The sequence below is a fragment of the Cryptomeria japonica genome, chromosome 10 (assembly GCF_030272615.1).
Source record: "Cryptomeria japonica chromosome 10, Sugi_1.0, whole genome shotgun sequence".
Classification (NCBI taxonomy): domain Eukaryota; kingdom Viridiplantae; phylum Streptophyta; class Pinopsida; order Cupressales; family Cupressaceae; genus Cryptomeria; species Cryptomeria japonica.
Genome location: NC_081414.1, coordinates 498,044,660 through 498,116,748, shown reverse-complemented (window position 1 = coordinate 498,116,748; position 72,089 = coordinate 498,044,660).

Genomic DNA, 72,089 nt, shown 5'->3' with positions numbered 1-72,089 from the left:
CCGCCAATGTGCGACTGATATAGTATACTGCTTTTTCCTTGCCGTCAGCTATTTGTTGTGCTAGGAGTGCCCCTAGTGCTGTTGGAGTAGCTGATATGTATAGTAACAAAGGCTGATCTGGAACTGGTGGCATCAAAACTGGCGGATTTAAAAGATAATCTTTGAGCGTCTGAAAAGCTTGTTGACAGTTATCATCCCATTTGAACTTGATGTTTTTATGTAGCAGGTGTTGGAAAGGATTACACTTATCTGCAAGTTGTGCTATGAATCTTCGTATAGACTGGAGTCTCCCTTGTAAGGATCGAAGTTGACTGATATTTCTGGGTGGCGGCATGTCCAAGATAGCCTTGACTTTTGCTGGATCGGCTTCGATTCCTCTTTTGGACACAATGAATCCTAGGAGCTTCCCGGAGGTTACTCCAAAGACACATTTCTTGGGGTTTAATCTTACCTTGTATTTTTCCAACCTTGTATTTTTCCAACCGATCAAAGACGACTGAAAGTATGTCCAAATGTGTATCTCTATCTATTGATTTACCCAAGAGATCATCAACATAATCTTCCACGGTTATGTGCATGAGATCATGAAAGATAGTGGTCATTGCTCTTTGATATGTAGCACCTGCATTTTTTAGCCCAAAGGGCATGACATTCCAACAGAAAGTTCCCCATGGACAAGTGAATGATGCTTTGTGTTGATCTTCGGGTGCAATCCTGATTTGATTATAACCAGAAAACCCATCCATTAATGATAGCATTTCATGACCTACTGTGAGATCAACAATCAAGTCAATGTTTGGTAATGGGAAGTCATCCTTTGGACAAGCTTTGTTGATGTCTCTAAAATCTATACATATTCTGATGCTGCGATCTGGTTTGCTGACAGGTACTAAATTAGAGATCCATTCGGGATAATCAATTGGGCGTATGAATCCGACATCCAATAATTTCTCCAGCTCTACTTTGACTAGTAATGCCACTTGTGGATGCATTTTCCTTAATTTCTGTTTCACTGGCTTTGCCCCCGGTTTGACTGTCAAATGATGCATTACCAAATCCGGATCTAGTCCAGGCATATCAGCGTATGACCATGCAAAGTTGACTTGTCGTTCCTTGAAGAAGCTTATGAATTTTCCCCTTTCGGACTCTGTCAAGGATTGAGCCAGGAATATGTTGTGTGGAACTTCTTCTGTACCAATGTTTGTCTTGATAGTCTCCTCTACCAACATGGATGATTTTTCCTCATATGATGCTGGGAGAATGTCGAGCCTTCCATCTTCGGGTGCCTCAGAGAGGTTTTCGCCCTCAGATACGTCCTTTCTTTTTACTTTTTTGGAGTCAGATAGCACCACAGTGTGGTTTTCTCCATAAGACCCTTGTTTTGTTCTTATTTTCACATTTTTGTGACTGGAAGGTCCAACACCCTCACCAAAATATGCCATGTTGTTGAGTTCTATGGTGTATCCTACTTTGTGGTCCCTAGGGGGAAGATCATCTCATATGCCAAGATAGTCGATAATAGCTTCGTCATTTTGAAATGTGTCAAATTGTGCTGATCCTTCATAATCCCAGTCAATGAGTTGGGGATGAACAAGGTGAAGGCCTTTAATGTTTTCAGAGTTTGCAGGGCTAAGAGTGAAGATGTGGTTATATTCGGGTATATCGAGGCAATCGTCGAGGTCATCGATGGCACTCTCCTCATCAGTTTCGATCGCAAGCGAATCCAAATTGTCATCACTAGTAGCGTTTTCCAGGACAGGTGTCCTCATCCTATGTGATTTCGACCTAAGACCTTGAAACGAAGACTGTGGGAAATCCCTATGAGTTGTTTCTTGACCAACTCTGAATTTTTTGTAAAATTCCTCTTCTTCTGTGGGTTCATCTGACTCTCTGAATGTCTCGGTGAGCTCATAGTCATTGGAGGATTTGTCTGAACCCCATTCCCATTCGTTGGAATCTGTGGAATAGTAATCTTCTTGTTGAACTTTGGCAACTTTGCTTTGCGATGCCTCTTCTGTCCTTTTAGTGTGTATTTTGGAAGTCAGAAAACCAAGTCCCTTTGAGCGTTCTCTTCTTACAGTCAATTCAGGTTGTAGGGGTTCCATGACGCCTTCTTTGCGTAACCCAAGAGGGATTTTTCCATCATACCCGAATCTTTGTAGAATCTTGAAGCCTTTGCCATATTTCTCACAAGGTATATTGATCTGATCATGTGTGTCATCTTCAATGTCTTTGTAGTCACATAAATCTGTCCACTTAATTAAATGAATATTTAGTATTTATTTGATTATTTAACCATCAATTAATAATTAATTAAATTAATATTTAATTAATTCATCTTAACCCTCTTCTCCTATTAATTAAATAAATTATTCAATTTATTTGATTTAATTCACTTAACCAAATTCAGACCATTAATTAAATAAATAAATCATATTTATTTAATTAAATCTTCTCTCACATTTAAATAAATTAATATTTATTTAAATCCCCCAAAATCCCACCTCTCACATTTAAATAAGTAAATCATTTATTTAAATCACCTTTATCCTCCACCCACTTGTATTTTCCTACAAAAGCAAGTTGCACAATTATTTTAAATAAATAATTTATTTAAATCACCTTTATCCTCCACCCACTTGTATTTTCCTACAAAAGCAAGTTGCACAACTATTTTAAATAAATTATTTATTTAAAATCCTATTTATCCTCACCCACTTGAAACCTTTAATGGTTTCCCTTAAAGTAGTCAAACTTGATGGCTTTAAAGTCTTCAAACTTGATGGCTTCCTTCTATAGTCTTCTTAAGACTTTAATGGTTTTCCTTAAAGTCTTCAAGCCTTTAATGGTTTCCCTCAAAGTCTTCAAGCATTTTAAATGCTTTATCTTCATTTTTCTCATTTAAATAAATTAATATTTATTTGAATATTTATCCAAATGCAAATTACACCATTTAATTGAAATAAATGATTTTATTTTAATTGAAAATACCAAAATTTCTCCCACTTGCATTTTCCTACAAAATCCACTTGTATGCCTAAACCCCTTCTAAATTCTTCTAAACCCTTCCTAATTAGCCAAATCCATCCCTTAAATATTGTCACATTCCTAAGCAAATTGGAGTCACTTCTCAAAGACTCCAAAGTCTTTGAAAAGCAATTAATGCTTTGTGTGTTCAACAAATTAACCCTCAAAGTCTTGGATAACCTTTGAAAGCTTCCAACCTTCAACCACTAAATGGCTCAAAGTCTTTGATAACCATTAAAGGCTTTCAACCTTCAACCACTAAATGGCTCAAAGTCTTTGATAACCATTAAAGGCTTTCAACCTTCAACCACTAAATGGCTCAAAGTCTTTGATAACCATTGAAGGCTTCCAACCTTCAACCACTTAATCCCCAAAGTCTCCAATAACCATTAATGGTTAATTCAACCCTCCCACATGGTTAAAACATTTGTTTTGACTCAACCTCTACCCAACCCAAAGGTCTCATCAGGCCATTAATGCTTTGACCATGATTATCTCTTAAACATTTGCACAAAGGTTTATCCTTGGATTAACTCTTAATCCAGTGGGTAATCTTAATTTAGACTTGACCCTTACCTTCTAGATAACCATGAGGTCTTCTCAGGCCTTTAATGCCTCCAACCTCTTCTCTCAACCCAATCCTATGTTGAAACTTGTCACCATTTTATTGGTGCCAATTGTGCACATGGATCCCCAACTTTCAATCCTAACCCTTGTTAAGATTGCTCAATCTTAACCCTTCATTTCCCCATTTCTTCTATAAATAGAACCCTTCTCCTCAAGCAAAAAGAAGCATTTTAGAGTATTGTTGTTATACCGGCATTAGCATAGAGCTTTTTCATAGCATCACTATCTACTCTTGCATAGTATTTGCTTATCATATTCAACCATCTTGAATCTCCATATGGCATCCATGGCTAGTGCTAAAAGCTGAGAGCTACACTCATTTGGGACTTGGAGAGGAGAGAAACAAGGGAGAAGCATCAAAAGGCATCATGGAAGCATCTTAGGGAGGCTCTTCTCCTTTCTTTTATTTTGTTAAACTTCTTTCATGCTTTTTGAAATCTCTCTTGATATGTTTGGAATGGTTTTTAGTTCTTTGTTTTGTTTTTATGGTTGAAACTAACTTATTAACATTGAACTTTGTTGTTGCCTTGTCCCCATTTCCATGACATCATTTGGTGAACCTGACGTGAATCCAAACACCAAAAAGATCAATTTTTTTTTTTAACCAATAACATGTTTGAATGTTGAAAATGTCACACAGGTTGCGATTTTGACACTGTTTTGGTGCGTTTGGCATTATTTTGGCGCTATTCCCCCTGTTTCAGTGTTTTTCCCTTCTCTGTCTTTCCCTTTCTTTTAATACGTTTGTGTTAAATAGTGCCTCTGTTCAAACGCAGACTAGCGCTATTGTAACAAAACGTTGTACAAATCACTTTGTAACCAAAAAAAAATAAAAAACCAAAAAAAAAATAAAATTTAGGCTTGTAGAAGCCCACCAAATAGGCGGATTTTACTAACTATTTTTCTCTTTTGTGCAGATTTAAATTAGATTAAAGAGTAGATTTATATTTTTTTACTAACTTGTTTTTGAAGTTGGTTTTAAAAATGAATTCACTTTTTATTTTGGTTTAAAATTAACTTCACATTTCAAATTTGGGCTTTTGAAAAAGAATCACACATTTGTTTAGGGCTATTAAAAAGAATTTCATTGTTCAAAGGTAAAAAGAACCACAAACTTATACAAAAACAACTTTATTTTTTTTGCAAGTTAGAAAACAAACTTCGTTTTGGTGCTTAAAATCAACAAGGCAAATTTTATTTCTTGCATCAAGATAAAACTCACAATCCACACTTCCATTTTTGGTGCAAATAAAATTCACAATCAACTTGTCTCATTTTCAAAGCAATTTTACTTCATGCAAACGTGTTTTTCATTAAGTTGACCAGGATTTTCAAATTCTAGTTTACTCAAACAATTGCCTTTGAAAATTAAAAAGAACACCATGATTGTTGGAGCAACATCTCCAAATAGTTAGATCACATTGCAATGATAGATTAAAAAGAACAAGTGTTTTTCGTGCTTGGCACACTTGTGCAAAGAGTTGGTCGAGTGGTCCTACCTCTAACACACACTATCCTCTCCCTTGGCTCTTGTGGTCCTAGGTGCAAGAGAAAAGTGTTAGTAACACTCAAATTTTATCTTTTTAAGAGAGGCCTGCCAAGGGATCGATACTCTTGGGAACGACCTCGAGCGGTAAATCCTTCGAGCCGCTATAGAAATCAGGTGAGAGCGAAAGCTGTAGCCTTGGGTATAGCTGTTCCTACAGTGTAACTGGCCGAAAGGACAAATGGGCCCCACCACCAGTTACAAGGCTCTTAAGTGAGTCACTGCAGAATGAACTTATGTCCAAAAACATCGAACATGACTAAACACCTTTAAGTAGTAGCCCACCCGTTCTATTGATTGAGGATATTTGAGGTATAATTTAGTGCAAGAGCATAGATGGTTTTGCTCCCAAGATACTCACCATACATATTTCCTTGAGTAGAAACATAGCTTTTTGAAAGGTCACTTGTGGCTTGATAAAAGTGGTGACTCCCCCATCATAGGGATCATCTATTTGTTATACTCGCGCAAGACTTAATATATCACATCCTTACCTGCCACGACGGGATTCATAAGGTATGTAGTACCAAAGTCGAAGAAATATCAAGATGTGGGCTAAATTTATCACAACTGGCCATTTGACCATAGGGATAAAGAGTGTTTGAAGTGTGTTCGTTTTACAGACCTAGAGCAAATTGAGCCGACTTCAGGCTTTGGAAATACACCTTAAAATGAATCTAAAGGAAGGGTCAGAAACAAGTCCAAGAATTGGGTTGATCTAGACCCATACTCATTTGTGCCTTTTTTAGGCAACATTCTTGTGTTTGTGTGCTTGCTTTGTTTTCTTGTCAAAGAAAAATCAGAAAATCACTTTCAAAAACAAAGTATTCATCCAACATCTATCAACACAACCAAAAACATCAAAAACAAAGTGCAAACAACACAGAGTCACAACTTTTATGACCATTCTTCACATCTTGCGAAAGAAGAAGTGTCATCAGAGTATCACCTTGAAAAGGAGACCATTAAGCTCAAAGGCTTTAATCAAAAGGAGGAAATTCTTCTATCTCAATAGACAAATCTTTGTCTCACATAGAGTCTTTCTACATCGCATGCGTCTATACCTTCAAGGTAAAACAAACGAGTTTGATTCAGAATCATTGACCCGCAGAGCTTTTATGCAATATAGAGCTCTGAGTTATCACAAAAATCAAGGAGGGAAGATTAATCCCAACTTCTTCCCAAACATCTGTATCACCTACAACACAGCTCGAGAAGTGCCACCAACGCCTGAAAGGGAAGAAGTAGAGTTTGTTCCATTTGTAACACAAAGTTTTTATTAAAGTTGAAAACAAAACATCCATCATCTCATTCATACATCATTTTTCCATCATCAATTCATCCCAAAACTCTCAAAACATTAAGAGGTTCTTGTCCCAAGATTCCTTTTTTAGATATTGCTTGAAATCAAACACATCACATCACTTTTAGATTGTTTCTACATCTAGGATAAGCTCATCCTAAGAGACACATCTACGCAGGTTAAAACTAGTTCATGAGTGAATCCTCTCATTGCTAGGTAGTCAAAATCTGTAACACATCTCAGATTTCTCTACACCTTATCACATCCAAACTCATCAAAACAAACAAGCAATTCAAAGAAAGAATTCTGGTTACATTTACCTTTAGAGTGCTAGAGATCTACAATCCACTAATCATCCATCTTTCATCGAACAACTCATCATCATCTTCAATCAACTTCAACACAAACTTGCAAACAAAATGGCTCAAACCCGATCGCGATCAAGGCAACGAGAAATAGAAATTGAGGAAGAAGAGGACAACCTCAATGAATTTCAAGAAGCACTTGGAGGAAATGTAAATGATGAAAACCCAAGTAGTCCCACTCCTTCAACAATCGAAAGGGTTCAGCATAACCCTCACTTTAACAGATTATTTGATGAAATTCTCAGGAGCAATGCGGATGCTCACTTCTTAAGACTTGCTCAAGAAGGAGCCAAACTCCCCTTAGACTTTGATCTTGCCCAATTAAGACAAGCATCAGAAAGACAAAGTCGCCATGAGGAGGAAAGACGTAGAGATCCCATCAGATATAACATCCCTCGAGGTAACCCACCACCTCCTCCTCCAAATGAAATGGAGATGTTGCGGCAACAAGTCGCGAATCTCACCCAACAACTTCATAGTGGTGTTAAGACCAATCAATTTTCACTTAACGACATCTGTCCCTATCCGTTTGATAGGAATCTTTATATGCCACCCTTTCCACGCGGGTTTGAAACACCCAAATTTGAAAAATATAGAGGAAAGGGGGATCCCCGTGATCATGTCCAAGAATTTCATTCTGCTTGTCTTGAAGTAGCTTATGAGGACACATACCTAATGCGCCTTTTTCCCCAAAGCTTGGGAGGAACAACCACATCATGGTTTTCCCGACTTCCAGGTGGCATTAGAACATTTGAGGAACTCATCCAGAAGTTCCTATCTCATTACTCTTATAATATTGAACGCGACATCACCATGGCTGATCTATGCAACACCAAACAAAAACCAGGTGAATTATTCGCAGTATTCCTGCAACGATGGCGCCAAATGTCTAGCAGACGTTCTCTTCAGTTACCTGAACGAGAACTAGTGGAAATTTTCATTTCCAACTTAAACAAAGAAATGGAATTTCACCTGGATGTCAAAGACACAGACTCTTTTAACGATATGATCACCAAGGGTATAAAATGTGAAAGGGCACTCATCAAAAAAGGACTCATCAAAATCTTTAATGAACCAAAAGATGCTCCTCGCCCGCGCTTCAATAGCGATAAACCGAACTTCTGGAACAAGAATAAGAACATCGTCAACGATGGAGTTGTGGATGCTCGGACTGTCCAAAATGCACAACCTGTGGTTCGGTTTGTAGGACAAAATCCTCCACCTCAAAATAACACAAATGTTCCTCTTAATCAAGGTCACATCACATCTCATGATGAACCAAGACCTCGTCCACAAAAACAAAAACGCACATACACTCCCTTAGGGGAACCCATTGAAACAGTGTTGCGACAACTCCTCTCTCAAAATTTGGTCACTCTACCTAAGCTATCAAACTATGAGCCTCAAGTCAAACCAACATGGTGGAAAGATACTGAACACTGTGAGTTCCATCAAGGAAGAGGACACAAGACAAGTAATTGTCACCGATTGAAAGATCTCATTCAAGATCTTATTGATCGAGGAGAAATTGAGATTGAAGGACATGATCCAAAAATGACAAATAATGATCACCTGATGTTCAAGAATCCACTTCCATCACAAGATCAAAGGGGTCCTTCCACTTCCAGGCGAGGCACCGATACCACTGACTATACGCAGGCTGCGTATAACTACACTGTAAATCACCTATATGATGCCAGTGAACAAATTGCAACTATAACCTTCAAAAATCCCACCTCAAATTGCAATGTTGTTACACGTCGTGGCAAAGTTACCATAAAGGCAGCTCCACAGGGCACCACCTCTGTCCCGAAGCAATACAATCTTGTGGAACAATTAGACAAAACGCCTGCGCTTATATCCATTTTAGAGCTATTACACCTGTCACCATCTCATAAAACTATCTTGGATCAAGCACTCCAAGAGGCGTCAGTCCCTGCAAACTTGAATACAGACCAATTTCAAGCCATGGTTGGAAATCTAAAGTCATCACCTTGTCTCACTTTTTCTGAAAGCGACAACTCTTCTTTCCAACAACCTCATAACGCCTCACTCCACATTGAAGGCTTTGTCAACCAACACAGGATCAAGCGAGTCTTGATCGATAATGGAGCAGGCCTAAACATTTGCACACTTCAGTTGGTCACAGCATTAGGATATGCAATAGAATCAGTGGATCCTCGTAAGAAGATCACCATCAAAGCCTATGATGATGCAGAGCGTTCATCCAAAGGAGCTGTGGTACTACCAATCCGAGTGGGCCCTGTGGTAAAGCATATCATTTGTCAGGTTCTGGACCTTCCTCTGCCATATAATCTATTATTAGGGAGACCTTGGATACATGCCATGCAAGCCGTTCCATCTACCTACCATCAATGTATCAAGTTCCCACATAACGGTGTAGAGATCACAATCCTGGGCGATGCAAATCCCTTTGCATTTTGCCATAATATCAGCCATCAACCAGAGATTACTGTTCCTAATAATAGGGAAGCCATTTCCTCCACATCATATGTAAATCCCGCCTCTCTTGCCAGTTCGAACACCCCTATACCCAAGCAAGAAAAGCTTAAGATGAAAGTCGCAGAGGAAGGTCCTGGAGAATACAACTTGAGTCAGCTCTTTTGTGTGGGACAAATGCCCACTTCTCCTAGAACACATGGTAAACCACAGCAGTTGCTCCAGCAACCACTAATCACACCAGCATGTGCCTTAACGCCTTTCATCCTTGGAAAGAGTCAAGAGGAAGAAACACAAGATGAGGACCTAGCGGACTGGATCTATAAGGATCCCATCACCACTGACATACCGCGAGTTACACTTCCTACGGAACAATATGGCAAAGGCCTCCTCATTATGCAAAGAATGGGATATGATGGTCAGAGTGCTTTGGGATACTGCAAACAAGGACGACATGAACCGCTGCTGCCAGAGTTCAAGCCCAAAGGTAATACAGGCCTAGGCTTTGAAAAAGAGATCCTTCCTAAACTCAGATTTAAAGGAAAACCTAGAAAACCATTTTGCCCACCTACTGTAAAGAGGACACCTTTCATAATCAAATCACCATCAAGCAATATTGTCACTACCCCATCGAGGCTCACAAACCCACCGCAACCATCACCAATGCCAAACATCCCACCAATCAAATCAGTAATCCCATCCGCAACAGTCATCACATCAATAAAACCATTCATAGCAGCAACTATATTGGAACCCGCAGCAGCATCTATGGCACCAGCCATTCCAACAGAAGCCACTGAGGCAACACGGCCGCTACTTCCTGTACCAGATCTTTTAAACCCCATCACGGTTCCTGCAGCACTGATCACTACAAAGATACATAAACCAATCACACCTGCCGTGTTTAACTCCAAAGACATCCCAGTATGGTATAGCAATCGGATGCTGGAGAGTGATTCAGAGACCGACTCACATGAGTGGGAATTCGATTCAGTGCAACTTAACACTTCAGATGAGGAAGACACATCACCACCTCCACCCCGCAAAGACATCCCTATTTACGGAGAAGCACAGATAAAGACCACTTGGGTACCTGAGCTGGAAACATCTTCCACAGACCCTACGTCTCATCCTACGCCTGATTCTGACAGGGAGAGTACCATCAACGACCTTCACCACACTATCTTAACCCTCACTGATACATCTCCCGCACTTAACTTAATCGATGAAGTAATGCCCATTATCCACCCTGAACTCATCGAATGGAACCAACCAAATCCCCCATGTCTTGACCTCTTCCAAAACGATGAGGCTATCATTGACTTTTTGGAATTAAGGGATAATCTACCAAGCGGGGATCACAAAGCTGGATTCGCCATTGAACTTAATAGCGCAGCATACTTCGGGGCGGATGCCAAACCCTTCAGCTGCAAAAATATAACATTAAAACATGGATCTTCCAGTGAAAACCACACTGTGGCACTGTTTGATCCAACAAAAGTAAAAAGAAAGAGCGTATCCAACGGTGAAAACCTCTCTGAGGCACTTGAGGATGAAGGGTTTGACATTCTCCCTGCTAGTACACAACAGGAACGATCGACGATTCTCATTGAGGAGACTAAAGAATACAATGTGGGGACTCCTGAAAACCCTCATATCATACATCTGGCATCTCTTCTCACTCCAGAGGAACAACCTACATTTATAGAGTTCTTCCAGCAGCGTCAGATCAACTTTGCATGGTCATATGCAGACATGCCTGGGCTTGATCCGGATTTAGTTATGCATCATCTCACAGTAGCAAAAGGAGCCAAACCTGTCAAGCAAAAACTTCGTAAGATGCATCCTCAGATTGCCGTACTAGTCAAAACAGAACTCAAGAAACTCCTAGATGTTGGTTTCATTAGACCAATTGATTATGCAGAATGGATCTCCAACATTGTGCCAGTTGGCAAACCAAAAGGGGGCATCCGCATTTGTACAGACTTCAGAGATCTGAATAAGGCATGTCCTAAGGATGACTTCCCTCTACCAAATATCGACATCATAGTAGATTTGACAGCAGGACATGCCATGCTTTCACTCATGGATGGCTTTTCGGGATACAATCAAATAAAGATCGCACCAGAGGACCAACATAAGACAGCCTTCACATGTCCATGGGGCACATACTGCTGGAATGTAATGCCTTTTGGTCTAAAGAATGCAGGAGCGACCTATCAAAGAGCAATGACCACCATCTTCCATGACATGATGCATACTATAATGGAAGATTATGTGGATGATTTACTAGCAAAATCACTTACTAGAGAAGGACATCTTCACATCTTAGATAAAATCTTTGATAGATTGGAACAATACCATGTTCGACTCAACCCAAAGAAATGTGTCTTCGGAGTGACCTCCGGGAAGCTTCTAGGATACATTGTCTCAAACAAAGGCATTGAGGTCAATCCAGCAAAGGTAAAAGCAATAATGGACATGCCACCACCAAAGAATATCAGTCAGCTAAGGACACTACAAAGACGACTTCAATCTATCCGCAGATTCATTGCACAATTGGCTGATAAGTGTCACCCATTCACACACTTGCTACACAAGAACATCCGCTTTCAGTGGGATGACAGATGCCAGCAAGCATTTCAGGCACTTAAAGACTATCTCATGAATCCACCATTGTTGATGCCACCAGATCCAAGTAGACCATTGTTACTTTATATCTCAGCGACAAGTACAACATTAGGTGTATTACTGGCACAACATAATGCAGAAGGTAAAGAGTGTGCTGTATACTACATCTCTCGCACACTGGTGGGCTATGAACTCAATTACACACCTATTGAGCGAGCTTGCCTAGCAGTAATCTTGGCAGCCACTAAACTGAGGCACTATCTGTTAACACACAAGGTGCAACTCATTGCAAAGATTGATCCACTCAAGTATTTACTTAGCAAAGCAGCATTGACAGGTCGCTTAGCCAAATGGGTGATGATTCTAAGTGAATTTGATATTGAGTATGTGGACCGTAAAGCTATCAAAGGTCAGGTTATTGCAGATCAGTTGGCCGATGCACCACTCATAGGCGATCATCCTCTCATTTCCAATTTTCCAGATGAAGAGATATTCATGATTACAGAAGCACAGCCATGGAAACTATATTTTGATGGTTCATACACTAGGCATGGCTCGGGGGCAGGCATTCTGTTTATCACACCTCAAGGTGATAGCATCCCGAAGTCTTACAGGCTCACATTTCCATGCACAAACAACGTAGCAGAGTATGAGGCCTTGATCACAGGACTCAGATTAGCCATACAATGGAAATTAAAAGAATTGCAAGTATATGGCGATTCCCAACTAGTCATTCGACAAGCAACAGATGAGTATCAGACCAAAGATGATAAACTCATGCCATACAAGCAAATGGTGGACAATCTAAAGACATCATTTACTACTATCACTTTCGAGCAGATACCAAGAGATCAGAATCGAGCTGCTGACGCTATGGCTACCATCGCATCTCTACTAGATCTTCCACAGAATTCAACACGCTACGAGTTCTTGGTAGAACAACTTTGGATCCCGGCTTATGATATCCCCGAATCTGAAATGATATGTTGCCTTGTTGGTTCTGAATCCCCATGGTACGGTGAGTTCTACACCTATCTCCGCGATCACACCCTTCCTCCCAACCAATCAAATAACCAACGTAAAACCTTCATTCGCCAAACTGCTCGATATACCATTATTGCCGAAACCCTATACCGACGCTGTCTTGATGGTACTCTCCTTTGATGTCTGGAACAAGGTGAGATAACAAAGGCTTTGGAAGAGGTACATGAAGGAATTTGCGGGACTCACTCAAGTGGTCCATCACTAGCCAAGAAGATCATGCGAGCTGGATACTATTGGCCATCTATGGAAAAGGATTCCTACTACTTTGTTAGGAAGTGCAAGAAATGTCAAGTTCATGGCGACCTGATACATGCACCAGCACAGGAACTACAACCAATCACAACACCATGGCCTTTTTGTCAATGGGGCCTTGACCTTGTGGGTAAAATCCATCCATCTTCATCCAATGGCCATAAATTCATTATTACCGCCACTGAATATTTCACCAAGTGGATCGAAGCTGTTCCACTTACCCAAGTCACTGGCAAGCAGATCGCCTCATTCATCCTCAATTACATCATCTGCCGGTATGGTGTGCCCATGTCCATTGTCACAGATAACGGTCTTCCTTTCAAAAATCAGGATGTTCGTGAGCTTTGTGAGAAATTTCATATCCAACACCGCTTTTCCACTCCCTATTACCCACAAGGCAATGGTCAGGCCGAAGCATCCAATAAAAACATATTGAGAATCCTAAAGAAGACAGTCAATGATGCCGGTCGTGATTGGCATGTTCAATTGAATCCAGCATTATGGGCATATCGAACTAGCATTCGAACCCCTACAGGTGCAACTCCTTATTCATTGGTCTATGGTGCTGAAGCTATCTTACCTATTGAGGTCGAGATACCATCCTTACGAGTTTCCTTGCATAATCTCATCGATGATGAAGCCTACAGAGTATCCCGTCTTCAGGACTTAGAGTTACTAGATGAGAAGCGACAAGCTGCATACAATCACCTCAAAGCCTATCAGCAGCGCATGAGTAGAAGCTACAATCACCGAGTTAGATCTCGTACATTTGAGGTAGGTGATCTTGTTCTTCGAGAAAATCCTCGCAACCAACCAAACAGAGAACATCAAGGCAAGTTTGAATCAAACTGGTTGGGCCCATATGTTGTCACTGCTGTATTTGGGTCCGGGGCATATCAGTTGGCTACATCAGAAGGAGAACCGCTTGCAGATCCAATTAACAGCATGCACCTCAAACGGTTTTATACCTAAGGTGTACAAGGCATTAGGCTCCCCCGCATACCAGAAAATACCAAAAACATTCAGAAAAATGTCCTGAAGAAAATACAAAAACATTAAAAAAAGTAAAGAAAAATCATGCATCCAAACGGTGAACAAACACTCCGGTGGCACCTTGGGTAAGAACGATGGTGAAAACCTGGCAAACAGGCGCCACTCGTAAAGGCTATGGCTCCATTATCTTTCAGACTTGTGGCAATCACATCTACTTCATACATACATCCATCCATCCATCAACCATGGCTTGTTATTCCTCTGCAATTATGATAGTACTCCATACATCTTGCATCCCGCTTTTTCATAGTCATGTCTAAAACTGGGGGCAATGCCTTTAACCTATTGATGGAAATGGATTCTACATTGTCTTATGATTCATTAAGTTCTTCATTCAAACAATCATCAAAAATCCAAAAACATTCAAAAATATCTCGCAAAAATACCAAAAACATTCAAAATTGTTTCACAAAATCCAAAAAACATCGACAAAACCATTGAAAAATCACACAAAAACATGGCAACACCTTGTACATACCCATCCATGCAGATACCAAAATAAACATTGACAAACTACTCACACAATGACCATTTACCAATCAACCACACACTCAACATCAACAATCAAACTGTCTTCAACAAGGATGCATCCTTCCTTATCAAAACAAAGACAAGATGACATTTTATTTGACAAGAAAATTATGTTAAGCTATCAAATACTTGGTTGATTTGTGAGTACAATCGTTCGTTTATCTGTATCGAGATCTTTCAGCATTGTTTTGTATCATTTGTGCATTATTTCCGATGAAGTTCTGGGGCATGTACTAATGGTGTCTACGTGGGAAGTTCACTAGGCTATGTGATCTTATGCCAAATGCAATCATAGATCACTACGGCTTGCTGACTACAGCGTATACCTCGACCATATGGACACTAACCATTACCAAGGATCCATATTCTTTATTCTTTATGTATATATTGTTTGTTTGCAGGTGCAATGCTCTTCCTTTGGTTCCTCCTACCTCATCCAAACTGGATAAAGGTTTTTTATCTCTTAGTACGGTATGAACTTGTCTCAGGATATGATCAGCCTAAGATCAAGGAGGACGATCCAAGTCATGCATGAATAGAGATAATCCTTGTCTGTTCCGCAAGCAATACTCAGGTCAACTTGATCCATTATATCAAGTTGCTTGTATTAACTTGCTATATCAAAATCCATGTAAGAAATACTCTGGTCATCTTGAATCTTTATGTCAAGTTGCTTGTATTTTCTTCCAACATTTTAAAGCTCAATGATGAAAAAATAAAGCACCATGGATCGTCATCTCATCTCATCTGTATATACTGCATTCCGTTGCATTCCAACCATCCATACATTCATAATAGCTGCATATCATGCATACATAGTCATAATAATGCATACTCTATTTTCCTCTTCTTCCATAGGAATGAGTCATAGGTCCTCCATTTCTTCTAACATCGAACCCCCCAACCCTCCCCATCTCAACAATCAGCATCACATACCCTACATCATTTCTCAATCAACCCAATCAAGCCATGTTCATCACCATCCATCTCTAAATAGGAGGGATTGTGTTTCCTATCCTAAGTCATCCAATAAGCTAAGCAAGTTACTCTGTCTACACAGATATATCGACTCACACACACCTAGACTATCAACAGATACTCTGATCAAGTATCTTCGGGTCTCAATAGGTAATCGATTATGGTAATCCTAGACTACATCAGGCATTTATCATAATGACCTAGTCTCAACGGGGCTGCCATGATTCCCCACAACCATCCATCACACGCACATACTATCAATTGATTAGCCAATCAAACACAATCCACCGGACAATTACATCAATTGTCTACGTCTCAACGAGTATTTTGCTTCATATACCTTGACTTCATCAGACAATTACATCAATTGTCTAAGTCACCATCAGGTCACTTTGATTCACTTACTCAGACTTTATCATGTTCAAGCGACCAACTGACATCAACTGTCACGCTTTGACTTGACCGGGGCAATTCAACCGATTGCACCAGATTGTCCAACCAATCTTGATCAATTGTATAGCATCAATCCAAACCCCACACTACATCTGCTATGTATCTCTTGCATGACCTCAGGGTACTCGTTGGCTTGTTGTTTCTTCATATTCACTCCATTTTCTCCCATTCTTTCATCATTAGTTCTAATTTCTTCTATTCTACCTCCCCTCCGCTTTTCATTCTTTTTCGAGAGATCGCCCGATTTTTCAAAAAAATTCGGCCCATCCCTCGAAGGGGCATACCACCCATTAAATTTACATTTTATGGGGCATTTCTTCACACCTATTTTTCTTTCTTTGAAACGACGCGATAAACCGCACCGTCTCAAAGAGGGGCAAATGTAGTCACATAAATCTGTCCACTTAATTAAATGAATATTTAGTATTTATTTGATTATTTAACCATCAATTAATAATTAATTAAATTAATATTTAATTAATTCATCTTAACCCTCTTCTCCTATTAATTAAATAAATTATTCAATTTATTTGATTTAATTCACTTAACCAAATTCAGACCATTAATTAAATAAATAAATCATATTTATTTAATTAAATCTTCTCTCACATTTAAATAAATTAATATTTATTTAAATCCCCCAAAATCCCACCTCTCACATTTAAATAAGTAAATCATTTATTTAAATCACCTTTATCCTCCACCCACTTGTATTTTCCTACAAAAGCAAGTTGCACAATTATTTTAAATAAATAATTTATTTAAATCACCTTTATCCTCCACCCACTTGTATTTTCCTACAAAAGCAAGTTGCACAACTATTTTAAATAAATTATTTATTTAAAATCCTATTTATCCTCACCCACTTGAAACCTTTAATGGTTTCCCTTAAAGTAGTCAAACTTGATGGCTTTAAAGTCTTCAAACTTGATGGCTTCCTTCTATAGTCTTCTTAAGACTTTAATGGTTTTCCTTAAAGTCTTCAAGCCTTTAATGGTTTCCCTCAAAGTCTTCAAGCATTTTAAATGCTTTATCTTCATTTTTCTCATTTAAATAAATTAATATTTATTTGAATATTTATCCAAATGCAAATTACACCATTTAATTGAAATAAATGATTTTATTTTAATTGAAAATACCAAAATTTCTCCCACTTGCATTTTCCTACAAAATCCACTTGTATGCCTAAACCCCTTCTAAATTCTTCTAAACCCTTCCTAATTAGCCAAATCCATCCCTTAAATATTGTCACATTCCTAAGCAAATTGGAGTCACTTCTCAAAGACTCTAAAGTCTTTGAAAAGCAATTAATGCTTTGTGTGTTCAACAAATTAACCCTCAAAGTCTTGGATAACCTTTGAAAGCTTCCAACCTTCAACCACTAAATGGCTCAAAGTCTTTGATAACCATTAAAGGCTTTCAACCTTCAACCACTAAATGGCTCAAAGTCTTTGATAACCATTAAAGGCTTTCAACCTTCAACCACTAAATGGCTCAAAGTCTTTGATAACCATTGAAGGCTTCCAACCTTCAACCACTTAATCCCCAAAGTCTCCAATAACCATTAATGGTTAATTCAACCCTCCCACATGGTTAAAACATTTGTTTTGACTCAACCTCTACCCAACCCAAAGGTCTCATCAGGCCATTAATGCTTTGACCATGATTATCTCTTAAACATTTGCACAAAGGTTTATCCTTGGATTAACTCTTAATCCAGTGGGTAATCTTAATTTAGACTTGACCCTTACCTTCTAGATAACCATGAGGTCTTCTCAGGCCTTTAATGCCTCCAACCTCTTCTCTCAACCCAATCCTATGTTGAAACTTGTCACCATTTTATTGGTGCCAATTGTGCACATGGATCCCCAACTTTCAATCCTAACCCTTGTTAAGATTGCTCAATCTTAACCCTTCATTTCCCCATTTCTTCTATAAATAGAACCCTTCTCCTCAAGCAAAAAGAAGCATTTTAGAGTATTGTTGTTATACCGGCATTAGCATAGAGCTTTTTCATAGCATCACTATCTACTCTTGCATAGTATTTGCTTATCATATTCAACCATCTTGAATCTCCATATGGCATCCATGGCTAGTGCTAAAAGCTGAGAGCTACACTCATTTGGGACTTGGAGAGGAGAGAAACAAGGGAGAAGCATCAAAAGGCATCATGGAAGCATCTTAGGGAGGCTCTTCTCCTTTCTTTTATTTTGTTAAACTTCTTTCATGCTTTTTGAAATCTCTCTTGATATGTTTGGAATGGTTTTTAGTTCTTTGTTTTGTTTTTATGGTTGAAACTAACTTATTAACATTGAACTTTGTTGTTGCCTTGTCCCCATTTCCATGACATCAGTCTTTGTAGAGCATTTTGTATAAATCTTCCTCTTCCAGTTCGCCCCATCTTTGAAAGGTAGTAGGATCCCATTTGAATGCCATGATGGAGATTTGTTTGTTAGGATGTGGCCTTCCATATTCTTTTGGAGAGCTCACGACTTGTCGTAAATACATTGTCTGATTTAGAGTGTATTCTCCCATGCCTCTGTCTTGAAATTTGCCTTTAAGTTCACCTTGTTTTGATGTCGAAGGTTTCAATGACTCAGGGTCAATGTATGCCGAAGAAGGGACAGCTTCACGATTACTGGGAATGATGGCCTCAGTATGTGGTCTCAGGTTATTGCAATATATGAATGGATTTGGATCACCGTTGACTGTTACCTCGACTCCATTATGAGGAAACTTAATGCATTGATGATATGTTGATGGGACTGCCCTCATTTCATGAATCCAAGGACGTCCTAGCAATATGTTGTATGTGAGATCTAGATCCAGGACCTGACAAACCACATCCTTTGTAACTGGCCCAATTCTTAGAGGTAAGGTGACTGTGCCTTTGGACGAGCGCTCTTCATCATCATAGGCCTTGATGGTGATTTGATTTGTAGAATTCACAGCTTTGTCAGAATATCCCAATTGCTTAATGGTGCTCAATGTACAAATGTTTAGACCAGCTCCTCCATCTATCAGGACTCGCTTTATTCGATGTTTGTGTATGAAGGCTTCAATATGTAATGGTGCATTATGTGGCTGACTTACGGAGGCGTCATCGGCTTCTGTGAATGTAAGGGAATGTGGAATGGAAAGGTATCCCACCATGGCTTGAAACTGGTCCACGTTCAGATCAGTAGGGACGGCAGTGTCTCTCAAAATTTTGTCAAGAATAGCCTTATGAGCAGGGGATATGCATAAGAGCTCAAGGATGGAGATGAGCGCGGGTGTCTTTCCTAATTGTTCTACAAGGTCATACTCAGGTTTGGTTGACGAAGAAGTGGTATTCTTAGTGGAGGCACCTGGCAACATGATTTTACCTCGATGAGTTGTAACATGACATTCAGAGGTAGGTTCGGAAGAAGATCCAACACCTCTTAGGACAATCTTGGGTCTCTGAGGAGGATTCTCAGGGTTTTTGTTCTTGATGGTAATAGTAGAGATATGATTGTCCATCGAGATATGATTGATAGTTGAATCATAGTTGTAAGGTGCTCTAGTATAGTTGGCCTGATCATCTGTGACTTGGGCTTTTCCTTTGTCATGCTTTGGGAATGGTTCCTTAAACATCTCATGTTCTTGATTAGATGAATGTCCCTCAATCTCAATGTCACCTCTATCAATGAGATCTTGCACAATGTTCTTCAGTCGATGGCAATTTCCCATCTTATGACCCTTGCTCTTATGAAACTCACAATACTCATCATCATTCCACCAATTTGGTTTGACCTTTGGTTCATATGGAGGAAAATCTGGAACTGTGATCACTTTGTTTGCCACCAGCTTTTTGAAAACTGACTCAAGTGGTTCTCCCAATGGAGTGTACTTCCTTCGTGGTCTGGAAGTTGTTTGAGTATTCACTTGATTGTTTGTAGAACTTGATCCTGAAAAGATGAAGTTGGGTCTCACTGTATTGGCATCAATAACGCCATCGTTGACTGTGTTCTTGTTTTTATTCCAAAATCTTGGCTTGTCTTTTCCTTTAAAGTCATCTTTGTTTTCCTTGAATAGCTTGATGACTCCTTGTTCAATTAGGACCTTTTCTGTTGCTAAGCCCTTTTCAATAACATCCTTGAAGGTGGACAAACAAGCTTTCCTTAGATCATAGCCAATATCCTTGTTAACGTTTTGAGTGAACATTTCTACCATTTGTTTTTGGGGAATTTCACAAGAGCATCTGCTGGCTAGATTTCTCCATCTTTGTAAAAATGACGCAAAAGATTCTCCCTCTTTTTGCTTAGTATTGCACAAAGTAGTGACTGAGATATCTGTTTCTATGTTGTAGGAGAAATGATGAATGAATGCCTCTGCTAAGTCACCCCATGACTTAATACCGAGAGGTAATTGAGAGAACCATTCCATAGCTTGATCTCCTAAGCTCTGCGGGAATAACCTCATCAAATATGTTTCTTCTGCCGCTACCTCAATGCAAGCTGTGAAAAATTGTCTTATGTGTGCCTTGGGGTCTCCTTTTCCTCTATACTTATCAAATTTTGGTGTCACAAAGTGTGCAGGAAATGGAGGCATTGGGATGCTCTTATCAAATGGATAAAGACATATATCTCTCATAGTGTATGTTGGTTTTGGTGTACTCATGTCCTCCATTTTCTTTTGTAAATCTCTTATTTGTTGCTCCAAATTGCTCTTGGGAGGAGATCTATTTCTTGTAACATACCCCATGTTTGGGACACCAATTTGAGGAGGAGCTTGTTGCATGTATGGATGATACTAATCGTAGACATGTCCATATGGAGGTCTATATTGATGCGGCATATAGGGAGCACTTGGCATAGCTTCATGTTGAGGAACCCCATATCTATTTTGTGCATATATACCATATTCAATAGGCATTTCATTTTCCATTGTGTTGCCCCCAAATTTGACATGAGGTTTCCTTATGTCCAAATTTTGAGGATGCCTTTGAGTATCCACTTGTTTTGATTGATCCATAGCTGGAGCATGTGATTGAGCATATCTATCTGCATAAGGCTTCCATAATGGTCTTCGAAGGTAAGTATCATATGTTTGAGCTTGTGTATGTGGGATTTTTGGTTTTTGAAGCAAAACCGATGGTGACTCAGGCACCATATTCGGTCCTCTATTTCCCCCACTATTGGGTCTCCTTTGATCCATGTTGGATTGAGTTTGTTGCGAGGGTCGATTTTCCATAAGTTGAGACATGTCAAAGTCATGAGGTATTTTAGCTCCACTTTGTGCCATCATGTGTAAGAAGTATTGTCGATCTCTCCTCATTATCTCTTCAACCAATCTATTGAAATGAGGATTCATTATGGATTCTTCTATATCTGCTGATTGTATTGAAAAGTTGTCCACATTGTCATTGTGTGTAGCATTGTTGTTTGTAGGGTCTGTGTTTTCCACATTTGGAATGTGTCTATAAACATCCATGTCAGGCAATGTAGTGTGCTCAGGATTGAAAAATAAATCATTGTCATACTCATAAGAACTCATGTTTGCGGATTCTTGAGCTTCTTTAGCTATTCTCCTAGATTTTTGAAGGCGGGTTTCAACCATGAACTAGGTATTGACCAAGATGTGTAAGACTAGATGAAAAAATGGAAAGAGTATGGAAGACCAAGAGTTGTATGGAGTGTAAATGAATCTGAGGTGTACTTGCAATGTCCAAAGTGTAAGATCAAGTATGTATGTAGTAGAGTAGGTGTGACTTCCAAAGAGAGGATAGTTTCTCTTGATGAGGTAAGTTGACCTTGACCCTAAGTAAGACCAAATGAGACCCAAAGGTAAGAAACCTTGATGAGGGACCACTTAGCAAAGTGTAGTTGTATGTAGTATGTTGACAAAGTATGATGAGGACAAGCAAGTGACCTTTTGACTCAAGTTCAGACAAGTATGAATGTAAAATGAGATGTGAAGCAATGATGGACTGTATGAGACCCAGAGACAGGTTGAATGCTAGATGAAACCTAAAGAAACAACCTAGGAAGCTCAAGTATTCTGAAACTGATTTCTTTTGTTTGTTGGACTCTGAAATTTTTTTCTTGCAATTTTGAACACAGACGCGACTGTATCCTTCACAGACGCGGTTTCCGGACACAAACGCTACTTTGTTAAACACAGACGCGATTCTGAGATTTTCTTGTTTATGTTTGCTGGACTGTAAAGTTTTTTTGCAATTCTGGACACAGACGCCTCTGTATACTTCACAGACGCGATTCCCAGACACAAACGTGTCTTTGTTCGACACAAACGCTTCTAAAAACACAGACGCTATTCTGCCCTTCACAGACGTGCTTAGATGACCCAAACGCGGTTAAAACAGACATAGACGCGTTTCTGTAAATTTCGTGCAATTTTTCCAATCTGTGAAGTTGTTTTTGTTGTGACCAAATCCGACTGTTTGACTGTTTTTCGTGACAAGAGGACACAATGTTGATGAGGACTCAATGTTTGCAAGTGTTTAGACTCCAAAAGTGTGTTGTTTGATGTAAAAATGTTTTGCATACACTTGAAAACACAAAAGACACAATGTTTTGCTATTTGGTTTTGAATGTTTGAATGTTTAACATAAGACAAGCACAATTCTTATGGCTGGCCAAGACAATAGTTGTTGATCCCACATGGGGTTTTACCCCCGAGGCTACGCTATTCAGAGCGGATACTTAGATGCTTGACCTCACTGGCTCCACCCTCGGCACTCACTTCTCGGGTCAGCCAAGCATCAGTCCCCATGAAAACTCCCCATGGTGAACTTTGTATCTCTACTAAGAACCGTATGTGTGTGGGCCGCTACCAGAGGTCCGACCTCCTGCCTCAACAACTAGAAGGATTTGGGCTTCTAAAACAAAAAGGTGCTAGTAAGGGCATCCGCTCATGTGGCCATACATGCGGCACTTTCAGCTCTGTAAATACAGAAGGCTCCCAGCCGGTAGGGGTTACGCCCTACAAATGATCAAATAAATTTGATCAAACGGGTTTATGGGGAGACATAGTGTTGGTATGAACTAATCAGCACACGTTATTCATAGTTTTCACCATGAATACATTTGATTATAGTGGTTCGGATGAGGTGGGTTTTCCTCGCTACCACTTGGGTCGTTCTCTTCTCACTAGTAGTCCTAATGACCACACGGGAAGACAGGCCCTCTAAAGATTAAACAAAAAGAGCCTATTGCTCAAGACACAAAAGACAATGATTCAATTTTAGTGCACCAATGGAAGTGTTTGCTAATCTATGAAAACAAGGCACACAACAAAATTTCAAAACCCTAGCCAAGGACCTGCAACAAAATTTGTTAGTAGTTTGGGTTGTTTCAAATGATCACCCCTTCCTGCAAGCACACAAGTTAGGTAAATTTTTAAAACCCAAAAGACTTTGTGAAAGAGGGGCCTTCAACCAAACGATTTTGCTTCCAAGACAAGCTGCACAAACTTGGTTAGCTAGATCTGCAAGGGTTAGTCCAAAAATAAACCAAATCTGAAACCCTAAGTATGAAATCCGAAAATTGAACCAAAGAAAAATTTAAAATTCCGAAACAGTAAAACACAGACGCTGTTATACCAGACACAGACGCATCTGTATGACACAGACGCGGTTCTGTGATGCACAGACGCGGCCAAAATACACAGACGCGCTTCCCAGACACAAACGCGGATTAAAATGACACAGACGCGTTTCCTTAACACAGACCCGCCTCCCTGGAACCTGCAAAATGAAATATTGACAAAACACAGACACAGATCCAGTTGTCGCAGACACTCTTGAAAACCAAAAACGCGATCCGAAAGTTCGCAGACGCAGAAAAACCTAAAATGTCGTCGAAAAATGTCCGATCTGCAACTTTAAAAACGCAAAATCTGCAACAAAAAAGATTAAATGCAAAAGGACAAGGGTCCCACCGGGCGTGCCAAAATGTGTATGGTGAAAATGGATACAATAATAACAAATATTGAAAGGCTAAATGAATCCAACCACTAAACCCTAGCCTAACAATCAACAAAGATCCACCATAACATATGAAGATTACCTAAGACAATGCAAAATAAAACAAAATCGCAAAGATTATACCATCACATGTCCAATAGGGTTTTGATCTCCATTCTTCCTATCTCCATTGATCTTGCTTGATATATTTGCTCTCAGATTTTTGTATGCACAAGAGCTCAACAAAGAACGGAATGTGGTTGCAAGTAGGATCGTAGTGTAGCAAGTTGCATGAAAGATCATTAGCATGAGTGATTAGGATGAGTCATTAGGGTGCTTGATTAGGGTTTGATAATGAAGAAAGCATCTTTTTAAATAGAAGACACAATATGAAATGGAGGGTTAAGATTGAGAGGTGTAAAAAGAGAGGTCGGCTAGGATTAGAGGGTAGGTAGAAGAAATAGTAAAATAATGAAAGGGGTAGGTAGTGTATGAGTTAAGAGATGAATGACATGTGTCATGTGTAGAAAAAGCTAATGAATTAATTAAATAAATAAAGATTTATTTAATTAATAGAAGAAGTAGGATAATTAAATAAATAAGATATTTATTTAATTTAGGAAAAGGATAATTTAAATAAATAAATGCATTTATTTAAATGAGAAATAAGGCTAGAAGAGGATAAATGAATTAATTAAATAAATAAAGATTTATTTAATTAATAGAAGAATTAGGCTTAGATAATTAAATAAATAAAATATTTATTTAATTAGACATGACAATTTTGAGTGTCTACAGTATCAAGGGAGGTTGGTTTTGCATGGAGAATCACACAGATTGGTGTATTACTATTGAATGAATTGTATCATATGGCTATATTTTGAAAGAATTGATGAAAATATAAGTTCTTGACATGTGTATTACTATTGAATGAATTGTATCATATGGTTCTGAAATGTATCACACATATTTGAGACTCAAACATGTCTAAATAAACAATAAACATCTTTGTATCAATAAACACATTATGGTCTAAATCTGGAAATAGAAAGTTGAAAAATATAATTACAAATCAATATTAAATTCTAATTGCAAAAAGTAATATGCTTTTGTAATATGAATGATGAGATACAATAATAAGATTAATAAATATCAATCTCTTACAGTTGCCATTCATCCTCATCAAATTCGGAGCTTTCTTGAGTCTTGTCTGTGGTTTCTTCACTCTGAGTCTGCATACCTTCGTTGAACTACATCTCAATGCTACCAGTAGGTCCAGTACACGAGTCAATAGTCCCACTGGCACTTTGGTTTGAAGTGTTTCCCAAACCTTTTCTTTCACATTTGGACCTCCAGATTTGCAGTGCCCTATCGTAAGGAAAAGTGTGGACATCATACCTAGATGTATAGAGCCTCAAGCAATTTTCTAAATTTTTGTCTAGTTTGTTTCTTAGCTTTGATTTTAGGAACCCCAAAGCACTGAAAACTCTCTCATCTTCCACCGAACCCAATATCATGGTAAGACATAAATCAACAAGCTTCAACTATTCTGGCATTGAATCACGCAACGTTGTGTTCTCAGCTATAATTTTCCAAAGCCTTGTTACTGATCCCTCTTCGCGGGGGTTCTCCATTTTTCCATATTGTTCTCTCATACTATATGCAAAATGATATCATTTTTCTCGAAGACAAGTTTTGTCTAATATTCCATTTATAGTTACTCCATTCAATTCTCTAGATATGCAAAATTGTTTTATCAAAATCAGTAGCTTACTTCAAAAATTAACTGCAATGTTGAGGCTCCAATAATGAGGAAACACAATAGACATGGCTTTGAGTAGGTTGTTAGGAGGGAATCTGCTTCTAATTTGTGAGGAAAGATCATACACAATTTTCTTCACAGAAGTAGTTACAGTCTCAACAATCTTGTTGAAATCTTCCCTTGTAACTCTTGCTAGTTGCTTCCTGGGGCGCTTTCCCGATTCCTTGGGGTCGACCATGGCATAGAAGTGCATTGGTATCTCAACTCCCCGTACATTGGAACATACCTCCTTGTCTGCACCGATTTGTAAAAAGTTATCAGGATTGTTCAAATCTGTGAGTGTCTACCACTTAACAAATTTTTCATCAGATAGTGTTGGTTGATTTTGATAGAGATTGTCGAGGGTCATGCATGTCATCTTATGCAGTGCAACATATTTTGGAATATACAGAGATCTTTTTTGGGAAACCTTCATAATATTCCTCATTTCCTCTAGCATGAGTAGAGAGCTTCTAAAGTTAAGAGTGTCTCTAAATTACTTCACCTCCGAAGAAGGTCAGGAAATTTCGGTTGATCTAATTTTTCGCGAGTTCTATGAAATAGTCCAATCAAGGATGGATATTCTAAAAAAACTTGATGCGCTGGACCATCCAAAGAGATCTATCTAGTATCATTATCCTTGAGAAGCTTGTTCCCATCAGTTATTCCATCAACAAAGTGTTGAAATTCCATAAATCACTTGGGACTTCGACAAAAGTGTGAGTAGAGCTCTCTAATTAAAATTTTAATTTTTTTAACCAAAGCAAACTTGCTCACAATTCCAAAAGCTAGATTCATTCTGTGAGCCATGCAGTGAATCTCAGTAATGTACGGTGCAAATGAAGTTTCAATATTTTTACAAAGACTGTTCTTGTGACCTTGCATTACTGAAGCTCCATCTGCTCCAACACAAACCAATTTTTTGGCTATCGTCATGTCATCCATACCTCCATATTCAATTAAATTTCTCTTTACTAGTTGAAATAAATTTTCTGTTGTCACACTCTCCTTCATTTTAGCAATAAATAGTAGATGAGGTTGGCGGGTATGATTCTCTACAGTATAAACATGCATGCATACCCATGAAGTATTGTCTACTGTCGTAACTTCATCTAAAGAAAATGCAATAAAGTTTGACTCTCTTATTTTTTCCTTTACATCTTCTTTTTCAACCTTAGCAAGACAACTTGCCCATTCCCATCCACTGTTTACTGACCAATGTCTATTAGGATAGTTAGGAACTTTCAAAAAGTGTAATAAACTACTAACTGATGGGAAATCTGTCATAGCACGCCCTCTACTCAAAATATAAAAAACAACGCTTAACTGAACAACTTTTCCTAGTTATTCTATTTGCATTTCTTTTCCAAAAAGAGCTTCAATAGAACCTTTAACTTCAGTAGGCTTCCTCTATATTTTCTCATGAAAATAATACTCTTCGGCATTCCTCACATGCTTAGATTCCTCTGTTGTTTTTCATCTTATCATTGATTTTTCAACCTCGTCTATCATTTGTTTTTCATAAACTTTACCCATATGCTTTTCTATGGTGTCAAATTTTAGCTCCTAATTTCCTTGTTATGTTTCCAAGTGCAAATCTTACACCTGCATTCTATTGGAGGCTCGCCTTCAACTGGATTCTCTACTAGTTCAATGAATAGATACTTTGATGCCCAATTAATTTGAAAATTCCTCACTGACATATCCCACTCCCGATCCTTTTTTGATCTGGCTTTTCTTTCCCCCTTTCGTTCATTATCATCAATGGCATTATCACCCAAGTCGATTATATCATTCTGGCTAACTTGGGCATCTACCAGATAATATTCTTTGAGATCATCCTGATCTGAGATATTAGGTTCACCACCGTCTTCAACATGCGGTGTAGGTTGTGAATTTTGTACTTGTACTTGTGATGATGTACCTTCCTAATTTTCACCACACTCTTTTCCAAATCCAAAGTACGAAGACAACATTCTACCTTTTGTTGGCCTCTCATGGCCTTCCCCACATTCAGGTTTCCTACCCTTCTTCTTGTTCAACATCTCCAATGAAATAAAGGCTACCAAAAGAATATCAATTTGTTGAAGAAGCAATAATAGACTATAAAGTATAATATATGTTTCATTGGCCCTACGACCTAGAATCTAGATGTCTGAGGTTTGAATGTCCCAGCTGACCACTTGGCACTGATGGGTCGCCATTGAATAAAAATGAACTCAACACTGCAAAAAAATATAGATAAATCCATAATAATATTATAACACTTCAAAAATATGATCGCTCACCTTTAGGTCACTAACAGTTGCCAATGCAGTCAACAACAATGAATTTCCTTAGTCTGAAAAAATTTCTATTGATCAGAATTCAGAGCCTAGAACCCACCAGATTGTATAGAGATAGATTTGATCTTTGCATGTATTTATACCAATCCTTATATGGCGAATTCTGCAGGAATTTTATATGGTATACAAATATTTGCCAAATCCTGCGTAACTATAACACGACTTATGTAATTTTTGAGGCAATTGTGGGTCGTCCAAATAATTGGCAAATACAATATAGTTGGTGAAAGTTGTGGTGAATTGAGACACGCATTGGTAAAATGTCGGGCGAATTGGGTCCTCCTAGCGAACAAATCTGCACATGCCTATAGGCAAATTATGGTCATCTATTAAGGCAACCTTGAAGAATGTAGGCGAAAAAATTAAATTTACCGTGTGTCCAACGTATATTGTATTGGCAAAATCCTCACATAGAAACATTTAATTAAATAAAACATATGGCGATCGGGCCATGAATTTGATGGAAATTGACAATGTTCTAGCGACATGCCCACCCCCAGTCGATACAAAATATTCGCCATTTCCCAGGTCACTGACGTGAAAAATTCGCCATTGGCAAATATTTGCCACTAAAGTAATCTTTGATTCTCACCAGATGAATTGCCTTCTATAGAGGTTAAAAATAGAGATGATCCCCCAATGATTAGTCCTTGCATTTATGAACAAAAGATAAGAGGTACTTTAATTGATAATGGGTTAGATCTTAACGTTTGTTGTGTTGATTTATCAGATAAGATAAATTGGGATTATTCTTCTATTCAACCCAACCATCTTTGTGTACGTGGCTTTGATACTGTTCCTAGAGAGTCAATTGGTATAGTCGTATTACCTATTAAAGTAGGACTCGTGACTTTGTCTACTCCTATTCATGTCATGCCCAACTGTCTTAATTATAACTGTCTTCTAGGTAGACCATGGATTCATGCTATGAAAGAAGTCCCTTGTACCCTTCATCGCACAATCAAATTCATATATAACAATGAAATTCACACAATAAAGGTTGATTCTAATCCCTATAATTTCACTTATGATGAAGTAAGATATATTTACCCCTTTAGTACTATGATTCCTTCACCAACACCATCTCCTATCAATGATACTTCTCTAAAAAGGAATTGGGGTACAAGAGACTCTACACCCTCCTCTAATGGGTATAAGATCCCTCAATTTAATATTGAAGCCTTCACGAAGCCTTTTGTGTCTTTTATCCAAGCTTCTAAAATAATTCCCACTTCTCCTTCTAACACATGTCTTGATAATGATAGGAGCTCTTTGAATTTTTACACTAAGAATGAACCCTCTCCTCTAGACATTTCAATATCTACACATGGATACAATGGCCAAGTTTTAGGATGTGTGCAACAAAGTTTTGAAAGTCATGAGAAATCACACTTTTCTAATGAAAAGCTAGGTTTCCAACCTCTTCCCTTGTCAACATCCCCTCCTCCATTGCCTAGTGTGGTATTACAACAATATAGTGTTTTGTCTGATCTTCTTCATGCCAACTTAATCTCTCTTCTTTGGCCTAAAAGAAGGAAATGTAGACAATATCTTGAAAATTGTTCTTTTTGCAAGCATCATCAAATTCATGGCCATTCTACCAATAAGTGTCAAGATTTGGAAACAAAAATATAACATTTTATTGATTTAGGAATCATAAAAATAACATCTGACAATAAATGGCATATTTCTCATAATCATTTCAAATAACATTCAAGTTCTTATTATGTTGCTCCTCACTATGTGACATTGTTAGGCTACCCATTGGGGGCTCATTGTCATTCATGGTGGTACAATTTCAGGTGCAATCATACTTAGTGAGCAACATAATAGTCTATTTATTCTTATCTCTATGCTTGGGGGTGAAAATATTATCTTTCCTCTTTCCAAGGTTTCACTATTTCCTTTATGGATTTCATTCTTCATAACTTGATGTCCTTTCTTGCATGGAATTATCCTTCATGCGAGCTCATGTTTGTTCCTTGGTTAGGACCTATTCCTTGTTTGAAATAGTATGTCTCCAATCTTTCTATAGAGGAGTTTTTGATCCTTCTTCTCTCTCTCTCTCTTTCTATTTAAAGATTGCCTCTTCTTTTGTGTTGCATTTTTTATAACTTGATGTCCTTTCTTGCATAGAATTATCCTTCATGAGAGTACATGTGTTTCCCTTGTTAGGACCTATTCTTTGTTTGAAACGATACATATCTTATGAATAATATATCTTTGGAAGTTGTGTAATTCTTCTCATTGTCCCTACACTTGGGGGCCAATTATCTTTCTCTTATATTTTCCCAGGATCCACTTTTCCTTTGTTGAGTGGTGTTTGTTCATGATTTGGCATCATTTCCTTGTGTAAAGTTGTTGTTTTCTCAAGGATTCTCTATTATGAAAAAGGTGTAAGTCCTTGGCTACAACCGCTTCTTCACTAGGCAATGTATACTTATCATAAACTTACCTCCTCATATTGGTTCAAAAGTAGGTCATCCTTCATCAAGAACTTCTTCTCCAAGGATCCTCTTTACACTTGTCGCAAGATATCTCTTTTTCAACTATCTTATCCTTGTTTATAAGAGTATTCCATCTCTAGCTTGGATCTATGACATTGTTGCATAAAGGATGCCTTCTTGGTGTTGAAGGTTAGGTATCCTTGTTTATAAGCTTACTTAAGACATCAACATAGGACTATGTTGACATCTTAACAAGGGGCACCCATAACACTCCCTTTGTACCATATTTTTGCATATCATACCTTTGCATGTCTTAGATGGGGTGTTCATTCTTGAAATCCGAGGATACAAAATCTTAGATGAGATGATTCATGCCTGAAACCAGACATAACATTTGATATATGTCTTAGATGGGGGTACACATCACCGAAACCAAAGAAAAACTCTTACACGGGATGTCCTCGAAACCATACATGTATTTGTCATTCGCCTCTTGGCATTTTAATTTACATTACATGTCTTAAATAGGTTGATGCACACTAAAAAAAGGGGTTCTTCATACTTGAAACTAGACATCACATGCACACACACATGAGGATGAGTGGAACTAGAGGAATAGGGATAGACTATTCCTACTCTCCTCCCCAACATGGATCACCTAGATGCAAACATCTAGGGGTGAGGTATCTATGTTCTCTCTTTTCACCATTCTTCTCATGAATCATCTAGGTAAACACATCTAGAGTTTATTCATGCTCTCTCTCTCCTTCTCATGAGCTCATAGCTTAGCTACTTGTAGTTCATGGATAATTCTTGCTTTGCTCTTTTATGTGATCACTTATGTTCATGAGATGGCATTTTTCAAGAATGATATTAGTGGTTGAGGTATTTTGATATTGAGGTATCTTTAGCTAGTTGACTTGAGGTCTTGTTTTTAGTTCTTAGCATCTGTTGTGTGTCTTTTGCCTTTGTTTGCATTTTTTTCTTTGTTTGTCATTTTGTTTTGTCTTGTTTTGTGTGCCCTTTGCATATGTTTGAGTAAGTTAAAATCCTAAGATTGGGGGCTTGGTTCCTCAAAATTAGTGTTGTCTTATACTCCTTGTGATCTTGATTCACATTCCTCATCTTCTTTCTCTCTCTTTCATCTACTTTACCGTGAGTATTTGTGTAAGCTCATACTCCCATTAAAGTGGGGAATAAATGTAGCATCCTAAATTGTACTCCCTTACAATTTAGACTGTGTTTAGGGCTCTCACCTTAGCGCCTATATCTCCATGCTTGACATAGACCTATTTATCCCCCCCCCCCCACCATGTAATAATGGCCATATTATATCATTTCATCTTGCTGGACCCTTAACCTTGGCCCAATTATGGGGTAGTACCAAGGCATGATGCCTTGGTCCTCACTAGGATCATGGCACTACACCATGGTCCTCCCTATTTGGGGCCCAATTTAAACCCTTTGCCCTATCCAAAATTTTGGCAGGAATCCCCTCCCCGTGTCAGCCTATGTCAAAAAATTAACATAATTGACGGCGGGAAAGTGCATAAGGAGGTTTTCCCCTCTCATTTGGATATAAGAGGCATAGGGTATGTGCAGGATCATGGTGTGCCAAAACAGACCCTTAAGTGGCAATGGAATTTTAGAAAATCAGAGTTATGCAACTTGACATGAAAATTTGAATAAGTTGTGAACATTATTTTTAAAATATGTAAGAAGAGAATATATAGAAAATTGAATTTAGTTTCTAAGCTACTAGTTGTTTTTTGGAAAAAAAAATCCTATTTGATGAAAATTTTAGGAAAAAATAAGAAGTAGACGTATGTCTGACCACCCTAATCACAATCAAATCATAATATTTTTTTATAATATATACAATATAAGTATTAGACTCATGTCCGGATGTGACACATATTTTTTTTAAATTTTTTATAAAGTAAATAATTATTTATGATTTTTTTACTACAACTTTTCAGAAATTCAAAAACTCCTATGTTTGACCACCTTAACTTCGTCAAAACCTTATGAAATTTTATTTTTAAAATTTTTTCCCTATAGTAGACGAAGCATAGGATGTGATTCACATTTCAGATTCAAAAAATGTTATACCATTAGAAAGTTATGAGTGTTTTTCAATCAGCCTATCAATCAGGACTATTGTCAGAATTCAATTAGAAAATAAATAATAATTATTTATTAAAGTCGAAATAAGACAAGCCTTATATTGTTGGAAAGCTGGGAACATCCTTAAAAAACCCTTTTCATTTTATCAATTTTGGCTACAAAAAAAGTCATCGGCCACTAGTGTAAAGTCTGGAAAATCAAGGAATACTGAAAAACAGGTTTTTTTTAGTTGACTTTCCAGGTTTGTCACTTCCAAGCCAAATACCAAAGCATTCCCGAGCCGAAATTTGAAATTTGAAAATTTCCCAACACAAATCGGATATCCGATCGATTTTAATAAGTAAATTCTCTAACTAAATTTGCACATAATTAATCTAATGTTTGTATATATTAATATATAATATTTTAATATATTAATTTATAAATAAATTAGTATATGATATTAGGGAGAGGGAGAGGGGAGAGGGGGGAGTGGGGGGGAGAGAGAGAGAGAGAGAGAGAGAGAGAGAGAGAGAGAGAGAGAGAGAGAGAGAGAGAGAGAGAGAGAGAGAGAGAGAGAGAGAGAGAGAGAGAGAGAGGGGGGATAGAGACAGCTTAGGAGAGATAGAGAGAGAAGGAGAGAGAGAGAGAGAGGGGGGGGGATAGAGAGAGCTTAGGAGAGAGAGATTAGGGGACAAAGAGATAGATGGAGAGATTAGGGGAGAGGGAGAGAGAGAGGGAGAGAGAGAGAGAGAGAGAGAGAGAGAGAGAGAGAGAGAGAGAGAGATTAGGGGAGAGGGATAGAGAGAGAGAGAGGGAGGGAGGGAGAGAGATTAGGGGAGAGAGAGAGATTAGGGGAGAGGGGGAGAGAGATTAAGACACCAAATTGTGTCATTATGGGTCATATGGTGTCCTATGATCCATTAGGACACAATATGACCCATAACGATCAAATTTGGTGTCTTAAGGGGTCATATGGTGTCCTAAGGGGTCGTAGGACACCATATGACCCCTACAGACACCATAGGACCCCTTATGACACCATATGGTGTCGTTAGGGGTCATATGATATCCTAAGGGGTCGTAGGATATAATATGACCCCTTAGGACACCATAGGACCCATAACAACCTAATATGGTGTCATAACGGGTCATATGGTGTCCTAAGGGGTCATAAGGGTTCATGGGACACCATATGACCCCTAAGGATAGCATACGACCCCTTATGACACCATATGGTGTCGTTAGGGGTCATATGGTGTCCATAGGGGTCATATTGTGTCCTAAGGGGTCATATGATGTCTTAAAGGGGTCATATGACACAATATGATCCACTAGGACACAATATGACCCATAACAACCCAATATGGTGTCTTAAGGGGTTATATGGTGTCCTAAGGGGTCGTAGGACACCATATGACCCCTGTGGACACTATAGGACCCCTTATGATACCATATGGTGTCGTTAGGGGTCATATGGTGTCCATAGGGATCTTAGAACATATTATGACCCCTTAGGACACCATAAGACCTATAAAGACCCAATATGGTGTCATAACGGGTCGTATGGTGTCCTAAGGGGTCATAAGGGTTCATGGGGAACCATTTGACCCCTAAGGATAACATACCACCCCTTATGACACCATATGGTGTCATTAGGGGTCATATGGTGTCCATAAGGGTCATATGGTGTCCTAAAACACCATATGACCCCTTAATACACCAAATTGTGTCGTTATGGGTCATATGGTGTCCTAAGGGGTCGTAGGACACAATATGACCCCTTAGGACACCATATGACCCAAAGCGACCCAATATGGTGTCATAAGGGGTCATATTGTGTGCTAAGGGGTCATATGATGTCTTGAAGGGGTCATATGACACAATATGACCCATTAGGACACAATATGACCCATAACAACCAAATATGGTGCCTTAAGGGGTCATATGGTGTCCTAAGGGGTCATAGGACACCATATGACCACTATGGACACCATAGGACCCCTTATGACACCATATGATGTCATTAGGGGTCATATGGTGTCCTAAGGGGTCGTATGACATAATATGACCCCTTAGAACACCATAAGACCCAAAGTGACCCAATATAGTGTCATAACGGGTCGCATGGTGTCCTAAGGGGTCATAAGGGTTCATGGGACACCATATGACCCCTAAGGACAACATACAACCCCGTAGGACACCATAGGACCCAAAGTGACCCAATATAGTGTCATAACATGTCGTATGGTGTCCTAAGGGGTCATAAGGGTTCATGGGACACCATATGACCCCTAAGGGCAACATACGACCCCTTATGACACCATATGGTGTCATTAGGGGTCATATGGTGTCCATAGGGATCATATGGTGTCTTAAGACACCATATGACCCCTTAAGACACCAAATTGTGTTGTTATGGGTCATGTGGTGTCATAAGGGGTCATAGGACACAATATGACCCCTTAGGACACTAGATGACCCAAAGAGACCCAATATGGTGTCATAAGAGGTCATATTGTGTCCTAAGGGGTCATATGACACAATATGACCCATAGAACATAATATGACCCATAAGGACCAAATATGATGTCTTAAGGGGTCATATGGTGTCGTAAGGGTTCGTAGGACACCATATGACCCCTTAAGACACCAAATTGTGTTGTTATGGGTCATATGGTGTCCTAAGGGGTTGTAGGACATAATATGATCCCTTGGGACACCATATGATAGCTATGGACACCATAGGACCCCTTATGACACCATATGGTGTCGTTAGGGGTCATATGGTGTCCTAAGGGGTCATAGCACATAATATGACCCCTTAGGACACCATAGGACCCAAAACGGCCCAATATGGTGTCATAACGGGTCCTATGGTGTCCTAAGGGGTCATAAGGGCTCATGGGACACCATATGACCCCTAAAGACAACATACGACCCCTTATGATACTATATTGTGTCGTTTGGGGTTATATGGTGTCCATAGGGGTCATATGGTGTCCTAGGACACCATATGACCCCTTAAGACACCAAATTGTGTTGTTATGGGTCATATGGTGTCCTAAGGGGTCGTAGGACACAATATGACCCCTTAAGACACCATATGACCTAAAGCGACCCAATATGGTGTCATATTGTGTCCTAAGGGGTTAAATGATGTCTTAAAGGGGTCATATGACACAATATGACCCGTTAGGACACAATATGACCCATAACAACCAAATATGGTGTCTTAAGGGGTCATATGGTGTCCTGAGGGGTCGTAGGACACCATATGACTACTATGGACACAATATGACCCCTTATGACACCATATTGGATTGCTTTGGGTCATATGGTGTCCTAAGGGGTCGTAGGACATAATATGACCCCTTAGGACACCATAGGACCCAAAGAAACCTAATATGGTGTCATAAGGGGTCATATTATGTCCTAAGGGGTCATATGATGTCTTAAAGGGGTCATATGACACAATATGACCCATTAGGACACAATATCACCCATAACAACCAAATATGAAGTCTTAAGGGGTCATATGGTTTCCTAAGGGGTCGTAGGACACCATATGACCCCTTAGGACAACATATGACTCAAAGAGACCCAATATAGTGTCATAAGGGGTCATATTATGTCCTTAGGGGTCATGTGATGTCTTAAAGGGGTCATATGACATAATATGACCCATTAGGACATAATATGACCCATAACAACCAAATATGGTGTCTTAAGGGGTCATATGGTGTCCTAAGGGGTCATAGGACACCATAAGACCACTATGGACACCATATGACCCCTTATGAGACCATATGGTGTCATTAGGGGTCATATGGTGTCCTAAGGGGTCGTAGGACATAATATGACCCCTTAAGACACCATAGGACCCAAAGTGACCCAATATGGTGTCATAATGGGTTGTATGGTGTCCTAAGGGGTCATAAGGGTTCATGGGATACCATATGACCCCTAAGGATAACATATGACCCCTTATGACACCATATGGTGTTGTTAGGGGTCATATGGTTTCCTAAGGGGTCATATTATGTCCTAGGACACCATATGACCCCTTAAGACACCAAATTGTGTCGTTATGGGTCATATGGTGTCCTAAGGGGTAATAGGACACAATATCACCCCTTAGGACACCATATCACCCAAAGAAACCCAATATGGTTCCATAAGGGATCATATTGTGTTCTAAGGGGTCATATGATGTCTTAAAGGGGTCATATGATATAATATGACCCATTAGGACACAGTATGACCCATAATGACCAAATATGGTGTCTTAAGGGTCATATGATGTTCTAAAGGGTCGTAGGACACCATATTGGGCTGCTTTGGGTCATATGGTGTCCTAAGGGGTCATAGGACACAATATGACCCCTTAGGACACCATATGACCCAAAGCAGCCCAATATGGTGTCATAAGGGGTCATATTGTGTCCTAAGGGGTCATATGATGTCTTAAAGGGGTCATATAACACAATATGACCCATAACGACCAAATATGGTGTCTTAAGGGGTCATATGGTGTTCTAAGGGGTCGTAGGACACCATATGACCCAAAGAAACCTAATATGGTGTCATAAGGGGTCATATTGTGTCCTAAGGGGTCATATGATGCCTTAAAGGGGTCATATGACACAATATGAACCATTAGGACACAATATGACCCATAACGACCAAATATGGTGTCTTAAGGGGTCATATGGTGTCTTAAGGGGTTGTAGGACACCATATGACTACTATGGACACCATAGGACCCCTTATGACACCATATGATGTCGTTAGGGGTCATATGGTGTCCTAAGGGGTCATATGACATAATATGACCCCTTAGGACACCATAGGACCCAAAGCGGCCCAATATGGTGTTATAACGGGTCGTATGGTGTCCTAAGGGGTCATAAGGGTTCATGGGACACCATATGACCCCTAAGGACAACATACAACCCCTTATGACACCATATGGTGTTGTTAGGGGTCATATGGTGTCCATAGGGGTCATATGGTGTCCTAGGACACCATATGACCCCTTAAGACACCAAATTATGTCGTTATGGGTCATATGGTGTCCTAAGGGGTCGTAGGACACAATATGACCCCTTAGGATACCAGATGACCCAAAGCTACCCAATATGGTGTCATAAGGGGTCATATTGTGTCCTAAGGGGTCATATGATGTCTTAAATGGGTCATATGACACAATATGACCCATTAGGACACAATATGACCCATAACGACCAAATATGGTGTCTTAAGGGGTCATATGGTGTCCTAAGGGGTCGTAAGACACCATATGACCCCTAAAGACTCCAAATTGTGTCATTATGGGTCATATTTTGTCCTAAGGAGTCGTAGGACACAATATGACCCATAATGACACAATTTGGAGTCTTTAGGGGTCATATGGTGTCCACCATATGACCCCTAATCTCTCTCTCCCCTAATCTCTCTCTCCCTCTCCTCCTCTCTCTCTCTCTCTCCCCCCAATCTCTCTCTCTCTCTCTCTCTCTCTCTCTCCCTCTCCTCCTCTCTCTCTCTCTCACCTAGTCTCTCTCTCTTCCTCTCCTCCTCTCTCTCTCTCTCTCTCTCTCTCTCTCTCTCTCTCTCTCCCCCTCTCCTTCTCTCTCTCTCTCTCTAAAATATGACTAATAAAATTAGATATCCGATTTCTGCCATTTCCATCAATGTGGCAACAGTAAAAAAAAGCGGCAATGGGAAGAAATTTTGGGACCACAAATTTATACATTAAAATCGGATATCCGATTTTTGTAAATAAAAAAGATCCTTGTGGGCCATTTTGACATTGAAGGTGGAATTTCTCAACCAAGTGAACCATATGTAACACCTAATTACTTTAGAAATAAAGACCCTCTCATTGATGAAAGACAAATTCCAAATCCAAGACCTTCAAGAACCCTAAAATGATTATTTAAAATCGATGAGAACATTATTGTGAATCTTGAAGGGAAGAGGTCAACAAGAACCATTTGGTTGTGGGCTACACAACTTTTCGACCAAAATTTTAGCAATAAGACATTCACCAAGCAATGCCAACTCTTTGTTCAATTGCTAAAGATGATAAAGATGAGACCATTGCTAAACAAATTGAAGATTCATATGAACAAGAAGATGGAGAGAAATTCTATTATTGCAAAAAATCTATTTGACACTCTCAATTATATTGGAAAGAATACCAAATAAAGAGATAAGAGAGTTGCTCGAAGAGTGATTACAACCTCCTTAGTAAGCCATCAATTGAGGAAGGCTCATCAAATGAGACAAACTTGTGTTGATTTTAACATAAACCTTAAAAATTTGGATAGAGCACTTGCACAAAGACAAAGACTTGACGATCCACTTCAACAAGATACATGGGCTTTTGGTGGGAGGCTTCCACGTGTTGATAAAAATTTGACTGAAAATGTGAAGGAGGAGATTCAACAATTTTGGCACTCTAATTCTAGAGTGTCACCCAATCATGTAAAGGACATTTTGAAATTAAGAATCGGCAACCGAGACCACACACCATATCCCAAACATTTCTTGGAATCAAGCCAAACAATGTTGTACAATTTTTTTTGTGAAGTACATCCAACTTTGCAAATATCACAAAGGGCCTTTGAATCTTTGAAACCATTTTATTATGTTCCTCTTAAGATTCGCAATACTTGTTGTTGCAAGTACCATGTGGAATTTTCAATGTACCATGAACTTTTATGTCATATCTATTCTACAATGCATACTAATGAGATGTTGCAAGAGTGGTGCAATATTGCTATTTCCGAGATCATCAAGAGACTTGCAAGATCTATTTTTATGCCCTAGAGATGATGGCTGCTATTTCTATAGAAATGATTGTTTGAATGAGAAGTGCTTAGAATGTGGTGGGTTGTCAAAGTTTGTTTCATGTTTTCATGAGGGCAGAAAACATGATTTTGAAAAGAATTATGTTGAGAAAAAAAGATATGAGACAGTGAAATATACTTTGAAGAGTGGAGGTGAAGGTTCTAGATGCGAATTAGTCTCAAGAGAAGTGAGTATTGCTGATTTTATTTTGGATTTTAAGGAAAATATTTTCTACAAGTATGCAAGGCACACCTATAGGTCTCAGTGGTTGGATCAACAATTCAGGATGTGTAAAAACTCTTTCCCGATTGGCACTATTGTATCGGCGGTTGATTTTGTAGAGAACTATACATTGCAACCACAGAATGAGGTACAGTCTCAGTACTACAATTCAGTCTAGATTGCTATTTTTGTTCACATTACATATAGACATGCTCCTGATAGTATAGAAGAGGACAGGAAGATAATTAGGGAGTATCATTTTTATATGAGTGATGATAGATCACACTTCTCCAAGTATGTGCAACATTCTCTCGAGAATTTTTTTGAGTTCTTGCATGAGAAATATATTGCAATTGACTGACATATAATATGGTCAGATAACTGTATGGGTTAATTCAAGAATGCCCGTATGTTTAATTGGTTGAGTAGAATGCATGTAGAGAGGTGTATACCTGATATTTGGTAATTTTTTTAGGCAGGGCATGGGAAGGGAGAGCATGATGGAGCAGGTTCATGTTTAAAGAGAGCTCTAGTTAAGGAGAAATTGAGGATTTCAGGTGCAAATTTCTATGATACACATTCTATTGTTGATTGGTGTAGTTCAACATTGTCACATGGAGGTACTCTTGATTCAGCAGTGATCATATTCTTTTGGTTGGTTGAGGAGGGAACAGTGGGAGATAGATTGGATTGTCAAACAATTAAAGATTCTTCAAAGATGCATTCATTTCTCAACTCAGATGCAAGTACATGGACCATTTGGACACGAGCATTGGCTTATTTTTGTCAGAGTTGTGTTCAGTGTGATTGGGATCAGTGTGAGTCAAGTGAGTGGGTTGATAAATGGGTTCCCCACTAACTCCTTTATCTCAAACAATATCCTTGTCAAATGATGACATGGAAATTTCACTTGAGTATGACTGTCTATCAGATCTTGTACAGCCAGGACATGTTTTTGTAGTTGTTGCATCGCAAGGGAATGAAGAGAGATCAGAAAATTGGTTGGCATGATGTGTACAAGGAAAACAAAAGATAACACGACTAGTGATAGATGGTGACGGGTTCACATATCCTACAGGTTTAGCTGTTGTTGTGGGAACTTGGTTGTGAACATACATGATTAGAAAGAATGACATACCTGCATTTGAAGACTATGAGAGACACAAAACCATTATAATGTATTCGCACCTTATTATAGCTACAAATGTCAAGTTGTTGAAGTATCAAGAAAAACTGAAGACCAAAGAGCTATGGACAGTGACTACTGCTGATCATGAAGCAATATTGGATACTCTTAAGCAAAGAGATGACCCTTCAAGCACACTTGAGTAGTAGGTCTTTAATGGTGCCTTATTTTTTTTATCATGCATTTCATTTTAAACAATGATCATTAAACCTTAATGTTCAAGTTTGTTACGTGTATATTAAGGATGTGTTGAAAATGCAGGTCTATTGATGAACGTTTTTTTTTGGAAACACGGTTTTTGCATGCACATAGCGGGTACACTCGATATAATCGGAAGGGACGTATTTTTGCAACACGACTTATTATCATGCATTTGATGAGATTAACAATTTTTGTTATTAGAGAACACTATTTGACAATTTTTGATGACATAATTATCGCAAAACCTTTATTCTCATGTAGGTCTTTTTTGATGATATACAACAGTATCACATAATGATTTTTGTGTCAACATAGTGGGTTCTGTTGATACAATTCGAAGGGATGTATTTTTGTGGTATATAATCCCACCTTTTCATTTGTTATCATGCATTTCAGTTGAAGTGATTATCATAAAGCCTTTATGTTCATCCATGCATTTTATGTGTAGACTAACAATTCTTAAAAATACAGGTTCATGCTAGATAATTCGCCGTTGACAAGAACCTCTCTTGGTGATGGTACATATTCCTTTGTGCATTAATGAGATAAAATTTTGTGCATAAACATTAAGTCAAGTGAATGTATTGCTATTTATAAATGACCATATCTACCATCATCTTCAACCATGCAGAGAAATGCAGTGAGAAGGGATTTAATCAACATGTGTCTTTCTTGAAAGTTATGCTTGTATACTTTGCAGAGAAACTGGTAAGTTTCATAATTATACAATCTTGTACGTCTTAAAAATGTTTCAAATGATCTATTTATAATTTGCCAAACTAATTTGTATTAAGTGTTATAATTTGTTTCTTGTAGCACATTCATTCCGCATAAAAAGGTTTCTTATTTTGGTCTTCATTTATATGCAGGCATTGATGTATGTAAGATTTTCTCTTAGGACATGAGGATGTTTGATGCAGATGAAGTGGGATGTTGTATTTGTATATGGATGTGAATTTATGTAACATTGTTATGATGACATACAATGTCCATGATAAAATTGGTTTAGTTATATTGATGATATATAATGTATCTGTACATGAGTACATTGGTGTAGTTGTTTTGATAATGAAAAAAAAATCATGTTTGCATATCCCTTCATGGATTTCACATGCAAGTGTAATGGTAATTATGTGTATACAATACATTGAAATATTGATGATCATTATGTGTCTACAGTGTACTGCTTGTTTATCTATATTATTAGCACTTGGGGCACTCAAGGGACGATGTCGGTAGGGTATGACCCCGAGCGTTCGACCGAGTGGGGGGGGGGGGGCAAAATAGGACCATGCATAGGGTAATAATGCCTAACTGGACATGTTGGAGCTAATGGTTCATCATCGTGACGAGTAGAACGATAAATTGGCCACGCGACAACATTCGATTGAATGAGACTGACGATTTTTTTGCCAACCGAAAAATTGCTGCCCTAATAAAACCATAGGGAAACTTGAAAAACCAAGATAGGATTTTGTAGGGACCCCTCTAGTGGCCCCGTAGGTTCAAACAGATCATTTGTAGGTACCACAGATTTTCAGTTAGGGCCCGTCAAATTTTGACAATTTTTAGCACTTAGGGCGCTCAAGGGACGACGTCGGTAGGGTATGACCCCGAGCGTTCGACCGAGTGGGGGTGCAAAATAGGACCATGCATAGGGTAATAATGCCTAACTAGACATGTCGGAGTTGATAGTTCCTCATCGCGATGAGCTGAACGAGAAATTGGCCACACGACAACATTCGATTAAATGAGACTAATGATTTTTTTGCCAACCAAAAAATTGCTGCCCTAATAAAACCATAGGGAAACTTGAAAAACTGAGATAGGCTTTTGTAGGGACCCCTCTCCTGGCCTTGTAGGTTCAAATGGATCATTCGTAGGTGCCATGGATTCTGAGTTAGGGTTTTAGCACTTAGGGTGCTCAAGGGACGACGCCAATAAGGTATGACCCCGAGCGTTCGACCGAGTGGGAGGGAAAAATAGGACCATGCATAGGGTAATAATGCCTAACTGGACATGTTGGAGCTGGCGGTTCATCATCGCGATGAGCAGAACGAGAAATTGGCCATGTGACAACATTCGATTGAATGAGAATGACGATTTTTTCGCCAACCGAAAAAATTGCTGCCCTAATAAAACCGTAGGGAAAATTGAAAAACCGAGATAGGATTTTGTAGGGACCCCTCTTGTGGCCCCATAGGTTCAAACAAATCATTCACAGCTACCACAGATTTTGAGTTAGTGTTCATCAAAGTTTGACAATTTTTAGCACTTAGGGCGCTCAAGGGACGACGTTGGTAGGGTATGACCCCGAGCGTTCGACCGAGTGAGGGGGAAAAATAGGACCATGCATAGGGTAATAATTCCTAACTGGACATGTCAGAGTTGACGGTTCGTCATTGCGACGAGCAGAATGAGAAATTGGGCACGCAACGACATTCGATTGAATGAGATTGACGATTTTTTCACCAACCGAAAAATTGCTGCCCTAATAAAACCATAGGGATACTTGAAAAACTGAGATAGGCTTTTGTAGGGACCCCTCTCATGGCCCCGTAGGTTCAAATGGATCATTTGCAGGTGCCATAGATTTCGAGTTAGGGCCCGTCAAAGTTTGACAATTTTTAGCACTTAGGGTGCTCAAGGGACGACATCGGTAGGGTATGACCCCGAGCATTCGATCGAGTGGGGGGGGGGGGAAATAGGACCATGCATAGGGTAATAATTCCTAACTAGACATGTCAGAGCTGACAGTTCGTCATTGCGATGAGTAGAACGATAAATTGGCCACACGACAACATTCGATTGAATGAGACTGATGATTTTTTTGCCAACCGAAAATTTTCTGCCCTAATAAAACTGTAGGGAAACTTGAAAAACTGAGATAGGCTTTTGTAGGGACCCCTCTTGTGGCCCCGTAGGTTCAAATTAATCATTTTTTGGTGCCACAAATTCTGAGTTAGGGTCCGTCAAATTTTGACAATTTTTAGCACTTAGGATGCTTAAGGGACGACGCTGGTAGGGTATGACCCTGAGCGTTCGACCGAGTGGGGGGGAAAAATAGAACCATGCATAGGGTAATAATGCCTAACTAGACATGTCGGAGCTAATGGTTCGTCATTGTGACGAGCAGAATGAGAAATTGGCCATGCGACAACATTCGATTGAATGAGGCTGATGATTTTTTCGCCAACCAAAAAATTGTTGCCCTAATAAAACCGTGGGGAAAATTGAAAAACTGAGATAGGATTTTGTAGGGACCCCTCTCATGGCCCCATATGTTCAAAAGGATCATTTGCAGGTGCCATGAATTCCGAGTTAGGGCCCGTCAAAGTTTGATAATTTTTAGCACTTAGGGCACTCAAGGGACGACGTCTGTAGGGCATGACCCCGAGTGTTCGACCGAGTGGGGGGAAAAATAGGACCATGCATAGGGTAATAATGCCTAACTAGACATGTAAGAGCTGACGGTTCATCATCGCAATGAGCTGAACGAGAAATTGGCCACGCGACAACATTCGATTGAATGAGACTCACGATTTTTTCGCCAACCGAAAAATTGCTGCCCTAATAAAACCCCGAGCATTCAACCGAGGTGGGGAGCAAAATAGGACCATGCATAGGGTAATAATTAATTGTATCAAGTATTGTTCATTAAATGAATTGTATTGTATTGTTCATTAAATGAATTATATTGTATTATTCATTAAATGAATTATATTGTTCATTAAATGAATTGTATTGTATCGTTCATTAAATAACCATTATTAACCATTGTTAATTATTGGAATGAAGATTAAAGATTTCCATGATAACACCACGCACAAATGAGCAACAATTTATATGATCAAATATCAACTTCTGTATATATAAAAATGTCAAATGATTATAAATGTATGTCCATACACAAATATGGCATAAACGCCAACTAAAACAAAATATATGTCTAAATACGTGAATGTATATCCATATACAAAATGTACATGCCAAATAGACATGTAAGCATCCCAAAACTATCTATAACATCCTAAGCTGCTGATGGATCATCAAAATCGATCCTCTTCGCCGCACTACTTGGCTTTGAAGGATCCTGCACAAGAAAAACAAACCATGATTAATATTAGTTATATTATATAATTTACATTCGAAAAGTTAACATAAAAATGAACTATAATTGAACTATTCATGTTTACCTCATCTCCACGTTTTCTCTTCGGCTTTGCAAGAGTCTTGATGTATATCTTCGGTAGAGGAGGTATGTTTTCAATATTTTCATACACAACCTACATATGTTCAGAAACATGACATTGATACAAGTTAGCATATAATTGTCACTGATAATAACAAATTATATCTACTAAACACAAAATAAAATAAATACACATCTACTCGATGCATCTCTTCTTCTTCATCATCTTTAGGTATACTGGGTGTAGTCATCAAGGATGTGAAGCCAAGAATTCTCTGTACATATACACAAGTATATGAAACTATCAATCTATGTCTAGATGTGTATAATCACTATAAGTTATTTAAATTATTCATTAAATCATATTTGCATTCAATTACATTTCCCTTGTCTCCAACTGCACTACCAGATCCTAAATCACACTGCCCTGCACTCGTGTTGCGTGTGCCCTACAAGAGTAAAATAAGATATACATGCAAGTTACTACATAATCTAATTAATACCAATATAAATGATGAGCATGTATGTACAATAAAATACAAATGACTAGGTGCAATAATATATGTACCGTCAAGCTATTAAGGCCAAATGAAATGGCCAACAAGGTGCCATCCTGAATCTGTCTCAATTCCTCCTCGAACATCAACTGTTAAATAAACCATGTAAATAAAAATTAGTACTTAATATTATCTAGATTATAAATATTCATTTAAAATATAACATAAACAGTGAAAATACAAATCTTACCACTACATCATCAATGTATGATGACGGTGCCTCCTCACCTCTAGCATGCGAGGACTCCCCAGGGTATCCTCTAGTTTGTGTCATAACATCTGGTGCATCATGCATCTCATGCACCTCATAATCTGCACTATCCACAGGAGGATCAACGAGTTGTCCAACTGGACCCAAGCATATGTGCCCACACATGACACAACTATGGGGCACACATATGTGTGGAGCCGAGGATGATGTGTCAGTGCCACCGGATGCACCGCTACCATCAAAAGTAGGCTGAGTTACTGACCCAGCTTGAGAAACCAAAAGGCTACTCAAAGAGTGAATAGCTGATATGGTTCATGAAGCCGCCTCACAAATGATATTTGGATGCTGCACTGGAGGTGGGGGATCAATAGGAGGAGGGGGGACATATGGGCCCTAGACTACTCTCACTGCCCCAGGTCTATTTTGGGGCATACCTAAACCTACACCCTAGAAAGGTTGGATGTCAAAGTAGTTCACATGTTTGCGTAAAACAAACTCAGCATACAATTTTTTTATGAAATAGAAGGGGACATCAAGATTGTTGTTGGGTGGTTTGTCGAAAACCATCCACCAACGATCCCAAAAAAATTTCACAATACCATCATTTGTGCATCATTTAATAGAAATTTTTGTTTTTTGGGGGTCTACGAGTTGACCAGTGTGGGGATTCACAAACAATGAGGCAATATCGGCTTTCAATATCTCGAGATCCTTGATATCCTTATACGACAAGCCATCCGCATATTTTTCCCTCATAGAATCTCACCACAAAAGGGTGGCATTGTGCTCCTCATTCATGGTTTCCATACTCTTTATGATCGACGTGAGAGGATCAAACATTGGGTTTAGACAAGGGATCCTACGATATACATCTGCAATCCCCCTCAATTCATTCAAATTTTGTGTAATCAAATCCTGAATTGAGGGGGGGTTTGGCAAAGGATGGTTTGGTTGTTGCAGTTGTGGTTCATCAATGTTTTCATTGTTATCCCCCATTTTTAACCTAATTGAATGTAAACAATTGAATTTAGTTAACAAATTTAAACAATTTTGTATTTGATTTAAAAAACCTAGTTTTCATGAAAAAACCATATTTTCAATGAAAATCAAATAAACATTGACAAAAAATACAAAAATTGAATGAAAATGATTGAAAACGATAAAAATATTACCTTTCAATCTATTTTTTAGCAATTTTTGGCCAAAATACCGGATATCGGATACAATCGGATATCGAATTTTTATAAAATCGCGCAGCTCGTGGGTTAAAGATGACTCATGGGCTGTCACAGTCAAAATATATTTGTCTCAGAAAATCAGATATCTGATTTTTATACTTAAATTATTTTAAAATAACATTATATTATATAATACGTATTGTATTATATTATATAATACGTATTGTATATTATATAATATATAACATAATATAATAATATATTATATAATACGTATTATATAATATATTTTTTAATTTAAAATTATAAATAAAAATCGGATATTTGATATTATCGATCAGATATTCGATTTGCCTAGGTAATTACCATGCCAAGGTGTACTGACACCCAGGCCAAGCAAAAAGTCAACATAGATTTTCGCATTTTAGGCGAGTGGAGAAGGCTATTTTTTCACATCGCCACTTTTTGGCCCCCCATGATCCTACACTAACCCCATAAGTGGATAATTGGGATCATCATTTTAAATTCCCTTTAAGCATCTAAAGTATTCTTTTATCATTCCACATATCATAAAATTGGGCCCTTTACCCTAAGTGTACCCCTTTTTTATTCTTTCAATTAATTCATTCATCAAAAGCCCTAATTATGTCCTATTTTGATCTTCAAGGTCTGATTTCACATACCTAAACATATTTAATCGGTGCACCCACTTGGGAATAACCTTATAATCACAATACCTTGCATCCCTAAAAAAGATAGAAAAAAGTTGGTCAGACTGATGTGAATCACATCGGTCCCTACTTTTTCTCCTTGAATTTTGGGATCATGATTTGGTGGTATTATAATGTTCAAACCCAACTTGGTGTGAAAATATATCATTTCTAGGTCAGCCTATGATAAAAAAACAATGTTAGGGTTTCATACATATAGCCTTTCCTTTCCTCATTTGAAGGATTTGATCCATCAACAAGCAATTGAAGGAGCCTCTTATGAAGTGAAAGTGTAGATTATGTGAAGTCTTCTTAAGCATTCATCAAGTCTACACTAACCATTTTCATTCAACCATTGTGGATCAATTTTACATCATTCATTTAAAATCATGTGTGTGTGTTAGGGTTTTGTCATGTTCATGCCATTTCATACAACATATGTGATTACATTCAAAAAGCAACACATCATTATCAATCATTGCAGATTTCAGGTATACCTTTCCATTATTTATTTCAAGAATGTACAATATTTCATTCAAGGTTGATTCCAAACCAGGGTTTGACTTAGGCAAACCCCTATTCCCAACCCCTTTTCTCTTCTTTTTGTATGCAGGAAACATGTACAGAGTTGTACTCTTCAGATTAAGCTCTATTCACATAGATGAATCATCCCTCTTTGGCGAGCAAAAAATTTGGAGGACCGATGTGATGTGCCATAGTCCCGACACTTTTTGAGCAATTTCAAGGAGCAAATTTGACTCAACTTGTATTGCTCAGATCCAAGTGTGTGCGAAAATCCCACATCTATAGCTCACTATTTTCTCAGCTTTACCTTCAATTTTCAGCATTTTACCCTATTTCCGCAATTCAACTCACAAAAGAGGAACACACATTCAATCCAAATTCACTGAGCATTTAGTATTGATCTGATTTATGACTAGATCTAGTGAATTCCCCATCCTCTTTTGAATGTAATGTCCCTAAGTGAAAAATTAGTGGTTTTCAACCTTTTGGGTGGAAACCCTAAATTTTTTCACATTAGAACTTCTTGGAAAATGTTTGGCATTTCCACTTTTTTATGGTACTTATTAATCTATTTATGTGAAATGTTTTGTCAAAAAATGCATCTAGAAACTATCATCATGACAAACAAAATTATTATTTTTTGTAAGACAACTATGACAAAATAAAATCATATATAGATAAATCTTGAAAACTTTCATATGACAAAGTAATTCAAATGCAAAAATATATCCATTGATAAATTGGGAGACTATTTTTGCACCTAAAGATATTGAGAGAAAATAATAAGATAATCTATTCTTTAAAACAAAGCATTGGGTGTTAAAATGGCATGAAATCTCTTTCCTAAATAAAAAAATATAATGTGATATATTTTGAGAAGCAATACAGTCATACATGATTAATGTTCAAGATATCCTATCTATAAATTGATCATATTTGCCGAGTTGTAATAGAAACAAATGTTAGAACTTCAATTAATCACTTGATGATATACTATAACATAGACCATTTCAAGTTCAAGGCTCAATAAATAGCATGAAGATGATCAGAATGTTCTACATGATGTGATTGAACAATTTAATCAATCATATATTCACAAAAGTAAATTACTCATAACAAATAAATCTCAATATTTTAGGCAAAATTTAATATCAAATTTCAATCACTCCCACTCCAACCACCTATGATCATTTACCAACATACCCTTAGGTAATCAATTGTCTATACTAAGCATAAAACTAGATATCATAGCCTTACATACAACTTACTTTATCTCCATTTTCATTTCATGTCACACAAATTCAAGTACACGCTTTCATTATTCTATTCAAACTCATATCCTATCATCGTATAACTATAATCATTTGTAGACTAAGTATTTTAAGCAATTCAAGGAAAATTATCATTTAGAGTCACAATACAACTTCATACAATTTATTATCAATCCATCCTAATAGAATTCGTTAAGCAAACACTTTTTCAAAATTCAAATAATGTAAGGATATAGCATCTTTTCTTAATCTATCCATTTGATCAAGCAAAATATTTCATCAAAACTGTACAACTCCTACTCAAGATGATTTTTATCTTTCCAAACCAAATAAAGACACAATGCTATGATTTCATTTTCCTATTCATGCAGTGCACTAATCTTTACTTCATTTAGCAAACATATTATAACATGATCTTTTAACCTATTAGTTCGTAAAAACTTTATACATTATTTATGAAAAAATATTCTATCTAACTAATTCTTCTTCAAACAAAAATCATGAATCCAATGCATAAATTTCGATCTTCGATGCAAATTTATTTCATCCAATCTTCTCTTTTAATGTATTCAAAATCACGTTTTCCATTGAGTATTCAATGCTTCTACTTAGTGTTAAGAATCTCTCAAGTTCTATAAATCTTGTATCCAAATAGAGAGAAGAGGGAGAAAATCATTGTCAAACAATCAATATACGCACACCAAAATTGTACATGGACAATTTGAATTTTCCTAGACATGCCATAGTTATCATACCATGTAGCTATTTACATCATTTTCTAAGATATGCAAATTCAACCTCGCATGAGGTCTCCTAACATTACAATTGTAGCTAGAAATCTCAAGTCCTCATTGAAAGATATGATCTACTCAAACAATATTTTCTTAAATGTAGATTCACACACATATACAAACACCCGATAGTTCTATTTGGTACTCACACAACACCAACTAACTTTTTACATTTTACGAAGAAGGGTAAGGGAAGGAGAATGACATTATTAAGCTACTATTTTCTATCTACTGATGCAACTCATGCAAACTCTTCTATTTTCTCATCATGATCTACACTAAATCATTCTTATATGCATAATACAAACACTTCATCTTACTATTCATAAGAAAATCAACGTAACAAGCTAATTAGTTAAGAGAACACACATAATTTTCTCTCATTCTATAACATAATGGAAAACAACTTCTAATACTCAGGTAAGCACTAGAAATTACAAAGCAAGAAAGACCACTTAGAATCATATATACATCACTCACATCCTGGAGACATGCATAAGAAATGAATACAAATATTGCACACAAGGATGATTTCTAGAAGAGATTGGGGAGAAACAAAAAGCATAAACATATAAGATCTCCTAAGTTCAATGACAATTTTCCTTCTCAAATGTCAAAGAACAACTCAAGTCAAGAGAACATTATAGTACACCACATAAGGCCAAGAGAAACAACCTTAACCAGAGATCCCAGTGTTTGCAACACGGGCTCTGATACTAGATGTAATGCTCGCCAAAATACCCTAGAGGAATAAACCAAAATGTACTAACAAAAGAGATTTTCTTTTTTTTAAGATAACTGTTACAACTATGCTATTACTAGTTTTAGATCAGGAAATTGAAAATCATCAAAACAATAGCAATTAGGACAACCACAAAAACCTAAAGCTGCTATGAAAGCAATCCTAATCCAATCAATGAAGACATAAAGACAAGATATTCAAATCAAATGAAATCGAAGCAAACCGACGCAAATATCTCCTTCATGTGGCTCCATTGTTCTTCTTTTACCTTCAAATTTGATGTGGATCTCACCTACAAGTGCAAAATGAAAGTGGAAAGCAAGTTGTTGAGAGATGAAATTTGCAGCATAAGGTTACTCAAAAATGTGATTGATTCCCTTTTCATTGAAGAAAATCATCCAATTTATAGACAAATTGGAGAGAGGACAAGATTAGCATGAAGAGATTTGAAAGGAAATTCAAATCAAGAATGGCAAAATTATGACAAATGTATGACAAGATTGAAATGCCATTCCCATGACAAAAGGGAAGAGAGAAAATAGCCTCCATGATTGCAACAAATGGAAGCATAAACATAGGAGAAAGTGAGGGAATGAAATTAGGGGAAATATTAGAAAAATTAAAGAAAATAGGAGAAATAGAAATTAGGTGAATTAATTAATAGGTTTTCATCCATTAATTAATTCATGAAAGAGACCTAGGACTAAATAAATAGATTTATTTAACCCACAAAGAAGAAAAGGATTAAATGAACAAATCATAAAACCCTAGAAATAAGAGGACAAGGAATTAGGTCAAGACAACAAGAAATTAATGTAGGTTCGATCATGATTCTGATTGGCAAAGGACCAATGTTGATAAATGATTGAGATTGGTTGACAAAAACCAATGAAAAATTGACCAAGATTGACAAGGAGATCAAATTGATAGGCACCAATTGACGAGGAACAATGACTAATTGATCCAAATTGACATGATTGAAAAGGACAAGGATCGATGACGAATCGATCACAAAATGACAAGATTGACAAGGACAAGGATCGATGATGAAATGATCGCAAAATGATGAGATTGATAAGGACAAGGATCGATGATGAATCGATTGCAAAATGACAAGATTGACAAGTTGATAATCGCAACTGATTACTAACAAGCTAAAGATGATTCAAAGATTGACAAGAGGACAAAACCCTAATTCTATCATCGATTAGGATTGACAATGTCCAAAATGATGATAAATGAGCACGCATCATGATGCGACAGGATAAGATCGACCAAAATCATGACTGAAGATTGCTATCGACAAGACGTAATTAGAAAGCGATAAAAATGAGGAATGCAGAAGAAGGACTCGATGCTCGCAAATGATAAAGACCAAGTGCGCAACATAGAAGAAATGTTAATGTGACGCAAGAACCCTAAAATAAGGCAATGCGCAAATGTTAAAGTATGACTCCACAAGCGTTGAACATTTTTAGACGTCTACATTTTTCCCCTCTTTGAGACAATGCGATTCTAAGCATTGTTTCAAAGAACAATAATGAAAATGCCCTAGACAATAACAATGACATATGCATGCCCCCTCGAGGAATTGGCTGGAAAAATCCAGAAAAGAGGTCAAGTGATCGATAAGAATGACAGAAGACGATAGGTTCGAACAGATCAAAAATTGAAGGTTGGATGCACAAAGGACAAGCAGTGGAAGATACAAAAGACCATGACCATCATAAGATGGAGAGCATGCATGTCCATTTAGGTACTAACAAAGATCTATATAGGAGACAAGGAGAAGGAAAAGAGTTCATTTGCACTGGCCAAAGTGGAGGAGTTGTTGCTTGGGAAAAAGGACCCTTGCAGAGAGATGGTGAACATTCCAATGGCAGATCACCTTGGGGAATGTGTATGCATCTACAGATGATCGGACGATGCGGGAGCAACGGTATGTAGCTCAAAAACCCATATGTTCAATTTCATGAATTTTGCTTGATTGCGGGACATTGCGAGGCCCACAGGGGAGGGAAAAATGCAGATCTGTGCCTGTGTAGAGATGTTTTGTGCCTGTGTAAGGTACACAGGCGCAACTTAATGCTGCAACTAGACCGAATGAACTACCAAGACTAATGGAAGAAATGTTAGTAAGAAGAAATTAGACAGAGGACAGTTAGAGATGAAGGAAAACTTGCTTTCACAAATGCACATAAGTAGGTGAGAACCTTTATTTATTGTAGCAAAGCAGATGCAGAGCATCATGGCATTGAAGGCCAGAGCTAGAACACAACCCCTTTTGCAAAAGATAGACACATCGCACACAAGGAATGAGTGAAGCATCCTAGGGTGCATACATCAAGGGTCGAGGTCTGTGCGGCGTTCACAAAGTGACCGTACTTATCACAGACACCCAATGATATAGTTGCCCCAGTTTGTGACAAACATTCCACAAACAACAAACACAACAAAAAAAGGAAAGGGACCATGAACCATCTCGGTCACTCTAAATCACTCAGTGACATCATCGAGCAACATAGGAACATGATCGAAGCCAAAGATAAATCAATAAAAGGATAAGACGCACAAATTCAACCAAGTCAAACAAACAATCTGATCGTCATTGTCAAAAGTGGAAAACAAGAATGATCATGCTATCTGGTTTCAGGGAATGCGGTACCCCGTCAAAGATAGGACACAGTCTACTTTCAAGAATACCACACCCTGTATAAGACCCATGATAATGTTGACAAGGACCAACGGTAATGTTGATGCTATTTGGATTGATGTGACAACTGTGATCAAGTTGAATGCTTGCTTGGTCGAACAGTTCATCTATTAATGCATGATTTCATTAAAGCACAATGTTTGATTGATTGTCGTTGGATGTATGCTCAGCGATCTGTCTATGCACAAAGGGGACCATTTATTGACAAAATGCAAAATGCCAAAGAAATTGTTTTTGGATTTTGATGTTTTTCACTTTGTAGGAATTTTGAGTTTTTTACAATTTTTTTTGTTCATTTTTCAGGACTTTATTTGAATTTTTAGGAATTTTTTTTCAGGACATTATTTGATTTTTAGGGATTTTTTTAGGACATTATATGATAAGAAAGCTCCAGTCTGCACGCAACAATAACTCCAGTAATTGATCATGACAAGGGGCATGCACCCAATGAAAATTTGAAAGACATATACAGCGACCAGGACCAAAACATATACACAAGGACTGGAAACCTGAGTATGCAAGACAATGACGTTGACCAATCACAGGCCTGGAACAGAACATTGGGCCAGGGCAAGGATAATCATGATAAACCTGCAGGGGGGAAAGTATAGCTAGGAGTCATGATAGATAACGGAGCAATAGTATTTTACACATGGCACCTATTTGCCAGGTTTTCACCATGGTACTTGCCCAAAGCGCCTGTTTGCCAGGTTTTCACTAGAGGGCGAATTATTTTTCTTTACTTTTTTTCTTTTCAATTTTTCACTTTTTTGATTTTTTTGTATTTTTGAGCTTTTGATTTTTTTCTTTTTGTATTTTTCAAGATCATATTGAAGAAATGCTGACAGAAAAACTATGCCCAGTACTTTCGAAGGTGCATGCTATTTATAGGATCTGACAGAGGTTCACCATATGGGGTTGCAAGCTAATATGCCCCCAAACCATAGGTTGCAGTAACTATGAAAGGCCCAACCTAATTAGGCTCAAATTTTCCTTTGATGATGTCAGTAGATTGTGTATTCTTCGGGTTCGCCTTTAGGACCAAGTCTCCTACTTTGAAGTGTCTCTCTTTGACCTTCTTATTATAAGAGCGATGGAGACGGTTTTGATATGCTTGCAAATGTGTTAGGGTTGTCTGACGTTTCTCATCTAACATCTCAAGCTGATGTAGCCTAGAGACTCTGTGCGTCTCATCATCAATCAAATGTTGCAGGGAAACACGCAAAGAGGGAATTTCCACTTCCAAGGTAAAATGGCTTCCGCACCATACACCAAGGAATAAGGTGTTATGCCAGTAGGTGTGCAGATGGAAGTGCGATAAGCCCATAGTGCTGGATTCAACTGTACATGATAATCTCAACCAGCGTCATTGACAACCTTTTTCAAGATCTTAATGATGGTTTTATTTGATGCTTTGGCTTGACCATTACTTTGTGGATAGTAAGGACTGGAGAAATGGTGTTGGATGCGAAACTTTTCACAGAGTTCCTTGACATCTTTATTTTTGAATGGACGGCCATTATCTGTGACTATTGCAAGGGGAACCCCATATCTGCATATGATATAATTCAGTAGAAACTTTGAAATTTGAACACCAATGATATAGGTCATAGGGATAGCCTCGATCCATTTTGTAAAGTATTTTGTGGCTGTGATGATGAATTTGTGTCCGTTTGTAGATGTCGGGTGAATCTTGCCAATAAAATCCAATCCTCATTGAGAAAAGGGCCATGGAGATATGACAGAGTGAAGTTCTTGAGTTGGCGCATGAATGTAATTTCTGTGTATTTGACATTTGTAGCATTTCTTGAAAAAATCATGAGCATCCTTTTCCATGGTGGGCCAATAATATCCAGCACGAACCAAATTTTTAGCTAGACTCAGACCATTGAAATGGACCTCACATATACCATCATGAACCTTGTGTAAAGCCATTTGTGCCTCATCAGAATCCAAACACCTGAGGAGGGTGTGGTCAAAGGAATGACGGTAAAGGGTGTCTGCGATGATGACATATTTGGCAGTTTGGCGTATGAAGGCTCGACGTTGGTTAGAGGAAAGGTTAGGTGGTAAGGTTTGGGATTTTAAACACCGATAGATCTCATTGTACCATGGGGAATTAGGACCAACAAGAACACACATCACATCTGCTGTCAAAATTTCAAAAGAAGGCACCAGCAACTGCTCGACCAAAAATTCACATCTGTCCCTATTGTGGGGTATATTTAACATGGAAGCAATAGTTGCCATAGCATCTGCTGACTTGTTTTGGATTCTTGGAACTTGACTGAAATGGATATCAGTAAATTTTTTCTTGAAAAAATCCACCATATGCTTGTAGGGAAGAAGCTTTTCATCTTTTGTTGCATAGTCATCATTCACTTGATGAATGACTAACTAGGAATCTCCATAGACTTGCAAATGTGTAATGTTCCATTGGATTGCTATTCTGAGTCTTGTGACCAAAGCTTCGTATTCTGCAATATTATTGGTGCAATGGAAAGTGATCCTATATGACTTTGGGATAGCATCTCCTTGAGGGGTGACAAAAAATATACCTACTCCTGAGCCATACTTTGTGTGAGATCCATCAAAGTATAATTGCCATTCCTTAGAAGAAGTAAGAGCAAATACTGATTCATCAGGAAATCTGTCAACATTGGATGATCATCATGAATATGTGCCTCTGCAAGTTGATCTGCTATGAATTGTCCTTTTATTGCCTCTCTCAATGTACTCAATATCAAACTCACTTAGGATCATAACCCACTTTGCCAGGCGACCTGTCAAAGCTGCCCTACTAAGCAAGTATTTCAAGGGATCAATTTTTGCAACTAGCAATGTCTGATGATTTAACATATAGTGTTGAAGCTTCTGTGTTGCAAATACCACTGCTAAACATGCCTGCTCAATAGTTGAATAATTTAGTTCATAGACCACTAGTGTCTGACTGATATAATAAATAGCCCGTTCTTTGCCTTTCTCATCTTGTTGGGCTAAGAGAGCTCCCAATGTCATTTCAGTTGTAGAGATATACAATATGAATGGCTTCCCTACTATAGGAGGCATTAGAATAGGTGGCAACATCAAATAATCCTTGAGAGTTTGAAATGTTGATTGACATCGCTTAGTCCATTTAAAAGTGACACCTTTATGCAATAAATGTTGGAAGGGATGACATTTATCTGCCAAGTGAGCTATAAACCGGCAGATTGACTGTAACTTCCCTTGGAGACTTCTTAGTTGACAGAGATTGGAAGGAGGAGGCATATCCATTATTGCTTTAACTTTTTCTGGGTCTACTTCTATGCCTCTATGAGAAACAATGTACCCTAATAATTTGCCGGCTGTGACACCAAAGACACATTTCTTTGGGTTGAGTCTGAACTTGTAGATTTCCATTCAATCAAAGATTGGGCCAAGGATGGCTAGATGACTATCTCTTGTGACAGATTTGCATAATAGGTCATCAACATAGTCTTCCATCAAAGTATGCATAAAATCATGGAAAATTGTTGTCATATCTCTTTGATATGTTGCTCCAGCATTTTTAAGGCCAAAGGGCATCACATTCCAACAGTAGGTACCCCAAGAACATGTGAATGCAGTCTTATGTTGATCTTCAGGAGCAATGTGAAATTGATTATATCCAAAAAAACCATCCATCAATGATAGCATCTCATATCCAGTAGTCATGTCAACTATGATGTCTATATTCGACAGTGGAAAGTCATCTTTAGGGCATGCTTTATTGAGATCCCTAAAATCCGTATAGATTTTGATGCCCCCAGTTACTTTGCTAATTGGTACCAAATTTGAAATCCAATCTGCATAATCAATTGGTCTAATAAAGCCCACATCTAATAATTTTTTGAGTTCTACTTTGACTAAGAGAGCCACCTGGGGATGCATCTTTCTGAGTTTTTGTTTGACGGGCTTGGAATCTGGTTTTAATGGCAAGTGATGAAGGACTAATTTTGGATCAAGGTCGGGCATATCTGCATAAGACCATGCAAAACTGATCTTCTTCTCGAGAAAGAAATTGACAAAATCTATCTTTTCTAGTTTTGATAGAGAAGTAGCAAAATGAATGACCTTAGGGTTGTCAGGTGTACCCAAATTTATCTCTTCGGTCATTTCCACAAGCAATGTTGATTTATCTTGACTTGATGAGGGTATGTCCAATCTTCCACCTTTGAGCACCTCAGAGAGGTTTTCACCTGTAGGTATGTCTTTTATTTTTACTTTTCCATGATCAGAGAGTGCCTTATGGTTTTCACTCAAAGACCCATTCTTTTGATTTTTTACTTTTTATTTTTCTTTTTCATTTTTATGACTAGAAGATGGAGTTGACTCCTCAAAATATGTTGTGGAATCTAAATCAATAGCAAACCCTACCTTATGATCACTTCATGGTATGCCTTCCCATAGTCCAAGAAATTCTGCAATTGCTTCGTCATTTTGAAAACAATCCAATTTGAGTGGTTCTTGTTGGTCATGTTGGATAAGCTGTGGATAGACAAGGGGCATGTCATCATCGGTTTCAAGAAGAGTTAGGGCCGAGATGGTAAGGATAAAAATGTCCGTGGTATCACCATCTAAACTGCTCGTATCTGATTCGGAGCTTGGGTCCTAGAATGACTCTATCCAAGCATTAGGACACGTTTTGGGAGGGGGAGTTATTTCATGTTTGTCTTCCATGGGCAAATCATCAGGGTCAAGGAAAACATTTTCAAGGGAATAGGAGCTAGAAGAAAAGGAACTCCACTCCCATTCATTGGAATCAGTTTCAGGTTGGGTATCCTCAGGTGTTGTTTCATCATTAGAGTCACACCCCTTTCCACATGCGGTCACTTTGGTAGACAAGGTTCCAATTCACAATGGTACAAAACCTAACCCTAAAGTTGGATGTCGCATCTTAGGTATAATAGGTTCTAGTCTTCCTTTCTTGTCAGGGCCCAAACCACTGCAACCATCATATCCCTTTTTCTGCATTATAGTAAACCCTTTTCCATACCGCTCCACTGGCAATTTGACAAGCGGTATATCAGTTTGATCCTTATAAAGCCAATCTGTTACATCATCATCCAAAGTTTCCTTGTTAAGTTCACCCCATTTCGTAAATGTAGTGGGGGGCTGATATTGAATGACTGTCGTAGGTTCCTTTTGCAACAAATGTGGTTTGCCATGTGATTTTGGAGATATTGGTAAATTCCCAATGAGGAATGTTTGAGCCATTGAATACTCTCTGCATCCTTGGTCCTATATCTTCAATTTTCCTTTGACAGCATCTAACAACTTATTAGGATCCACATAATTATGTGAGTGGGCCTCTCTATTGATTGGGAGTTGTTGCTGTGGGGAATCTTTTAGATTAGCACAAAATTGAAATGGATTACGATCTCCTAGAATTGTTATCTCAGTCCCATTTTATGGATATTTTAAACATTGATGATAAGTAGATGGAACTGCTTTCATTGCGTGGATCCACGGAGGGCCAAGAATCATATTGTAAGGGAGATCGAGGTCTAGGACCTGCAGGAAAGTGTTTTCTATCACTAGACCTACTCTGATAGGCAATGAAATTACCCCTTTAGATGGGTGCTCAGCATCATCATATGCTTTGATTGTTATTCTTCTGGAAGAATCAATGTCATTTTCTGTATAACCAAGACCAATGACTACTCTCAAGGTACAGATGTTAAGACCTGCTCCACCATCTATCAAGACTCGTCGGATCTTGCAATTATGAACAAAGACTTCAAGATGTAAAGGATCATTATGAGGGAGCTTATCAGGGGAAATATCGTTATCAGAAAAGGCAACGTGTTGGGAAACAGCGAGATGTCCAATTTGGGCTTGAAACTAATCAACATCAATGTTTGTCGAGACGGTGGACTCAGTTAAAGCTTTATCTAGGACTGCACGATGCATAGGGGACATTTTCAACAACTCAAGAATTGATATTTGTGCAGGTGTCTTTCCCAGATGATCGAGGAGATTATACTGACTCGTAGGAGTTGATTTGGGAGGAATTGCAGGAGCTCCTTTCAGGACTATTTTGGATCGACGAGTGGTGACTGCACAAGAAGGACCTTGTCCCTTTATTCTTATGGTGGAAACATACTCATTTGACGCTCGAAAACAATTGATGACATTGTTATAACGAGTATTTGCATAATTAAGATTCGTTGTTTGGGTAGAGTTTGAAGAAGATGCTTTTCCCTTGTCATGATCAAGCAAAGGAGTTTTGAAAATTGTATGATTAGTGTTAGAGGTCGCATTGGGTGGGTCTACCTCAATTACCCCTTGATCTAACAAGTCTTGAATCATATGTTTCAATTGAAAACACGATGCGGTTTTATGTCCTTTTGACCGATGGTATTCACAATATGCATTATCATTCCACCAATGCGGCTTTACCAATGGTTCTTCCTTGACATCGGGTAACTTGATAAAATTTGCTTGTATCAATTGTTTCATTACTGATTCAATAGGCTCTCCCATTGGCGTAAACTGTCAAGGAGGCCCATCCCTTGATCTGAAAGGTTTTTGTTGCTGGTTTTGTTGCTAACCTTGTTGTTGATTATACTGTTGGTATTGTGGCTGTTGAATAGCATTGCTTTCTTGTGTTTGATTTTGTTGCATAGCCGACATATTAGGAGCACTCAATTTCTTTATCGTGAACTTGGGTTGATTTGCATTCACTGCTCTTGCATCGACAACTCCATCATTAGTGACATTCTTGTTTTTGTACCAAAATCTATTTTTGTCCCCTGAATTGTTTGTGTTGTCACTGTCTTTGTTGAGCTTAATGAGTCCCTTAGCTACAAAAGCATTTTCAATGTTCATCCCTTTCTTAATGAGCTTCTCAATGGTACTAGGACTCTTCAGCTTGAGCTCATACATCATTTCTGGGACCAAATTTTGAATAAATAAGTTCACTTGTTGTTCTTCAGGTATATCTAGGGAAGAACGACTGTACAAGCTTCGCCATCTTTGTAAGAAAGTCACTAATGGTTCACCTTGCTTTTGCTTTGTGTCGCATAAATCTGACATGGTCACTTCATTGTCAATGTTGAATGCGAAGTGGGATATAAAGTTTTGAGCCAATTCCGACCATGTCTTTATGTTCCTTGGCAAATGCGAATACCAATCCATGGCTTGTCCTATGAGGCTTCGTGTGAATAACCACATCAAATATGTTTCCTCATAGCTCACTTCAGTACATGCTGCAAAAAATGCTCGAATATGGTCTTTTGGGTTGCAGTTCCCTTTATATTTCTCAAAATTAGGTGCCTCAAAATGCTTAGGAAAGGGAGGCATGTACAAGCTCTTGTCAAATGGATTAGGACATAAATCTTGATCTGTGTATAATTTCTTTGTCCCTTTGGTTTGCAATGCGTCGATTTGTCATTGCAACTTCTCAAGCTATTGTGCAATTGTGTTAGATAGCGAAGATTTTGGAAGTTCATCATTCATTCTTGGGTGTACTCTTTGTCGATACATCATGCTCTCCATTGGTTATTGATGCTCTAAAATTGCTGTCTTTGGTGTCTCTGGCATATAAAGTTCTTGATACAACTCTTGTTGATGTGGTTGTGCCATGCCTTGACATTGACCCTTTTGTTTTACTTCTTGTGATGGGATCATCATTTGTAGCCTTGGTTGATATTGCAATTGAGGTTGTTGTTGATATTGCATGGACATCAGTTGTGGTTGTGATGTATGATAACTTGTTTTTCCTGGCACATATTGAGGCACATGTTGTTGTTGATGCTGACGAATCATAATTTGCTGACTTTGTGCCAATTGTTGTTGTCCTGATGTAAATCCCATCATTTGCAAAAAACTTTGTTTGGGAGGTTTCTATTGTTTCTCCTTTAGATGGGGTATGGCACTTGCATTGACTTGATGTGTTGTTTGTCCAATCCATTGTGGTGGTTTCAAGTTGAATTGACTTGTAATGGTGCAGAAGACACTGCAACTTGTTGTTGAATGCGATATTGTTGTTGTTGTGCATTGCTTGTTTGCACATTCGATTGTGCCTTTTGTGCATTCCTCAATTGTTGCAACACTTCTTGTTGGTGCACACCACTATTTGTGGCTCTTTGTGTTGCCACTATCAAAGGATCTGTCACAATATTTTGCATAACGGATACTTGAGTATTTGCCAAATGTATTGAACTTGATGGGACATATGAACTTTGTTGCATTGTAGAATTGTTTTGAACATTCGTAAGATCAAGCATTCCAGTTGTAAAGCTTTCTTGCATCTTAGATTTGGATCCACTTTTAGGTATTCGAGGAATCACTTCTTGTTGAGGGACACCTATCAACATTTGTGTGGCCATCATTTGTTCTTGTGTTAAAGGTGTTACATTAAACAATGGATTGTTTATTGTTTCGAATGTTGACTTTTGTGGAATAGTCACTGTCAAAGTTTGTGAAGCACGCTTACTCAACAACGTGTGTTGAGGTTCTTGTTGCACATTTTCTTCATTTGGATGTGGAGAGAAACTTAACAGATCATTGCCTTGTTGTTTTTGCACATTAGTTTTCTCATTTGAGGAGGTCACATTACTCATCATATCAAGATATTTTTGTGGAAACATCTTAAAGACCTTGTTCAAGAATTTATCCATCTTTTTTGTCAACTTCGGATCTTTAAGGAGCATATCAACATCATCGGAAGCATCGAAATCTGATGAAGAATCTGGTAAAACATTTGGATTTATTTCTTGTTGAATGCCTTGATCTGAACCAAATCCTTGTGAAAGAGTTTGTTCCTCATGTAATGTTTGAGTTTGAATTTCATGTTGCAGGTTCAGTTGATTCCAGTCAAAAGGTGCATTTTCCCTTGGCGTTGGTGGAATAGTCCCATATCTCAGTTTCATGGGTACAAACACTGGCTCATATAATGGAGGTGGTACAAGTTGAACCATTCCATATTGTGGTAATGATGTGTTTGACGAACCTTCAATTTGTAATGTTTGACTAGGTTGAAACTGTGAGTTTGATACATTGTCAGTGGGTTGATATGTTGGTTCACCCATCTTCTTAGATTTTGACCTTGTTTCAACAGGCATGTCACTATGCAAATGCAATATCTTTGGGATCTTTTTGATTTTAAAAGGATGATGTCTGATATGCAACTAAATGCAACCTAAATAGATGAAAATGTAATCTATGGCAAGAATGCAACCTATGTTTTTGTTATTTTTCAAGGTTTTGACAAACTTTTTGGAATGCAAACCTAAAGACTCAACCTTGGGAAGTTGAAATGAAGCGAAGACCTTAAAGGACAAAGGACCAAATGACAATAGGAAAAATTGACAATGTCTCACCTATATGCTTGGATACTAAGCTAGGTTTGACAAAAAATGATATTAATGAAAGGACAAATTTTAGACAAGGTCAAGACTCCTTAACAACAACTTAGGGTATCATCCAAAGTTTTGATTTTTCAAGTTTGACAAACCAAATTTAATGATTATGACAATGACTTAGAATATGACATGAAAATGATCTAAGGATATGATATGACAAGATGAAGCCAAGACAAGATGACAATACAATGATAAGGATATGCGAAGACCAATGACTTGGAATATGCAAAATGCAACCTAGGCAAGACCTAATTTTAGCATGACAAGGATAATGCACGAATGTCACCTAAATGGAAATCTAGCTTAGATATGACAATGAAATGCAAACTTAGGGAAATGATTTTGAACCTAAGTGCAAAATGAGGACGCTTGCAATAAAAAGGACTAAAATGAAGGGAGATGACAATATGTCCTAGGACCTAAGTTGGACTATGCAAAAGGTAGCCTAAAGTGACATGAATTTTGAAACAAAGATATTCAATGTCTTGACAAGCCATGTTCAAATGTTGGATGAATACTTGGACAAATTTGGACTTTAGTTTGGATTTTGTTTTGAATTGAAGGTTGTTGATTTTGAAAACCCAAGTTGATTATGAGCACTTTTGAAAGTTTGTTTTTTATTTAAATTTTGACAATCACAGAAGACAAAATGTTTGTTTGACTTTGACTCAAGACAATCAAGAACATTCACAACAAATCCAATGGCTGGCAAGGGAAATATCTATTGAATCCTCTAACCATAAAATACAACACTCAGCCAGATAGCTAGACGCTTGGTAGCACTGGCTCCCCCTTATAGTGCACTCACTTCTTGGGCATACCAAGCTTCGAGCTCAAGGGGCATCACTTCCCAAGAACTTTCTATCTCTAACTGAGGAGTACATGAGAGGTGTCTTCGGCATGCGCCTATCACAATGCCTAAGCCAATAGATAGAAGGATTTTGGCATCTAAAAACAAGAGATTCTAGTAAGGGCATCCGTTCGGGTGGGTATTGATCCCGCGAATAAATCATCGCAATACCATTCCAGCACCCACTATCTACAACTTTTGTTGCATCCACAGTTATTTAGAGTGGTTCAGAAGAGCTTGGCTTTAGCCCGTCACCACTTTGGGTCGTTCCCTCTCACCAATGCCTGTGCGAAGTGCCAGACAAATCGAGAGGCAGGCCCAGTTCTAAGGGTTAAAACATGCAATCAAATTAAAAATAGACAAAGCATGCATGGTCTTCATTAACCTTTAAGAAATGAAATGTGCAACTACTTTAAAAATCGCAAGCAAGATGTTTTAATGAGAGTCTTTGACCACGTCTTGCATAAGATTCGTTAGTAGTTGCATTTTTAGTCTTTGTCACACGTAACGCCAAGATGTTGCACAGAGAATTAGTACCAAAGAAAAACCAAAATGCAAGAAACAGAATGAAAACAAACAAATTTGCGAGCAAAAACAACTAATTTCACCTCTGTTTCTGGCCTTGCATAGGTGCAGAATACCTCAACACAGGCGTAGAACCAATCAACACAAGCGCATAAAACTTCAACACAGGCGCAAAAAACTCAAACGCAGGCACAAAAAACTCAAACACAGGCGCAGAAAATGTCAACACAGGCACAGAAGTGTCCAGAAGCTCCGAGTCACCCTGTTTCTTGAGTTTTTCACCTGCAAACAGCTCAAAAGCACTCAAAACATGGTTAAGGGGTTAGTTCATGTTGGGTTCACCAGAAAATGTATATCAGGAAATTGAAAACCATCAAAACAATAGCAATTAGGACAACCACAAAAACCTAAAGTTGTTATGAAAGAAATCCTAATCTAATCAATGAAGACATAAAGATAAGATATTCAAATCAAATGAAATCGAAGCAAATAGATGCAGATATCTCCTTCATGTGGCTCCATTGTTCTTCTTTCACCTTCAAATTTGATGTGGATCTCACCTACAAGTGCAAAATGCAAGTGGAAAGCAAGTTGTTGAGAGATGAAATTCGCAGCATAAGGTTACTCGAAAATGTGATTGATTCCCCTTTCATTGAAGAAAATCATCCACTTTATAGAAAAATTGGAGAGAGGACAAGATTAGCATGAAGATATTTGAAAGGAAATTCAAATCAAGAATGGCAAAATTATGACAAATGTATGACAAGATTGAAATGCCATTCCCATGACAAAAGGGAAGAGAGAAAATAGTCTCCATGATTGCAACAAATGGAAGCATAAACATAGGAGAAAATGAGGGAATGAAATTAGGGGAAATATTAGAAAAATTAAAGAAAATAGGAGAAATAGAAATTAGGTGAATTAATTAATAGGTTTTCATCCATTAATTAATTCATGAAAGAGACCTAGGACTAAATAAATAGATTTATTTAACCCACAAAGAAGAAGAAAAGGATTAAATGAACAAATCATAAAACCCTAGAAATAAGAGGACAAGGAATTAGGTCAAGACACCAAGAAATTAATGTAGGTTTGATCATGATTTTGATTGGCAAAGGACCAATGTTGATAAATGATTGAGATTGGTTGACAAAAATCAATGACAAATTGACCAAGATTGACAAGGAGATCAAATTGATAGGTGCCAATTGACGAGGAACAATGACTAATCGATCCAAATTGACATGATTGAAAAGGACAAGGATCGATGATGAATCGATTGCAAAATGACAAGATTGACAAGGACAAGGATTGATGACGAATCGATCGCAAAATGATGAGATTGACTAGGTCAAGGATCGATGACGAATCGATCGCAAAATGACGAGATTGACAAGTTGATAATCGCAAATGATTACTAACAAGCTAAAGATGATTGAAAGATTGACAAGAGGATAAAACCCTAATTCTATCATCGATTAGGATTGATGATGTCCAAAATGATGATAAATGAGCACGCACCATGATGCGTTAGGATAAGATCGACCAAAATCATGATTGAAGATTGCTATCGACAAGACCTAATTCGAAAGCGATAAAAATGAGGAATGCAGAAGAAGGACTTGATGCTCACAAATGATAAAGACCAAGTACGCAACATAGAAGAAATGTTAATGCGACGCAAGAACCCTAAAATAAGGCAATGCGCAAATGTTAAAGTATGACTCCACAAGCGTTGACCATTTTTAGACGTCTACACTAGTATTTATTAATGCAACATTACTACCATTATTCATCAATGCATCATTAACTATATACATGAATACATAAATCAACAAGAACAAAATCATAGAATCATATTACACAAGCAGAATAACCGTTTAATCATTAACATGACTCTATATAAGCTCATACAATGCAAATCCATTCCCTAGGGTATCTCAACGTCACTAGACAAAATCTTAACACATGACATATTAATCTTAGAACATCATATTCTATTATCCAACTATTCATTCACTTTCCATACAACTATTATAAATCCTTAACACATATGCATAGCTTAGTCACATAACATACTCTTTATATTCTTTTAGAAACTACCAAATCAAATACTCCTAATATCCATTCTTCCATTCATCATAAAAGCAACATAGATAATATAACCATTCTCTTTAAAAAAGACTAGAATATCCTTTAAGTATTTAATACAAATCTCTAAGACAAGAAGCTCAATCTCCTAAGCAACATAATCAATCACACCTAAATGATTTCCATTACTTAAACAAAGTCTATAACAACAACTACTAATCTTTCATCTTAAATTTCCTTAAGGTCATACATACAATTCCATCTTAAAATTTCACACAATACAAACATACAAAGACTATCTATTTCTTTCACATAAAACTATACTCTAACATTACATAAACAAGTATTCAATACATCCATGAATATTCCATAAGAACTTCTCCTACTACTACATCATGTCTCTTTTTCAATTACAACAATCATTTGAAGATACATAACATAAGGATACATAATCTCCTTTACAAATATAAAGCAACATGATATAATGTCTTATTTTCCATGTACATAGAAATCAGCTCCAAAGAATAATCACATGAATAATCGAGGAATCTAATCCACACACGCTAACATCCAAGAAGAATATCCCAATGGTAGAAGGCATCAAACCACTCGACCATGTGGAACCAAATAGGAACCACCCCTCATGCTAGGAGATGACATAAGGTTCCAACTCACACTCAAGACCTAATATGACACTTAACAACCAAAGGATACAACATGACACCACAAACTCCAACACGGGAATACAACATTAAAATATATCACACAGCTAAATCAAAGCAATCAACCTCCGGAGGCATAGTTCAACAAATCAAGGCTTATGGATAATGGAAACATGTGTGGTAGAGTGTCATCACATGCTAACCTCATGTGGCATCCATCTCCACCTTGGAGTCACTCAAGGGAGATTAGGTATACCACTCCAATGATCTTCCCAATCTAGGATCCCAAAACCACCTCCTTGGGTCCATCCAATTGGGGCATACAACACCATATTCTTAATATTGAATATGTGAATTCCTAAATACCCAACCCACTAATCAATTATTAATAATGTTATCACTTGCAAATTAAACCATAAACTCTTCATGTGGTTCCATAGGTCTAGACCCCCTTCTTAGAGATCTAGTGCTCATAACCTAGGTCCAACACATGCAAGAGACCACTCTCCCAAACACGAACCAAGATCATGGGGTAAAAACATAACAAGATACATCTTACAACAACATGAAACTCAACATGGGAAGCATCCAAAATTCATTACAAAACTAATACAAGTAAATCACAAAGATAGCAATAAACATACAACCAAGAGCCACTTAACAAGGATCAAGCCATAAGCTCATAATGCCAAAATTCAACAATAAAGAGAGCCTCAAGAATGTCAAATACACAAAAATAGGGGCAATAGATGAATCCAATAACATAGAATGATCCTCCACAATGAGTCACAACATAACCTCTCGCTGGAGCTACAATTAACCATCCTCAACAACAAGGAATCACTCAACTTGCTGAGCAACATATCAAAACCTCAACAGACAAGCACAAAACCACTTGCTGGAGCCCAAATGGATTCACACATATCACAAATGAATGACACAGTGCCCCAAAACAACCAAACATAACAAAACAAGCCTCTAGAATGAAGACCAAGCAGATAAATCAATTAAGGGACTCAAAATCTAGCCCATAAATCCGCTAACACTACTTTGGCTCTATTGAAGCCCAAGGTAGCACTATTGTAATAGGGGACCAACTCATGGAAAATGAAATACAAAGATACTCTAATTCATCCAGATTCAGGCACATGCCTTAAAATGGCATGAATATGACCCAGAAGTCACTAAAAGCCAATAAGAAACCAAAACAAAGCCTTGTTAAGGCCAACAATACAATGCATCCAAGAATTCCAACTTATACTGACAATAACTTGCGCAGAAAATATTAGAGACATAATCACTCCTGATCTAATCAAACCAAATGGACACAAGACAAGATATGCAACAACAAATAAACCTCACAAAACCAACCGTTACCACAATACATTCACAGGCAACTTATAATCAACATATCAACGTACACAAATGCCTTTTTCTGACAATACAACACACATATTCATAGAATCATATATAAATCTTTTTCCCAAAATATTACTCCCAATTATTGATAATAGAATAATCATTCATTCCCAAATCTCCCCAAACAATATTTTAGCAATCACGAAGAAAACAACTCTTTTCAAAAATCAAAATATAAGAATGGAAAAAGATCTCCAACCTGGAAGTAGAGTGATGGTAATGCAATCATAGAAGAGAAAAAATCCAAACCAACAAGCTTTCCAAAATTCAACCCAACCAACCAATTCTCACTCTAAGCAATTCTAAAATCCAAAAGTCACAAAAGCTATCCAGAAGCACACCCACAAAAATGCTCACAAAGCCGATAAATAGAATCTCATTCAAAACTACAGAAGAATATCCGCCAATCAAAATAGTCCAATAAAATATATTTTATACCAACCCCCCTTCCAAAAATCGAGGTAAGAATATAAAATAATATTATTTACTTACCCTCAAATCTCAACCAATAAAATAATAGGGTAGGTATAAACATAATATTTAATTACTCAATTAGTAACAAGAGAATTTAATAATAATAATAATATATTAAAGCCCAATAAAATAAATCAAAGACAATATAAACAAATGCTCAAATTAAATATTAAACCACAAATAATATAAATAATATTATCCTCACAATCACAACTCCCAAGAGGGCCAATCCTAACAAGGGTAGGTACATAAATAATAACAAATAAATAAAACAATGCAAATAAATAAGTAATCAAAACAATAAATAATTAGATAAACAATAAATAATCCAACAATAAATAAATAATCAATAAAGAAGATAAATAAATAAATGTACGGATAGACATAAATACCCATCCAGTAATTAAACAATAAATATAAATAAATAATAATCCAATAAATCAGAAGCTCAAATAATAAATCAAAACCAATATATAATAAATAATAAATAACCAATAAATATATGAGCCAAAATTAAATAAATAGATAAACAATAAACAAATAATTAAATGTACAGGTACATATAAATGCTCTTAGCTAATATAATTTAAACTCAATACTATAAATATCTCCCACATACATATAAAATAATCAAATAAATAATAAATAAATAGATGGATGTACTGATAAGCATAAATACTCAATTAATATAGTTCCACTAATTTAATTATTAATTAATTATAAAATCCTAGTTAATAAATATGTATAAATATATTGTATTCGTACTAACCATTATTTAATAATTTACACCAATGACTATATGCAGTAATTTGATTAATTTATTTCCATAATTCCAAATAACCAATAAAATATAAATCCATAAAATAAACATTAATGAATAATAATTCTCCAATAATAATAACCGCACATTAATATTAAATATTAATATCATCCATTGATTTAATTCAATATATATAAACTATATAAACTGATTAATTATTAATTAATAAATAATCGCAAACTCACAAGGCAACCTGACATAAGGTTGAACAACATACCACATGACCCAGACCAACGACTCAAGCCAAGACACTAATTGGCAAGGGTATCAATTTAAGCTTAGAGTATGAAAGGGAAACACATGCCATCTCCAACAACTTGCCATTGGGATAAAGACACGCTCATACCTGTGAGACTAGGTGGAGTCGATGTTTGGTACCTGCAATCTTGCATCCACCACTAAACACAACACAACATATAGACAACACATATACCATCATAAATGATCAGGCAAGTGATAGAGAATCACAACGTCATACCATGCTTGCAATGAGTGGTATGACATTGTCTCTAATCACGAAGACACTAGAAGATAATCACAAACATCATAGCATCGACACAGTCATCATAATCATAGAGTGGGGTTAGCGTAATCATGATGTCATCAAAATCCCATAAGCAATATGATCCATCATGAATAATGATCAAATATAGATCCATCATCATATCCAATACAATCATGAAATAGGGTTAGTACATAACATGATACCATCAAATCATCATAAAGTATACTAAGATAGATCAATATATTCCTTTGATGTACAAAAAGACAAGATGAATCAGGGAGGGGCACTACAAGGAAAGACATAGAAGATTTTTTCAATACAAGAGAATAAATGATTTGAGATTATCACTAAAAATAGAAATAACTTTTGAGGAGGTCATTTTGGTAATAATCTCAAATTAGTCGTCCAAGAACAAAAAAATATTGAATGTGATAATGAGATCCTAGGTAAGTGGAAGGGAATAAAAGCACCCCCCAGTCATGGTATTCAGGGTTGGTACATCTTGAAAACTACAAAGAGGAAAAATAGACATTCCTTGAGGAAGGATGGGCAAAAATAAACTTTGATCTTGGAACAAGAGGCAATTTGGGTGCTTAAAAAGCTAGATGCATAGTTTCCTATGAAAAGGGTAATATAGTGATAGTTAAAGCCCAATCTCTCCTCCTCAATTTCAAATTAAGGAGGTTAATTGATATTAAAACCATCCATATTGAAGAAAATTCACATATTATATTATTATAAATGCAATGAAAAAGAAAATCACCTGAAAATTTAGAATTTAAGTAATATAGTAAAAATTTTGTGGCTCATTTTGGATTAATTCAAAGATTGGTCCATTCAATATATATATAGTGAGACAAATATTCTAGAAAACCACATGATTGAGTATGAAGAGGAATGCATTATTAATACACAAGCAGATAAATGAAAAGGATTGAAGGAACTATTAAATCCGCATAAATTCATAACATTTTTATATTTTTGGTAGTATAACATAAAGAAATTTTATTCAAGGCCTTGCAATATAATTAATATCATGCTGATGGATCGTACAAGCTCAATACCTAGACATTAATAGTAAGA